Genomic DNA, 72,089 nt, shown 5'->3' with positions numbered 1-72,089 from the left:
ATACATATTCTAAATTCATTAGATGTTGATCCCAGTCATCGGAAACTACGAGAATGTCATCCAGATAGACACATATATCAAACTGAGCGCCATCATGGAATAGTTCGTTTACCAACCGCTGGAATGACGATGGCGCGAATGTGAGTCCAAACGCCATTAGGTTGAATTGGTATTAACCGAACTCCGTGATAAAAGCCGTTTTCGGCGCGCTATCTGGATGCATTTCGATTTGCCAATAACCTGATCGTAAATCTAATGCTATTATAAATTTCGCTTTTTTCATTCGACTAAGCATTTCTTCGATTCTCAGAAGGGGATACGGGTCTTTGCTCGTTATCTTATTCAATTTGCGGTTATCGACACAAAATCAAATTTTACCGTTTTTCTGATGTACTAATACGACGGGAGACGCTCAGGGTTTTATGACGTGGTCTTTCAACATTTGTTGAATCTGCCTTTCAATTTCATGTCTTTTTTCTTCACTAACCCTGTATGGTCGACTAGAGACTGGAGGCGCGCCGTCTGTGGGTATCTCATGATAAACGAGACTCGTTTTTCCTTCTTTTCGGGAAACTACTTCGGGGAATCTCAATAAAAGGGCTTTTAAATCCATACGGCGGGAGTATGGCAGATGACTTTGGTTGACCGCTTTTGTAACATCCTCTATAACTAAAGGCAGTGGTCCCTTTTGCACTTTATTTTGTTCAAAAACAATCTCCTGATTTCCGAGGGTACACGTACCTCGACCGAAATCTATAACCGCGGAGACTGTTTGTAAAAAATCACGACCCAGGATGAAATCACATAGAAGAGATGGTACGATTAAAAATTCATGCTCGTAGTGTCTTCCTTGTATGGAAAACGACACTACCGCCGAGCCCTTAGTAAACCTATATTAACCATCTCCTAATATGATACATTCGACCTCATACTGAGTGGGAAAATCTATTTTATTGCCTAATTTTTCTTGAAGTTCTCGCCATCGCTCTAAACTCATAAACGAGGCATACGCCCCTGAATCGAGACGAGCATTGCGAGAACCGTGTAAAAAATCGACCTTAATTGCTATAGGGGGGTCAACCGATTTCTTCTGAAAAGCGCCTAAAATCTTTTCGGGTTTGTTTGTTTTTTGTCGGGGGCGCGGTACCCGCTTCGGGGCTCCCCGCTTTCGTTTGAGGGTGAAGGACACCTAGTCGAAATATGGCCTATCCCGTTACTTTAAATGTCCCATCTACGTGCACTTTCCTTACATGTCGTCGTTATTTAGAATCGGCGAAATAAATATTATGATTTCTCCCCCATTAGTGTCATAAAATAGCTCATCCCAATGAGTTTTGGAAAACCTGGGTGACTGATTTAAAAAAATTTGCAAGGTCCCTAACACTGCCTCCCCTGTAGCACATGAAGTCGTTTTAGGGTCGGGGTACGCTTTATAGTCGACGACCAAATGCCGACCTAAAAACGTCCGAATGTTTTTCGACACTAAAACCGTAAATCCTTTTTTAGGACTATTTATGGTCGGTATGCCGACCATTATCCGTCTTAAAATAGACCTTACATTTAATTATTGTCCCTGTGGCACAAAGGGTCGATTTAAGGTCGCGCTTTGCCAATTAATAGCTCAAAACTGTGAAACTTTGGCGATTTTATAAAACAAATTGAAATATTTTTAAAATAACTTCCTTTCGGTATTATATTTTTTCGAAAAAGGTTATATATTCAATCTGAGAATGTTTCCTTATTAAAAATATCTTAGCTCAAGTAGGTTACATTCGTATAGCTAAATATGTTAGGCTAAGATATTATTAATGAAGATTTGTTCGTCACTTTTACTAAGCCCCAAGAAACTCTAGAACTCTGTACTCTAGATTCAAGAGCTTTCCGATTGACGGAAATAAACTCATTGTTACACTCCCTTTCATGGGACTTGACCAACTACACACATTTATATAACTATTTATATAGCTATATTTGCGGTTCTATTTGGTCATTTTTAGTCACTATATCAAAAAGTAAGTCGTTTCGACGTAATGATACAGTACATTCTAAGTCGGGATGACGTCGTTTCGGAGTCGGTTCTTAGGTCTATTTAAAGGCGGTAAAGAGTCGACGTTTTGTAGACCCTTTTACCCCTAGGACATTTGGACCTTAAATCCAAAGGTCGGCCGACCGTCGGCGGACTTTAGTGTTTAGTACCTTTTGCCGACGTCGGCCCGACTCTAATTTGCTACAGGGGCTGGCAGTGGGGGTATTATTTGTGCTGCTCTTCTGGTTCGGTATAACGTACATTTCAATTCCGCATAGTTTGTATCCGCTAAAGGGTACCTACCATAAAAAGTATAGAATGTAACTGTCATAATGTATATAAAATATACATGTTTATAATGATATACTTGTGTTAAATAGGGATAATACCGTTTGTCGGAATTTCATTTGTCCGAAAGTGGTTGCAATTGTCCGAATACTCATTTGTCCAATTTTAAAACTGAGAGTTTCATTTGTACAAATTGAGAGACCTTGAGTGTCATATGTCCGAACGAGTAGTAGCGTTTCAGTGGGGGCTCTGCCCCCTACATTTATCTCTTTGGGGCCTTGGCCCCGGAGCACCCACGGGATCGCCTTCGCTGATTTTAGGGTTAAAGTTAGCTCAGAAACACTTTTATCCGTAAAATACGCTCATATCCTGTAATAACACTAATATCTCATCAAAACACTAAAATAGACTTAATTTCGTCGTCACCCAAAGACCTTTTTTAACCGTGGTCCCGCTTGAATTTTGGATGAAAACTCTCTAATACATAATATAAAGCTTTTAAAATTTTAAAATAGTTAATAATTATCTAGCCATATACGTAAAATTCAACCGTTCAGACCATTTATTTTTCGGATAATTGATCAGCGTATCGAACGGTTAAATTGCCTACAAATTCCACAACATAATTTTCTGACAAACGCCACCGTAATTCGGACAAATGAGCCATAGTTCTACAGCTCGGATAAATGAATAATTGGACATTTGCGTCACCATTCGGACGAATGAAATTCGGACAAACGCTACCAAATCTGTATAATTTACAATATTAATATTAGGGCTGTTCAAAATTAATTTTTTTAATTTTATTTTAACGCATACTTTTCTATTTTGTTGTTTTAACATTGAGAAATGGTTTTGTCAAAAATAAGAACAAAGAGATTATATTTAGGGGCTGCTCAAGTGGCACTAAAATTTCGCAGCCAAAAAACATTTATGTTTTGCAAACAAGGTGCAACAAGATGGATTATGCGTTATAGAAATGCACAGTTTTGGGCAATGAACAATTAATAATTAATTAATAACTTGCTTAAAATGAAACTTAAAAGTACATTGGTATACTGGTACTTCTTATTTGCTTTTTAATAATAACCCAAATTACAAATTGACCAAAATAAACAAATAAAATCTTATTTTAGTTGGTATACAGGTATTCTCTTTTAAAAACCGAAACTGTTCGGGAATATAATTCAGATTAACCCAACAGATTATACCAGATCAGTTAAACAAAGGGCAGATAGCCAGAAAACCTGGAACTACTCCTTCTGCGTAGAGTTTGTTAGCACTCTCCCCTCTGGTTAAAGGAGTTTTTCTCCGAGATCTTCGGTTTGCCCTTCCCATAAAAACTTGCTGAGGTTAACGGTAATAGTAAGTGTAGGGAGCTGACGGTTGGCTCGCGTGGCATGAACGGCTTGCAACCACCCTCCTACGCATTGTAACCTGGCCACCTGTTACTTGATCACGTACAAGCAACATTGCTTATGTGGTAGAAGGTGGTGGGTTGGGTATTAGCTCTATTTAAAAAAAAAGACGGGGAGAGAATCCGACGCAGAAGGAGTGGTTCCCAGGTTTTCACACAGTTCAACAAGATGGGATCGAACGCGGGCTCCTCTTGATGCGAGGCAAAAGTGCTAACCACTCCGCCACCCCGCCATACTAACAAACTTACAAAAAAATCCACACGAGGAGCTGCGGTTAAATAGTAGAATTAATTCCCCATAGAACTTCAACTATCTGCTGATGACCTATTACATGTAGCACAGCCAGTTGCCTGGTTAAATATGTTGATTTTAGGCGTGTCGTATTCTTACGGCTGGAGTCGCTGAACCCAACTGGTATATCAAAATTATTTAACGAAATCTATACATTTTCCGGTAAGACTCCTGTTACGGGCAATTTTTAAAGTGGCGGCTATCAACGAAGTAGCTTACTCCCGATACACTTCCGTGTGCAACAGTGCCGTAGACAATGTTGTTTCCTGGTTCAGACCTGCCTTTTCGACCCCTCTTAACATTCACATAGTTAGACCCCTAGACGAGTTTCTGGCTACGCCACTGGCGTGCAACATAATCTGTACCCAAGATACGTAGAATTTTGACTAATATTTGATCGGTAACGCAACAGAAATAACAACAGACGACATCAAGGTTTCGCCGGAAATTGTCCCTATATTTTAATTTGTTAAACCTTTTCGAGTGTATCGAGAATAAGGTGGCTTAGAAGAACTCGTTACCTTGTGAATTAAATTGTATAAGCAGTGCTCTTAAACAGTTATAAAGAATTCGGCGTCGTTTTATCGTGTCATGTTTCGTCGTAGTAGTGACAGGTCACCCAAAAGTCAAAATAAAATATGGACGCACACCGGCCGCCCGCTTTTCCCTTCAAGTTTTGGCGGCAAAATTGCAAAAGACGCGCGCTCGGTTTTCCCTTTATCTAAAATTTACTTGCACTTGTATATGCCTTTTTGAGCAATATACTGCTATAATAATTAATTAGTAAAAACCTAAAATATCCGAAGACACGAGTGTTAGCAAATATCGGTCCGGATTAAATAAAATATTTCTATGGGTAAAAAGATAATAATAACTTACCTTGTAGCTTCTTCATTATAAATTTCTCTTCTTGGACGAGATTCTGTTGAAACTCTTCTTTTAACTTCCGTGATTACCCTAATTTGTTCTATATGAGCAATATCGGCATTATGGTTATGTTCATGTTCATCCAAGGTGACAACATCGTCTTTTATTGATGTTGTAGCCAAACATAATGGACTTCTTCTGCATTTTAAATAAACTTTTCCGACAAGTTCACCACGGGCATTCCGTTTTGGTGTCTTGTTCTTTATATATACAAAATTATCTCGAATATACACTTCCGTTCCTCTTTTTACTCCCTTTAGTACTTCCACTGTAAAAATTTAATTTAAATTTTGTTTAAATTTCGCGTAACTATTTAGGACTCGAAAACGCGTTCGAAGGCGAAAGTTATGAAAAAATGGCGGCGGAGTTTCTTCGAGCTAACGTGATAAAACAAGGTGTAAACAATATCGAAACAGATGTCCCGCTGAAAATAATGTATCGCGAGTGATCCAAAACTATGAATTGAATATAAAAAAGGATTTTTAGCACTACCAATCAAACAATTACCTGAAACCGCGTTTATTGAGCTACAAATGGGAATGGCCAAGGTCCGAATTGAAGACGCCCCATAGATTCTGCTTCGCAGGTAAGAATTCGCGTATAATTATTTTTGTTTCATATTAAAACGAAAAGAATAAAGAACGATCTTTTCGTATTGATATATTTAAAAAGTCTTTTGGGTGCAATTGTATTATAAAATATTCTTGTTATACAGGGTGTTTCAGAAGTCAGTACAGTAACTTTGAGGTGTTATAGAGGTCGAGTAAAGATGAATGACTGTCTTTGTCGCGATCCTCTGCGCCGAATAGGAAAAGCGCTAGAGAGCGTTAAAAATTGGCCTAAAAACGCCTAAATGTAAGCTTCCAACGAACACAAAAACTCAGATAGAAAGCCGGTTTTAAAGGGGTAGTAGGAAATTGTACTACCACAAAAAACTCTAAATTTTCGAGTGCAACAAACTTTTATTTTTTAAAGCAAATGCTCAAAATGTCGTACTCCAGCTCCTAAACAAAGTGGGCAGCAATGAAGAACACGCCAAACGGACGAATGACTGTACCCCAACGAATGCGCGACAGCACGTGTGCTGGTCGAAGGTTCGTTAAGGAAGGCCTGCAGAGACAATTGAGAAAATAGACCAACAGACCTTGAAGTAACGTTTTTAGTCGAAGCGAAACAAATGAGTAGACATGTTGCTAGAAGAAATGTCCAGTCCTGTTTGGAAACCGCCTAGCAACAGGTCTAATCATTTGTTTCGCTGCGACTAAAAACGGTATTTAAAGGCCTGTTGGTCCTGTATTTTCTCCATCAGTTTGAGATTACTACCTGTCATGGAGCGTTATCGATATACCACTGAAGAACTTGCGAACATTCATTTTACCAGGTTTTCTCAAAACTTTCCGAACTAGACCAGTAATATACCCTCAGCTCACAGCGATCCGATGGAACGATTATCATGTTCGCGGGCCTCAAGCCCACCACCAAGTAACCAGATCCCAAGAAAAGCGCGCTTTTTTAAGGCCAGACCACAGGGTCGAAAAGGTGCCCGGACGTTTCCACATGGATACAAAATGAAGGTAACCTCGAGACTCCCTGTCATCACTCCCACGCAAACCCGAGCGAATTTTCCTATAGGTCAGGCGACGTCATCCATACCATCACAGGACACGAGTCTTAGGTGCTTCAATGATCATCATAAAAAGGTAGGTCACCAGTTGTTTTTGTTACAACCCTGCCCCATATTCCCCGGAACAAAACCAGGAGACAGAAGCCCAAGACTTCAGAATTCTGATTGTCGGGCAAAAGCGAGACCATGTCGGAAGAACTATAAAAGAATGCACGATGAAGTCGCGCTGTGATATTTCTATTAACTTAACTTAAAATAAAAAAAACCCCTCGCTGAATCCCTCGCGCAAGGTCATGGATGAGACCCTCATAGCCAACTATACAGATGAGATCCTTCCAGAGCATTCCGACGACAAGAATATGGTCCAGACTGCTATAAATTCGGAAAAGTAATGCCCTCAACACCCTCAAATCACCTATTGATCACCCAATATCTAGCAGTTCCGAGAGAAGAATCCCAGATGACCGAGATCGATCCCCTCGTCTAACCAGACGTTTCAGACTGAAACCCGAAGTATCTATACGCCCGCTTGTAAGCAGTTCGTCGTCGTCATCCAGACATCCGTACCGTAATCCAGCTCGTTAGTTACCGTAATCTGGGCGTCCGTGCTGTAAAATGAGACGAACTGACAGGCTGGAACAGTCACCGCGAAAAAGAATTCCCCCGTCGTGCCCCTCCCAGAAAACGCGTGTGCGTGTGTCTTGCGTAATTTGGAACCCCGTAATCCGGAAGCTCTCGTTATGCGGAATCTCGTAAATCGAAGAGCAGCCACGAAGATAATCAAATGATAAGTAGAAATTTATCATAATCCACCCCCCCCCCCTTTTGTAGAGTCCCCAGGGTCAATTTTGTTCGGAAAAAGGTTAAAGACAGGTCCCCTCGAGTTGAGAGCTCATTCCGTTTCGTGTATTTATAGAGGTTGGATTAAATTTTTCGGTCGTGCTTTACCCTCGCCTTTTTTAGTTAATGTTTAATTGTTGAATCTTTAATTGTAGTATTTTAATTGTAGTCTTAATTATTAGTGTAGGTGTATATTTGTTTCTGCCCCAGTTTTTTTTTAATCCCAATATACCTGAGGTCACGAACACCGGCACTGATCCCATGGAAATAAAGATAAATTCATTAACAAATTTAAGGTCAAAGAGTTTATATTTTATGTTTACATTCCCCCTCTTATTTTTAAAAAGCTGAAATAACCATAGTTGAGATGGCCTAACCATCCCTATTGTCAAGTAGAATAATTCCCTCAGTCCCCCCCACGCATTTTGTATCTAGTGTTTTTATAAATAAGTGTTAATTAAAGACTTTGTAATCGATTAAAGACAAAGGGTTTCCATTCTGAATTCGAATCTCCATCCTCTTTCCCTTTCCCCTGCTTGTAACCCCTCTCTCGTATTTAATTCACTCCACGATAAGGCCACGACTCGCAATTTGTCACCAGCTTAGCCCGCCTCGGTGAATTAATATCTTTGAGCAAAGGCTAGGAATAATTTCCGAACCGTACTCGTTATCCCAACCGATACGATACGTTGTTTGAGAAATATATCATTACGATTTCCTAAAAAGGTTGCATATCTTGCATTGTTAATCTTTGTTGCCGTTGTGTTGTCATCAATATGGAAAGCCTAATTAAATTTCAATTAAATAATGATACCCTTTACTTGATAGAAGCCAAATTAACGGGAGCACTACTATCCACCCTCGGTGTAGTACTCATAGGAGTTATGCGAAACGCAACGGTGGTCGGATAAATTAGTTTCGGCGATGTCACGTTAGACCGCCGGGAAAAATCCCCGACGGGTACTAACAGTTTTATTATATAGATCATAAACAGGGACTTTTAAGATGTATCCGCGGACATTGCATATAAATAGTAGGAAACCCCTACTGAGTTGTTTAGTAACAAAGTTTCGGTTCCAAATTTTTTATGTAAATGGCAAAACATAATTTTCTATTTTTTCTAAAAAAGTTTATTAAATTAAAAAATATATAACTCAACTAAATGAACACTAAAAATAACTAACCCTTAAAAACTAAACTTAAACTTATTTTGTGCGCGCGATGCAATATAACAAGTGTTAAACTTTATAAACTTAAAAAACATAAAAAACAACAATATTTAATGTGAAAATGAACATAATTAGTGAAATTTATCGATATGGTGTATATTAGTGTATAATTTGTTAAAAACCGTGGTGATCTGGAAGTGTTTTGGGGTGGGGCCTGAGAGTTGGCAACTGGCCAAATATAGTAAATACACATCCTCAAGGAGCCTAGTAGCGCCACCGCTGCATTAGCTAGATATACGCAGTCAATTAGTTAGAAAAAGGGCAAACAACACATCAGAGATTCGTTAGCCGGCAGTTCAGAATTGCAAGCTAACGAACCAAACCAACAGAGGAATTAAATATTTTTAAATCCTCCAAATTTTGAAGCGTCCGAATGAAGATAAACTGATAGTGAAACTGAATTAGATCAAATTAACTTTATTACCAGATATTATAGTTCTTAGCCTGAAGAAAATATGAAATCAGACCATGATTCTGATCGTGATTATTTTAATATTAGTAGTGATTGTGACGGAAATTAATCAGATGGAAATTCAGATCCAGAAACCAGCGACGTTGCTGAAGAAGTACCAGATTTACGCAAATACAGTTCAGTTTAAAATAAGCCACGCCCCATTAAATGATTAACTTAGAATTTTGAAACCTTAGATTCACGTATAGTTTCAGAAAGTTCAGGGGATTCGGCACTTGTAGTTGATAAACTTAACAATTGGGAATATTATCACATGGGCTAATAAACTGGTCTTATAGAGAAAATTAAAAATGTGGAAAATAACGTTAAAGTTTTGAAGTTAATGTTTAATATTGATGGAATACCAGTATATAAAAGTGCATATTGGGATTCCTGGCCAATTTTATCGAGATGTTGTGATACAACTGTTTCTTTGCCTTTTGTTGTTGGATTATTTATTGGAAATGGCAAACCAAAACTTTATAATTATATCTAGAAAAATTTATTTCGAAGCGGTTCAGTTATGCGAATTGGGTCTTCAGTTTGAAAGTACTATATTCCGAAAAAAACTTGGACCCTTTATACGTGATGCACCAGCTATTAAAGCTAATATAAAATGTTTTAAAATTCATAATGGGTATTTTGGTTGCGATAATTGTCGACAATGGGGAAAGTAGTTTTTAATTTCATAAACGCACGTTTAAGAACCCACACCAGTTTTAGAAATCAAACGCCAATAAAACACCTCAGCTTGGATGATACCCGTTAATGCGTTTGCCAATTGATATGTTTAAAAAATTTCCTATTCACTACATGCATTTAGTTTGCTTGGGATGTGATAAGACAATATTTTTTTATTGAAAACCCAGTCCCCAGTTAAACCCTTTTTTTATATTCTAAATGACATTTCGGGAAAACTCAAAGAAGAATTAACGCAAAAAATCTGGGTAGACCTTCAAATGAAAACCTGGAAGTTTCTTTTGATTACTTATGCAGTTTTTAAGTCGATTGTTCGGACCGATGTCAATTTTAAGTTTCCAAATTAATCACAAAATTAAGCGCCGAACTAGGAGGCACCGTTGACTGGACAGAGAAACATTAAAAAAAAAGAATAAACAACTATTTTGGAGAGAGTGTCGTTATAACCAAAAAAACCTGGGCAAATAATTATCGTTTGTTTCAATGGTTTGATGGAAACCACAGTTAACAACAGTGGTATCGAGAAAAGCTCGTTGTGTTAACGAAAAGAGTATGCAGCTCAAATTCGCATAGAACAAATACGACTCCATGGTTGTTCTTCTGATTTTTATCCGACTTCTGAAGGCATTATCAGTGGTGGTAAGCACGAAATTCAGAACATTCTATAAGAGTTTATGTCAACTTTATTCGGAAAACAAGAAAACAAAATTAAGTCTTTGGCAATAGCTAACGCGATTATGTCCGTGATCCGAACTAGGTCTTATTGATCTCCTGTTTCATCCGGACTTGCAGTCCAGTTACACCGAAAATTCGGCTTGAAGACCTTTAAATATTTTATCTAAACTTGGATTTTGCAGCTCTTATAAAGAGGCTTTGAAATTTAAGTCTTTAGCTGTTTTACACCCAGAGGTTTATTGGGACGAAGAAGCGTTTGCGCAGTTTGTTTTTGATAATGCTGACTTCAACATTAGAACACTTGTTGGGAACACTTTTCATCCTATGGGTGGAATTTGTTGCATCACTCCAGAAAACGCGCTGAATTTCAACCAAAACATTGCAAGAAATATCACTTAATTACGGAAGTGCACTGAGAGAAAAATCGGTAGTTTTTACAGAATATTTTTACAGTTTCTAACTGTGCTGAATTTTCACCGAATATTTCTGTAAATTAGTTAAAACAGAAAAGTCTGTTAGGAAAAAATGCAACTTACGTTTGTAAATTTTACAAAGGGGTTAGTTTTTTTACTCTTAATAGTTAAAATGATTGAAGTTCTGTAGTTTCTACAGAGGATTTCTACAGTATCTGACAATGCTGATATTTTACAAAGTATTCCTGTAAATTAGTAATAACTGAAAAGTTGGTTAAGCAGAAATGCAACATACATTTGTAAATTTTACCAAGGGTTTCATTTGTATTAATCTTAATAATTATTCTAGAAGGCGTTTTAGCTTATGTATAATAACGGTGAAAATATTTGAAATCGTCTTTTTCAAAATAAAATATATTTTATTTTATAAACTCTAAGAAATTACCGTAACCGAACGGTTATTACACAGTTAAATTTACAGTAATACGATTGTTTCAATTTGCACCGTTAAATAAACTGTTAAATTAATGTTGTGCTATTTAACAGTAATCTGACATGGAAAATTACAGTGAAATGAAACTTAAATTTTTTCCGTTAAATTAACTGTCAAATTAATGTTGTGATATTTAACAGTAATCTGAAGTGGAAAGTTACAGTGAAATGAAACTTAGATTTTTTCCGTTAAATTAACTGTCAAATTAATGTTGTGATATTTAACAGTAATCTGACATTTATAATTACGGTGAAATGAAACTTGCAATTTTTACCGTAAAATTAACGGCCAAATTAATGTCATGCTACTTAACGGTAATCTGATGTTTAAAATTACAGCATAATTAAACTGGAAATTTTACCGTTAAATTCATGGTCAAATTACAATTTGCTATTAAACGGTAACCTGACATTTAATATTTTGGTAAAACTTAACTTTAATTTTTTAACGTTAAATTAACGGTCAAATTAATGTTATGCTTCTTAACAGTATTCCGAAATTTAAAATTACAATGAAACTAAATTATCCCGTTAAATTAACAGTGAAAATAAAGTTTCTTTACTTAAATGGAAGTTTTAGTCCTATCGAAAATATGTATACCGATGTTGTAGAGTATATTATTTCCTTCAAATTGATATACGATAAACTGTCGGATAACATGTAAATGAGATACGAGCGTTTAAAAATACGAAGGATCTTGATGACGTCATCAAGTGGGGGTCAGCAACCACTGAGAGATTGTCTCCCGGTGGTATATATTCACTATGTAAAATTTGGTACTGGTAACCGGAAGTGAAATATTTTGACAAAAACTGAAGCTAACGCCACGGACAACTAGTTGACTCTTGCAGTACCACCATACCAAGGATGCTATATTTTCACAAATGGAATCCTTTAATATAAAAATAAAACATAATTTTTAACGAGAAAAAAGTTAATAAATCGAACTAGATCAGCTATAGAAATCTCATAATCTGGTAACACTGCGCGTTAAGAAAACTAATTAACATAAACAGTGTTGCCAATGTGTGGTAATTTTCGTTTTTTCGGGATTTTTTTTACCCTTCAAAAGAATTTACCCTTTTTTTTTAGAAAAACCACTATTTACAAAAATTATCTAGTTTATCTATTGCATATGGTCTTCAGATTTTTGTATTTTTTAAATCATTTTTTGAAATTTTTTTGTTAACGCTAATAATATTTGGAATTTTTCGGCTGACTTTTGGGAGATAGCGTGGCTAAAATCGTTTTGGGGGGTTTGGTATGGCTGAAAATTTTGTAACTCCAGCGTAAAGCAGAGTTTCCAGAAAGTATTATCGTGCATCATGCATGTCGATAGTTTCAATCTGGTTTAGAGGCGTACTATAATTTCAACTGTGAAGTACCATAAGTAACACAATAACAATAGGTATGACAATTAACTAGATTTATAACGGGACAATCAAGATTTTTATCAGCACAGAGCCCCCTAGTGTTTAAAACACCTACGGCGAAATATATCGTTTCTGATGGATCGGGGGAATATTAGGCCAAGAAGTACTATATTTTAACTACGCCTATCATTTTCGAATTTAGCGGGAAACCGACTAAGCTACTAACCAAAGAAACATTACGTAGTGGAATATAAAGATCCTGTAAAGAATTTGGAAGTGTAAATTACGCGCTTTCATTTAAAATTCCTTTAATAACATGAAATTTAATCTAAATGTATAAATTTAGGCTTACAAACCCAAACTTTCCAAAATGTATAATTTTAAACCTCTTTAACTGTTTCGCGCAAAAAAATATCTATTGTCGCGTTTTATATTTCTACCTTTTAAACCATAAAATTGTATTCTTCCTTCACTTTCGTTCTCAAGCAATTACTTGTCAACCTTAAAAATCTTATCTCTGCTTGATGAATTGGTCATAAGGTGAAGGGCAATGGGAGCGTTACTTTTCCTCGAATTTACCCAATCTGCGAGAAAAGAGTAACCTTCGCCATTGTCCGCGACGGCGACGCCGGCCTTCCTTGGGGTTCTTAGTGAGATACCCTTTGGGATGCCGCGCGCTGAAAATTGGTTGAGTGGGGATACCGGGGCCATAAAAGGGGGGAACCCAACCCTTCGACGGTGCCCGTTGCGCTACACTTAACCAGATCTCTTAAGCCCGCTAACCAGAGAAGGTCTCCTTCCAAAATTTAAACTTTGATTTTTTCGTGTAAATAAATGCAGTTTTTATATTTTCTAATTCCAACTCATTATTTAACCTACTGATACGTTACCAATCAGCAATTACCATCACCTAACTTCAAGACCGTTTCCTTCACTTCAAGACCGCAACACCTACCTATATATATACCCACTGTTTCAGTCCGGTGGATATATATATATTTTCTCAAAGACAATTAGCTCTCCCAAACCGCAACATGGTGCCGAAACCCGCAATGTGAGATCAGTATGAGCAAACAACCATCTGAAGAAAACCAGAACTGTCCAACGACCTCTGAAGAAATCCAGAACCATCCAACGACCTCTGAATGAATTCAGCAAGACCAAAATTCTGAAACTATTCAGAAAAACGAAACCAACGACCAAAACAAGACCAAACGAACCACCCAAACATCTCTAAAGGCCGCAGAAGCAGCAAAAGACTTGATAAACATGGCTACAGAATTGAAACTCGGCCGTGCTAACCAAAAGAGCGCCCAAAAGGCAGCCACCAAAAGAAAGGCCGCACTCGAGAGCGTTCTAAGCGGCACCGTCCTACAAGTGGAAGCTGTAGAGGATGCGCTTGCTCTTCTCAATCAGAAAGAAGGCGATCTAGTAACAGCCGATGCAAAGGTTCAAAAGTTCATCACAGACGTGAACGAGATGGAGAAAGAATCCGATGAAGCCATTACCTTTCGGGAGGAAATTTCCGAATTGAAACTGAAAGCGGAGAGAGCCATTCGAAATTTTCACCAAGTGAATGGAAACTCCAACTACAGTGGATCGACGCAAATCGTCGCCGGACCGTACAGTCAGCAAACTACGGTACCACCAAACGCGTCCAAAACTCATCCCAATCTTCCGGAAATCATCAAACCAACCTTCTCCGGTGATTACTCCAAATGGAACAGTTTTTGGGGACGATTTAACGCGGTGATTGAAAAACAGAACTTCTCCAAGGTAGAGAAATTTATTTATTTAGTAGGATATTTAAAAGGAGATGCTCTTAAGGCTGTCTCCGGGTTTGACGAAGTTGACGCTTCTTACGATCAAGTAGTAGCTATTTTGAAAAATCGGTATGAAAAAAATCATTTATCAGTGCACATGCACTATCGTAAATTGCAAGAGATTCAGCCGGTAGCTTATTCTAGCAATATTAAAGCTCTACGCGACCTGCTAGATACATGCGAAAGCAGTATTAGAACCTTAAAGGAACTAGGCGTAGATACTAAGGTAAAGGCGGAGGGATTTTGTCCCAAAATATTAGAATGCTTGCCGAGGGACATAAGAAAAGATTATTGCGCACAGAGAAAGCCAACCTCTAATGGTGTTGTTTGGGACCCAGATGAGTTAATCGAATTCCTAAGGGGACAGGTTGAAAGCAGGGAAATGGCGGAGTTGTTGATAGGAGGCCAAAATAAATTAGAAAATCCAGGTTATCAAGATAGACCTAGAAATCAAAATAATATTAATAGAAGTAATAGACCGACCGCTTCGCAACTAGCCTTGGGAATTAATCAGACTTACTCTCAAAATTCCAAAAAAAATATTTTGCCTTTTCTGTAAAAATAATAGTCACAAAACCCTAAATTGTCCTAACTACACCCTTGAGCAGAAGCGTACCATTATCATAGATGGCGGGAGATGCCTACTCTGTTTTCGTTATAATCATGACGTGGGAGGGTGCAAATCTAAATTTAAGTGGTGCCTAAAATGTAACAAGAAACATAACTTTTCAATATGCGATCAGAACCCCGCACATAAAAAACCATCAAATCAAGTCCAGACCCAATTAGTTACCCAAGTCCCTAATCAAACTACCAATCAAATTCAAATCGAAGGCCAAACCACTGCCGGTAATGTTACCATAGCTATTGCGCCGAAGAAGCATTTAAATGTATTACTACAAAGAGTCTTCGTCGTAGCGAACACCCAAAACAACCAAAAAATTCCCTTATCGCAAAATGCCTTTTGGATGGGGGTAGTCAGGGAAGTTTCATAAAGGAGGAACTCGCCCTTCGTCTAAAATTATCAGTCGTGGGAGAACACGAACTAGACGTTTTTAGCTTTGGAAACAAAGATCCTCACCAGCTAAAGTATAAGAAAGTCAGAGTAACATTAGAGAATAAAGAAAATCCCGCAGAAACCATAGAATTAACTGCGATTGTCCAAAAACTCCTAGCTTACGACTGTTCAGCGTCTACCGACACCGAATTACATGAAATCCTAAAATCTAAAGGGATAAAATTAGCTTATGAAGCAATTGTAGATAATGATACCAACCACCAAGAAATTGACATTCTCATAGGGGCAGACCATTATTGGGAAATTGTCAATGGGAAGTCAGAAAGATTGGGGCCTCGTACTGTAGCCTTACAAACCAAATTGGGCTAGTGTCTAAGTGGGCCAGAAACAAATCCTACTTCGGTAAAAAATAATCAATCCATAACATCAATGTTAATCGGACTAGGCGAAAAACGCATAAACCAAACCTTAAAAACATTTTTTGATTTAGAGAGTCTGGGAACAGACAGCTCCGAGATTAAAGAGAACCAAAATGATCAAGCCCTTACCACCTTTTTTGAGGATATGAGATTTGATAACTCCCAAAATTGTTGTTAAATTCCCATGGAAATTTAATAAGGAAAATTTACCGAACAATTACTCCGTTGCTTTAAAACGAGCGCAAAGTTTAGCGAAAAGATTTGAACTGGATCCCCCATATTTCAATAGGTACAAGGGAGTGATTGAGGAACAGTTAGAGACGGGTATAGCGGAGGTCGTCCCATTAAAGGAACTAAACCTATACAAACCGGGGTCGTATTATATGCCTCACCAGGGGGTCGAACGGGAAAACGTGAAGACCACCAAAACTCGCGTAGTCCTAGATGGATCTTCACATGCCCATGGAAAGCCCTCCCTTAACGATTGTCTCCTTCCTGGACCAAATTTAAACCCAAATTTGTTATTGTTACTGCTGCGATTCCGAAAAGGGGAAGTAGCAGTAGTAGCCGATATTGAGAAAGCCTTTCTTCAAATTGCAATAGACGAGTCAGATCGCGACTCAGTTAGGTTTCTTTGGTTCAGTGAGGAGAATGGAAAAATTAAAAAAGACAACTACGTAATTCTCCGCATGACCCGAGTACCTTTCGGGGTCACGTCTAGTCCATTCTTTCTAAGCTTCACCATTAAGTACCACCTTATGCAAACTAAAGACATACCAGAACAGCTTAAGGAAATATTGAGCAACGATATCTATGTAGATGATTTGACCAGCTCTGTTAAAGGCGTAAGTCAAGCCTACGATATGTCATTAGGAGCTGTTACTTTTACCTTGGTCCGACGTAGCTTTAATTGGGAGAGCTAAACTTAAGTTAAAATCCAACGGACTGAAACATTGAACTCTAACGGCACTTAAATGATAACTAGGAACTCGTACGTAATTATGCGCGTAATAGATTTACTCCACAATTCAAAAACATAACAAAAGTTTAATAACTAACAGCACAGTTACAAATATTCAAGAAACGAACAATTTAGAGGCGCACGATGCCTATACCCGCACAGTGGGCTTTCAAACCAATTCTGGCTTGTCTTTCTTCACGAGGGACCGAGGAAAGCTCCCGATGACTCGCTTCTTTTTCTTGGGGCTTTGTCTCCCCTTTGGCGACCTTCAGTCGCACTCAGTAATGGGGGAAAACCCACTCTTTTACTCAAATTCCAACGAGCCCCCGGCAACTTTCCTCGCATCCTTTGTCGGAAGAAATACAAGAATATTTATATACAAGAAATACCGAAAAAAAAGTAAACGTGGAATGACACAGCAAAATAAAGTAAATAATAAAACAGATGGAATACAATTAATACACTTTTTACAAAATACACAGAAACCCATTTTTTTATATACAAACTTTTCAATTAAATTTTAAATTATCGTAATTCGATTTTTAACATTCTCCCCCCTTTTGAACAGTGTTCAAAACCTTTAAATCTCTAGGGGGTACAACATTTGGATAGGTCGCTTTACTCGATTACCATTTGCTAAACGAACCATGCACGATCTTACAACCCCATCTCTACCCTCAACTACCTCTTCTACGACTGCTATTCTCCACATCAATCTAGGGAGTTTATTTTCTTCTCGTAAAACAACGTCGTTGATTTTTAAACTTTCTGTAGGACTACGAGCTGGTTTATAATGTGCCGTACGCAGTTCTAACAAATAATTACGCTTCCACCTGGACCAAAATCTATCTAACAATGTTTGTCGGTACTTTAGTCTCCTAGTCAACTCTTGCCTAGTTGGGTTTAGCGCTTCATTGTTAGCGTTTGCCGATTAGAAAATGCGCATGGCTCAATGGAGTCGGTTCTTCCGCTCCTTCATATACATAGCTTATGGGTCTAGAATTTATCGTCACTTCAATCTCAACTAAAAGGGTTTCGAGTTCTTCGTAACTTAATCGAGCCTTTCCGAGGGTTTTGCGAAGGGATGATTTGACAGAACGAACCATCCTCTCCCAAACCCCTCCCCACCAGGCCGCCCTGTCCGCTATGTAGCGCCATTGTATTCGTAGGGAGCCAAAACAATCCACTACCTCTGGATGTCTTAGATTTTTTTAAAGTTCATTTAAATCAGTTTCTGCCCTTTTAAAAGTCTTCGCATTGTCGCTGTATATAATTCTACAAATTCCACGTCTCGCGCAAAATCTCCGGAACGACAACAAAAATTTATCAGTGGATAGGTCTGACACGACCTCCAAATGTACGGGGCGCGTTACCGCACAGGTGAAAAGCGCGATATAACATTTATTTCCAGTTCTATCATATAATGGACCGGCAAAGTCGATTCCGCCAACAGATAAAGGAGGGGACGGATTAATTCTGGCCTCGGGTAAGGGTGCCATTACCGCTACTGGAGCTTTAGCTCGGAATCTCTTACATCTAGGACAACCTTGTATCTCTCTTTTAATCAGCCTCCTTATTTTATTAATCCAAAATTTTTCTCTTATTTCCACTAAAACGTCATCGACTCCGGCATGCTTTAATTTGATATGACAGTCGTCAACAATCAACTCGGTTAATCTATTTTCACGCGGCAAAATCCAGGGGTGTTTCTCTTCGTAACTGATATCTGCCGCGTCTAAACGTCCGCCTAAACGCAATAAACCATCCTGGTCAATAAAGGGCGACAATGACAAAATTTTGGAATTTTTCTAAATTCCAATTCCGAATTTTAAACAATTCAGGTCCTCAAAATAATCTTCCTCTTGCGCAATTTTCACCCAATATATTTCAGCGTCATTTATCACATCCGCTGACAATGGTCCGAGCGTTTTCCCAACATTTTTAGAGGATTCTCTAAAATTTTTAACGTAGCGCTTAATCCAAGCAGTGAACCTAAAAACTGTTTTAGCAGAGTTATATTTCGCAAGTGCAAATAGGGGTTCTCTCTTATCTGTCGTAGCTATAATAGCCAAATTAGCATCGCCTTTCGCTCTCTTTTCACTTTTAATATCGGGGTTTTCCTCGTCAATTGGTTCTAAATCAGAGTCTATATTGTTATTATCGGATAACCAAGGAGGTCCGTAAAGCCAAAGTTTAGAGGTTCCCAGCTCTTCAATCGTGGTACCGCGTGATGGTATATCGGCAGGGTTCTCTTTACCCGGAACGTGTTTCCAACAAGAGAGGGCGGTTAACTTCTGAATTTCCCTCACTCTGTTTGACACAAAAGGTTTCCACCGCGCTGCATTATCCCGAACCCAGTGTAGAACTATTGTCGAGTCAGTCCACATTCGAACCGCCCGTGGAGAGTACTCTAATGATTCAATTAAGCTGGTAACAAGTCTAGCACCTAATACTCCACCCATTAATTCTAATCGGGGTAATGTCAAGGTTTGCAGAGGAGCGACTCTAGTCTTGGACGCTACCATAGAGGTGAGCACCTGACCATCTGGGTATTCACTTTTCAAGTAAACAACGGCAGCGTAATCGCTTTTACTGGCGTCAACGAAACAGTGCACTTCAATTTCCGGTCCGGTTTTAGTTGACTCATTCTCAAAATAATACCTAGGAATTTCTATTTTAACCAGGTAGGGGAGCTCCGCGCACCATGTCTCAAATTTCTGGGAAAGGTCGCTCGGTAAATGACAGTCCCATTCTAGCCCCTTACTCCACAATTCCTGGAAAATCAGCTTCGCTCTGATAGTAAAAGGGGACAATAGACCCAGCGCTTTGTACTGTCCCTTTTCAACAAAAATTGCAACATGTGGCTCATGTTAAAACTGAAGGTATCTCTCGCTTCGTTCCAAGTCATCCCTAAAACTTTTGTATTTTTCTCGCTATCGTGGGGGTTTTCTCCGCTAACTTTGGCAACTTTATCATCCCCCCATTTCTCTCTGATTTCTCTGGAGTTCCTATGAAACTTTCTCAATCTCATCCCAGCTTCACTTAAGATACCCGATGTCTGACTTATCATTTTATCTACTTCCGCAACCTCTTGTTCTCCTGAGATTAAATCGTCTACATATAGGTCGTCATTCAACACGGCACTAGCTTTGGGAAAATTGTCTACATATTTTTTGTTATGATATTTTATAGTGGCGGCCAATAAGAATGGGCTCGCCGTACAACCGAATGGAATTCTAGTAAATCTATACACCACTAATTCGGTTCTATCCGCACCTGACAAACCCTTAATTCAGAAAAACCTGAAGGCATCCCGATCTCGCTCTACTACACTAATTTGGTGGAATGCTTTTTCTACATCGCCGGTGTAGGCAACTCGGTGTTTGCGGAAACGCACTAACATATTAAAAATTAAAGGTAAGAAATTGGGTCTTGCCTCAAAGCAACTATTAAGAGAGAGGAATCCCTTCGCGAAGGCTGACCCGTCAAGCACAATTCTCAATTTGTTAGTTAGGCTACTCTCACGAAAAACACCCCTATGGGGCAGATAATAATATCCACTGGGCTTAGCGCCATTTTCCCTTTCTTCGACCCTTTCCACTATCCCTGATTTTATCTGTTCTCGTATGATTTCGTCATACTGCGCCATGTCTTGGGGTTTCGTTTCTAACTTGCTCAATAAGTTAATTGTTCGCCTCTTGGCTACCCCTAAAGTATCTCCCATCAAATCTCGATTAGGCTTCCAAGGGAGCGCTACCTCGTAGCGTCCGTCTATGAAATTGATATTTTGCCCAAATCACTTAAGACCGATTCGATTTGATCGGATTTTGTCTCGTCACTATAGTTAATTCCCATTGACTCCAAATTCCAGAACGCGCGCAATTGCTCTGATACTAAATTTTCCTCGGATTGGGCCGCTACGTGGAGAACACCCACGGAATTTACCGCTATAAAGGATCCTTCTCCTTCCGACCTTCCCTGCACAGTCCACCCAAATATCGTGTTTATGGCCATCAAATCTGGAGAAAGCCGCTTGAATTCGTCGTCGGCTACCACCCTCCAAAAATAATCCGCCCCAATTAAAACCTCAATGGGGGGACCAACTATATTGTCAGTTTCACCAATCACATTGGACAACTCTAAATTTCTTTTTCTCATTTCTAGCTTAACTTTTTCGCCTGCCACTGCAAATACTGCCCCATTGATAAAGGGAGTTTCTAAAGCTATAATATTCACCTTCTCACCGGTGATTACATTTCTAAGGGTAACTTTGACCTATCTGCGCGTAGATTTGATTGGGGTCTCACTTTCAAAGGGAAACAAGCTCATATTGACTTTACCGACTTCCTCTAATTGTAATCTATTTGATAATGCCTCCGTAATAAAACTGCGATGGCTGGCTCCATCTAGGACGCACCTTACCCTAACGTTATTTCCCGCCTTATCGCTAATATTGGCTTGGGCGGTTTGCAAGAGAATGACGCTCGAGGCATCTAAACCCGTAGTTAGGGTCACTGAATTTGGGTTATCAGATTTCGCTTTAATCTGGTCATTTTGCACTGGCTTATTGTCGCTCTGCCCTTGTCTAGTGAATTCTACATTCTTGTTTTCATTTTCATCGCATACTATTTGATGATGTTTGCGCCTACAAATTCTACAATTTTGTATTCTACCCCGGCATAGATGAGCGGGGTGCCCGGACCTTAAACAGAGGAAACATAGCCTTTTCTGACTAGCAATTGCTCTTTTCTCAGATATTGAAATTCCGGTACAATTATAAAATGGGTGCTCAGTACTAGCACAAAAACACAATTTCTTTGATAATTCTGATCGTTAACAGCACCGGTATTTAGCGCGGCTGCCGAAAATGGCTTATTAACGGGGTTGCCGAATTTGGCTTATTTGAATAAATTTTACTAGATTGACCACTTTTAACATTCTGTTTTTCTAATTGGCTATTGGCTGATTTTTTTGCGATGGTCCCGCTCTATGGACGGCTAAAGCCCTTTCACGACATTGGATCTCGCCAATAAGGAAGTTCTACAACTCGTTTATATCCCAAAGCTTACTTTCGTTCCTTCCTCTAGTGTATTGTTGTAAGAGATCCAACGGTAATAAACCCCCCACAAGATGTGCCAGAAATTCGCCATAGCTATCGGTCAAATGACCCAAAGATTTCAAACCTCTAACCTCTATTTGGCACGTGTCATACAAATTTCTTAGCCCCGTGACGTCTTCCGAAGAAGTTACTGGACCCATTACCAAAAAAATATTTAATCTAGCGCTTATTTGTAAGTCTTGTCGACCGCAAGTTTGATTTAAAATTTCTATAGCTGTTAAATAATTACCATCAGTTAAGGTTAATCCGTCGATAGCTACTTCCGCACGTCCCTTTAAGTAGGATTTCAAATAATTAAACTTATCTATGTTCAATAATTTTTGATTCGAGTGGATTGCACCTTCGAACTGAGTCCAAAACGTTTGCCATTCTTCATAACTGCCGTCGTACTTCTTTATTTCTAACTTTGGGAGTCGAACCGCCGTCGCTGTTGGTACGATGACATCGGTATCAACGCCCGAAGAATGGCGAGATCTGGTTGCGGGTTGCTTCTTCTCGTTGATCCACTTTTTCGCTCGTGCTCGCCAAAGGTCTGACTTTTCACTGTACAAGTCTATTTGTAACAATTCGTCGTCCTGCTCCGCATCGGTCATGCATTCGAGTATTTTTACGTCCAATTCGTCTAACTTGGGTTCTTTCGCATCTAGCTGCGCAATAGCGTCGCTCAAAACCTTTTCGCAAATGAACGAGGTTTTCTACAATTCCACGTCAATAACGTTGCAGGCTCTCGTCACTCCGGCGCGTAATGTCTTTCTTTGCTTTTCCAAAAGCGCTAATCTCGTCATCCTTGTCTGATATCGTAACTGTCCGCTTTATAAATCTATCGCGATTTCCCGGGTTTCGGCACCAAAATAATGTTACTTTTACCTTGGTCCGACGTAGCTTTAATTTGGAGAGCTAAACTTAAGTTAAAATCCAACGGACTGAAACATTGAACTCTAACGGCACTTAAATGATAACTAGGAACTGGTACGTAATTATGCGCGTAATAGATTTACTCCACAATTCAAAAACATAACAAAAGTTTAATAACTAACAGCACAGTTACAAATATTCAAGATACGAAAAATTTAGAGGCGCACGATGCCTATACCCGCACAGTGGGCTTTCAAACCAATTCTGGCTTGTCTTTCTTCACGAGGGACCGAGGAAAGCTCCCGATGACTCGCTTCTTTTTCTTGGGGCTTTGTCTCCCCTTTGGCGACCTTCAGTCGCACTCAGTAATGGGGAAAAACCCACTCTTTTACTCAAATTCCAACGAGCCCCCGGCAACTTTCCTCGCATCCTTTGTCGGAAGAAATACAAGAATATTTATATACAAGAAATACCGAAGAAAAAGTAAATGTGGAATGACACAGCAAAATAAAGTAAATAATAAAACAGATGGAATACAATTAATACACTTTTTACAAAATACACAGAAACCCATTTTTTTATATACAAACTTTTCAATTAAATTTTAAATGATCGTAATTCGATTTTTAACAGGAGCCGCTAACGTGATTAAAGACGCGGGAATGCGTTTCAGGAAATGGGGTACTAATTACCAAGATTTGAGAGACCTTTGGGCAAAACACGAAGATCCAACTATATTTGAACAAAACCTTGATACTGTAGATAACAAGGTTTGGGGGGTATTATGGAATCCCTGTACCGATAACTTTGCATTTGATCTTTCTTCCTTAATCAAAGTTAGCAAAAATATGAAAATAACCAAAAGACAAGTCCTTAGCTTTATTGCGCAAATCTATGACCCGTTAGGCTTGATTTGCCCCTTTACAATTAGAGCAAAAATGCTACTTGAAATCTTATGGGAATCTAAAGAAGGTTGGGATTCAGAATAACCTCATGAAACCAAAAATATTTTTCAAAACTGGGTAAATTAATTACCTCAACTTCACCATGTCAAATTCCAAAGACATTATTATAACGAAGCCACAGAAAAAATATCCGAAGTTGAGTTACATTGTTTCTGCGACGCCAGTCAAAAGGCCTACGCCACATGTATATACGTGAGATATAAAACCATAACGAACCGAGTAGGCGTATATTTAGTAACAGCTAAATCTAGAGTAGCTCCCTTAAAAAACCAAGACCTAAAATTACTCAAACTGGAACTAATGGGTTGTTTAATCGGGGCCAGATTAACCAAAAACATTAAGCCAATATTTGAGGATAAATTAGAAGGAACGTATTACTGGACCGATTCGATGATAGCTCTAGCTTGGGTAACTGGGAATTCCACTCAATGGAAGCCGTTCGTCTCGAATAAAGCTGTCGAAATACAAAGGCTGTCTCAAAGCGAAAATTGGCATCACTGCCCAGGGAGGGACAATCCGGCCGAAAATCCCACCCGCGGTGTAAAAGCGGCAGAGTTGCGCGACAATAAAAAATGGAAAGAAGGCCCTCCCTGGCTAAAAGAACCAAAGACCGAATGGCCAAATAGGCAGCAACCGTGTGAGAAGGATTTAGAATCCGTAGCCAATGAAAGGAGAAAAATAACCCTTCAAGTAACCATTACCGAAAAAACAAGCATGCAAAATTTAATTGACCTGTCGAAGCACTATCACCTAAACAAAGTATTAAGAATTACCGCCTATTTATTCAGATTTCAAAATAACTCTAAGGGAAAGGAGAAAATTACCGGGCCTATTACCACAGAAGAATTAAATCAGGCAGAAATACTTTGGACCAAATCCATACAGGCCGAAATATTCGGACCTGAAATCCGACAGTTAAAATGTAATGAAAAAATTCACCTTAAATCCAAAATAGCAACCATAAACCCACTTTTAGACGAAGCGGGATTATTACGCGTGGGCGGGCGCTTGGGGCAATCTAACCTTTCATACGTTGAGAAACATCCTATAATCATTCCAAACAGCCATAGATTGGCGAAATTGCTAGTTATTAGAAGTCATGCTCAAGTAAAACTTGGTGGGATAAGTGACACTGTCACCCAATTAAGAGAAAGGTACTGGGTGCCAGCTGTAAGGCAACTAGCGAGAAGTGTTGTAAAAGATTGCGTAATCTGCCAAAATTGAGAGCAAAACTAGGCGATATGCCAATGGCACCGTTACCTGCCGACAGAGTAGACGAATCTCCCCCATTCTCTATTATTGGTATCGATTTCGCGGGACCTTTAATTGCGAAAATTAATAATAAAGAACAAAAGACCTACATATGTTTGGCCACCTGCGCAGTAACCCACGCAATTCATTTAGAACTTGTCCCCTCCCTTACCACGGACGATTTCCTATTAGCCTTTAGAAGAATAATATCAAGAAGGGGTGTGCCAGCGATAGTCTACACCGACAACGCTAAAACCTTTAAAAGGGCTAATACGGATCTCCGTTTAATCTGGGAAAACATTAACGAAATCCAGTTGAATGAGTATTTTGGGTCCCAGGGAATATCTTGGAAGTTCATAATTGAAAGAGCCGCGTGGTACGGTGGGTGGTCGGAAAGATTGGTACGGTCTACCAAGACAACTCTTAAAAAATGTATAGGAAAAGCCGTATTAAATTACACCGAATTAGAGACCACATTAATTGAAACCGAAGCCATTATTAACAGCAGACCAATTACTTATAATTACAATGATTTCAATGAACCTATGCCCCTCACACCGGCTGAATTTCTTGTTGGACGGAGAATTTGTTCTCTTCCACCCATATCCTTTAAAAATCAAAGAATACCATTGTCGCGCCAAGAAGTAACCAAACGGTTAAAATACCGTGAAATAATTTTGAACGATATTTGGAAACATTGGCGACATGAATATGTCATGGAGCTTCGTTCCGCTCACCACGCCAAACTCTCCAAGGGCGAAACTGAATTCGAAGTCGGCGATGTGGTGTTAGTATATGAAGACAAGATACCGCGTCACCTGTGGCACCTCGGATAAGTGTAAAAAGTTATAATCGGGCGCGATAAAAAAAGTAAGATCGTACGTTGTAAAAACCAAAAACATTAACAATACCACACGTGCTGTGCAGCACTTGTGTAATCTCGAAATTACAAGTGAAACGCGTAATTTGGGGGGAGTGTAAAGAATTTGGAAGTGTAAATTACGCGCTTTCATTTAAAATTCCTTTAATAACATCAAATTTAATCTAAATGTATAAATTTAGGCTTACAAACCCAAACTTTCCAAAATGTATAATTTTAACCCTCTTTAACTGTTTCGCGCAAAAAATATCTATTGTCGCGTTTTATATTTCTACCTTTTAAACCATAAAATTGTATTCTTCCTTCACTTTCGTCAACCTTAAAGATCTTATCTCTGCTTGATGAATTGGTCATACGGTGTAGGGCAATGGGAGCGTTACTTTTCCTCGAATTTACCCAATCTGCGAGAAAAGAGTAACCTCAGCCATTGTCCGCGACGGCGACGCCGGCCTTCCTTGGGGTTCTTAGTGAGATACCCTTTGGGATGCCGCGCGCTGCAAATTGGTTGAGTGGGGATACCGGGGCCATAAAAGGGGGGAACCCAACCCTTCGACGGTGCCCGTTGCGCTACACTTAACCAGATCTCTTAAGCCCGCTAACCAGAGAAGGTCTCCTTCAAAAATTTAAACTTTGATTTTTTCGTGTAAATAAATGCAGTTTTTATATTTTCTAATTCCAACTCATTATTTAACCTACTGATACGTTACCAATCAGCAATTACCATCACCTAACTTCAAGACCGCAACACCTACCTATATATATACCCACTGTTTCAGTCCGGTGGATATATATATATATTATCTCAAAGACATTTAGCTCTCCCAAACCGCAACAGACCCTTTGACACCCGGGGCGGATCACGAATCCCTATGGCGGCATCTCCCGCTAGTTTTGTAGCTTAAAAAGTCTACCTATGTTACGATAAAAGATATGGCTAAAAGACGATGATAATGACTCGTCTACAATTGCAAAAATTGTTCTAGTTATTTTCTGATTTCTATGGTTGTCAAACATTTATTAATGAAAAACCAGTTCAACAACAAACATGTCTGGTAGTCCTGTTAAATTATCGTCTACTACTTCAATTTCCTTCAAAATCAGCAAAATAGGAATAATGTACGTCCAGTGAAAAGTAACTTTTCTTTAAGCTTTTTCGGTATCAAAAAACAAGATTACACCTAAAAAAACACACCAAAGCCAACGACACGCTAATAAATGTGTAAATGTTTTTAGGGCTTTAACGACTTAGAACAATAATATTATTTTCGGGACCTGGCAGCACTGCCTCTCGTGTTTACTCCTTAAACATTGGCAACACTGAATGTGAGGAATTTACACATATAACAAGTTGGATCACGGGCGTAGGAACGTTCTAGAAATTGGAGGGGGCAAAGATAAACGAAAAGGGGTCTGGAGAATGGTTTTGAATTTTTAATGAAGTGTAGCTTCTCCGAATGCATGCGTACTTGTTACTACTACGTAAATTGGCGGGTAAAGACTGAAATTTAAACACAGTTGAGGTTCTATAAACTGTATATGCTCTTAAAATGATAATTTGAGTCTTTTGAAGATTTCAACTGACCAAAGGTTGGAGGGGGCAATGACATTAGTTGCCCTTCCCTGCAAAATTCCAGGGAGGGGCATTGCCCCCCCTGCCCTTCCCGGTTCCTACGCCCCTGCCATCGATTAAACACTAAAGGATGTTCCACGAGCGAAAAAACGCAAAAGTACCCAGTAACCTTGACACCTAGCGGCGCGAACCCGCAAACCGGAAATTGTTTTCTCTCCAGGGGCAAACAAACGGGCGTGCAATTCCATGCTTGACTATCTTAATATTTACATTCTTTTATTTTACATTCGGCTTTATTTTAGGATTTGAAGCCTTGTAGATTCAACCCAGGGGCGGAGCTTGGGTTAGTAGCGCCCCCACGTCGCGTATGATTTTGCGCCCCTTTCTATATATATATATATATATATATATATATATATATATATATATATATATATATATATATATATATATATATTAGGGATGCAACGGTTCCATGTTTTCGCACTATCTCGGTTCCGGTTCTTAAATTTGCGCTTTGTCGGTTCCGGTTCCTAGCATTTTTTATTGTCCAACAAAAATGATGTAGGGTACTTAGATAAAACTACATCAAATATCCAGTGGCGGTGCCAGGGGTAGGCTACGCAGTCTACAGCCTACTTTTATTTCGCTTGTAGGGGCCCCAAATCTAGATGAAGGGGCCCCGAACAGCCCCCTAAAATGATTTGTGAAACTAGAAATATCAAAATCCGAATTAAAAGTCTACCGTTTTTAAGTTTCGAACACTGAACAGTTATTTCTAATATGTTTTCGAACGCAGCCTTGATTCGTTGTAGTTGCTAACCTAGCTACTTCAAACAGTGTTGCATCGTTAGACAGATGATAAATTGCGCGGTTTTCCGACTCTCCGAGTCCCAATCATTGAGTTGGGAATAATACTATCTAGAGCCCCAGTTAAAATTTTCCCCTTAGGCTTTAACACAGCATAATATAAGTGAAGGTACAGATTACACATTTGATTTAGGTTAAAGGTTTTCGTGGAGTAACATAAAATTAAATAACTTTTGAAGACAAGAGAAGACACTGATAGGAAATTGTGCCACTCTGAAACCAAAAACACATGTCTTTCAATGCCCGATCATGTATGTTTTTTCCCCTAACATTAAAAATCTTAATTTAATTTTTCGCTCATAGGTGGCTTTGGTCGTAGTTGATAACCCTCCCATGATTTTCGTTCCTATCTTTACTAATGCTGTGTTAAAGCCTATGGGGAAAATTTCAACTGGGGCTCTAGATAGTATTATTCCCAACTCAATTGTCCGAATTTCCAAAATAAATATAAAATAAAACGTTGCAACTGGCAACTGTTTTTGCAACAATTACCTTTTTCAGTTTACATAGAGCCACGTAGTGGCAAATGCGAGATGCTCATGAACTGCTGGATTTTCGTCTGCTAAGCAGATGATTTTTCAATAAAGTATCTCCTTAGCAGACGAAAATCCAACAGTTTATGAGCTTCTTGCATTTGCCACTACGTGGCTCTATTTAAACCGAAAAGGCTAATTGTAAGTGAAAATGGAGAATGCTGTTGTAGGATGCTGCCCATATGTGCATTATTATGCTCATCGACTAAAAAAATGACTTCCGAGTACATTTAAACAGTCACGTACATTTCTTTTGTAAATTAATAATAAACCGGTTTTGTCACAGTTTTGTTTAGTTAGTGTATGTAAAGGGGGGGAATTAAAGAATTAAGTATCCTGGCGCCGCCACTGCGAATACACATTATATGTTACTTTTAAATTTAAACAACATGTCTCCTTATAAGCTCTCCAACATAGAAATGTAACATAGAGTAAAAACGTGTCCATCGTGTATCCTGCTTTATGAGCTTATTCTATGCATTAAAACTTAAAGTAAAGTAGAGTAAATCTCGTAACGCGACTAGATAATCTAAAAAGTCTCCGGCGTGAACCCTGCGTTATGAACTAATTCTTCGAAGAGTAAGTTAATATGAAGTAGCGTAAAACTCGTAACGCATTTAAATAAACTACTTGTGTTTAAAGAATGAACTATATCAAATTTAAACCAGTCTTTTCCTACTTTTGGCGCCAACTATAAAACTTACTCACTTTATAGTCCTCGAAAAAATGCTCCCCCAAACCTCTTGCGCCCCCACGCAGTTGCGTACCCTGCGTACCCTATATCGCCGCCCCTGATTCAACCTTTTCACTATTTACTATTTGTAATTTTAAATGAAATTTAAGATTGATAAAACAAGCGTGTTTTGATCCATGTCATTATTATCTTCAGCTAAAAGAGCAGACGATAATCACGAAATTCCAAAAACCCGCGAAATTATTGAAAAAAATACGAGATGGCGCTACAAAATCATATCCGGTGCCCCTAGGGGAGTTAAGCGCGGGGGGGGGGGAGAAACACGTTACGACCGAGCCAACGTGAAATCTGCATTGAAATCTTAGCTCATGGAACATCCTTTAGTGTTTAATCCATGGTGTGGCTATTTCAAATTAAGGTAATCATCATGATTTCAACTTAAAAATTCATATCTTATATTATAATATAATTTATTAATTTAACTTAAATTTAGGAAGGCTACACAACTAACAAAGTGTTCTCAGGGCAGTGGTAACTGGTAGAACAGATATCGTGGACTCCAGTGGACTCGTGGTAAGTAATTTTAACTAACGCCTATAATTAGAAAGGTCAGATTTCTTTAGCTTCTCAAAATTAGTACTCTAAAAGTAAATCCGAACTTTTAAGACGGCAACAACCTTACTAAAATCTATCTGTTAGGGTACAAGAGGTAAAATATTTTATTAAAAATTACCAAGGCTTACTACCATTGGTAGTCGTACAATACATTTTTGTAGCTCAAATAAAAAATTTATTAAATTATTTTACTTCTTGAACCTTTTTAATTTCCCTAACAATTTTTAGTACATGTAAGTGCATATCATTAAAGAAACTGAACGTCGGTTTCTTTAATTATAAATATAATTTGGGTGATTAAATTATATTTTTTTGTTAAGGTACCTCAGTGGAGGTAGCAATAAGTAGATATTGCTTTGTTTTTTGGGAGGTGGGTTAATAATTTTTAAGTACACTACATTGGTGTGGTGGATTTAACTTAATTTTTATTTTTGGATTTGGGTGAATAAAATAATTGATCTGGCTAAGGCACGAGAGTGAAAGTAGCCGTTATGTTGGTTTTAAGTACACTGCGCAAGTGTGGTTTTTATTATTTTGTTTTCTGGGAGTGGGGTAAATGAATTATATTTTTCTGACTAAGGTACCAGATTGCAGGTAGCTACTAAGTTAGTTTTAAGTACACCACACTCGTGTGGTGGATATTCCTTTATTTTTGGGAGTTGGGTGAATAAATTATATTTTGTTGGCTAAGGTACCAGAGTGAAGGTATGTAGCGACTAAGTTAGTTTTAAGTACACCACACATGCACACAAGTGTGGTTTATATTGCTTTCAGGGCCCTCTTTAGATATTTTGTAGCTTTGGGCTAAACAAATTTCCACCCTCTCTTTGTGGTGGCCTCATAGCATTGGACATCAGCTGTCGCCTTTCGGCATGCGGCGCCCCTTGGCTGCAGCCCACTTGAATCAATAGATAAGGTGGCCACGATAATTGTTTTTTTGTGGGGGATTTGGGTAAATAAAATAATTGAGTCGGCTAAGGTACCAGAGTAGAAGTATCGACTACGCCCAGCAAACACATATAGCTCCATTGGATATCCATGGTACGTTACCTTTGGACATTATGATGTCTGTGAGATATCCAAATATCCAGGTTTTACGTCACATGGATATTCCATAGATATCCAGATGTCATGGTTTTGGAGATGCAGGGAATTTCCCCTGGATATTGAATATCCAGGGGATGTTGTAGGGATATCTCAGGGATTAAAAAAATAACATATTTAGGATATGACCAGGATATAATATATCCTAGGGATATCCAATATATATTCTAAAGATATCTTATAGATATTTATAATGTCCATATTATGTACGTTAGAGATCTTGGGGATTTTTAAATTTTCCTTAAATATCCATATAAATATATTTTTATTTTATAAAGGATAAAAATGTATTAATGACTATAATTTATAAATAAATAAAATGACGATTCTTGCATTAAAACCAATTATTAGCTATATATAGCTAAATAATTGGTGTAAATGCAAGAATCATCACATTAACATAACTAATAAAATTAATAAGATTTAGAATTAAGTGAAATTAACCATTTTTAATATTATGATTGGAGCTAGGCATGATGACGAAAGATATCAAAAGATTTATTAATTACACCACTTATAATATTTAAAATTTCCTTTGATCAAGGTTTTATTTAAAAAGTTCTTTACTTCCAAAATCATTGTGAAAGTTATTTAAATATTATAATTATTTAGGTTTTTCTTTTTTACTTCCTGCTAGGCAATGGTGTGACCAGTCTTTAATTATTAGTTCAATTTCAGCAATCGTAGAATTGGCAGCGCATTTTGATCGTTTAACGGCCGCTAGAAATAAATTATTGCTCGTGAATAATAGATGTAGAATGAGAAGAAATCTAGACCAATATACTAAGGATAATTTTCATTGTGATTAGATCTTGAAGTTTTTTTTGCCTTTTCTTCCTTCCAAACTGTAATGTGAACCAACGGATTTACTCAATCAGAGTGAATTGAAAAATTTTGCTCGTGTAAATCCATTTTACCACTAGCAGCGAGCCCCAAAATGAAAAAGCCAGCTACACTAAATAAAATTTTGAGTCTAGTTGGGGTTATTTTTTCACAATTAAGAGTAATAGAAAAATTGGCATACATTTTACTTGTTTAAACCATTTTTCCTCCAGCAGCAACGTCAAACTCAAATTTAATGCAAAGTGCAAGTCAAGCTGGTTAAAATTTAAGACAAATTACCTAGGCTTAGGTGAACGGTTGGAAAACTGTAAGATTTCAAAGTCATATTGACTTTTGGATTACTGACTTGAACATGAAAAAATTGCTTACCTCTTATTAATAGTTCATTTAAGTTTTTATCGTATTACTGCCGACAGAATGATTAGTGTTCTACGTGTTGAAAATGGGCCTTGGCGTCTAGTAAAAGCGTTACCATGCTAGCGTTACCAAATACCAAACAAACTAATTTAGTACGCATGGATGATAAATAGAGGCACGGCCAACTTCGATCACGTGCTGCCGCTATAGCACGTGCTATTGAAGTTGGCCGTGATAAAATAAAAATATTAATTTTCAAAATTACTAAAATTATTTAAAGAATAATATTTATTTTAGTATAAATATAAAATAAATTTCTAATATTATTATAAATTGGATAAAATGTAAAAGGGAGAATATTCTTAAGAATTGAGCGCCAAGTTTGAAACTTTTTATACTTTTTTACTTTAATTTTGAAAATAATCATATTTGATTAATTGGAATTTTGATAATAATTCTTCTTAATATTTACAAAAAAATTTTACTTCGTTTTTTATAGATTTAAGACTAATATTAATAAATTGCTGTATATTTAATTATCTATGCAGATAATATCGGTAGTCCTGCGTATGTAAAATATGTATTTCTCGTTATTACATATTTTGAGAAGTTTTAGAGTAGTTTCAATTAATTAGGAAGCTCCAACGCGAATGTTAATAATAAGGAAACGGAAATTGAAATTAATATCCCTGGGATATTAAAGAGACTTACCCATTTTTTTTATTTTGGACATAAGCAGTCTCCGATATTCGGACGTCCCAGGGATATGCATTAGATTTTGAAACTTGTATGTATGAACTGTAAGATATTTGGATCCAACCCCTGTAGCAAAATTTGGTCGGGCCGCTGGCCGTAAAAGAGGAGTCGGCCGACTTGGTCGGGTCGTAGTCGGCCGACTTGGTCGGGTCGTAGTCGGCCGACTTGGTCGGGCCGTAGTCGGCAAACTGGTCGAAATGTCACCGTCCACCGACTGTGAGTTTTATGGTCGGCCGCGAGTCCTTGCATCGCTACGACCCCGACTAATTTCTGAACTGACGGGCCAACCTAAAATAATGTAGCCCGCCAACTCTTACAGTTAGCTTGTCAATATATCGCGACTGAATATCCGTCGGCCCTTCCCATTTTTGGTAAGTTTTCCGACTAAAATATTAAGTCACTTTGACCATCTAAAATATATCAATCGGCCCAACCAATATTCGATAATATTAAGAACACATATCAGTCGGGCCTCCGTCTATTGAGTTACTTTGCCGACCAAAACATCAAGATCGTATACAAGTCGGGCCTCCCTCTATTGAGTCACTTTTCCGACCAAAACTGCATAAGTCGGGCCTACTTATATTGAGTCACTTTGCCGACCAAAACATGAAGATCGTATAAGTCGGGCCTCTGTCTATTGAGTCACTTTGCCGACCAAAATATCAAGATCCTACATAAGTCGGGCCTACCTATTTTGAGTTACTTTGCCGACCGTAACTTCTAGATCGTATTTAAGTCGGTCCTACCTATATTGGTCACTTTGCCGACCAAAACTTCAGGATCGTAATTAAGTTGGGCCAACCTATATTGGGTCACTTTGCCGCCCAAAATATCAAGATCATATTTAAGTCGGGCCTACCTATATTGGGTCACTTTGCCGCCCAAAATATCAAGATCGTATATAAGTCGGGCGTACATATATATAGTCACTTTACGGACCAAAAACATCAAGAATGTATATTACACGTCCAACTAAAAATCAGTCGTTTTGCCAACCAAAACATCAAGACTATATCAGTCCAGCCTTCCAATATTTTAGTTTTGCCAGTAAATCAGTAAATATACATAGTAAACAAGTGCCTGAATGTTTAAAAGTTTGTTTTTAATAAAATTTCGAAAAACTTTATAGCTAGGAACAATGTTTTGACAAAAAATAAAAAGCACTAATTTGTACTATATTAATGATCTAAGGAACTTAAAAAATGAGCTTGTTGATCAATATTTTATAGGTAGAATCAGACAGTATTTACTTTCTAAAAGTCTTAAGGTACAGTGATTATAGTGTCACTTTCAAATATTTGAACACTTTCGCCCCAAAACTATTATAAAAAAATCTTACCTAAAATTATTTCAAACAAATAGTGAAGTACACCTTGTACTACATAAATGACTATAGAAACAAACAAAAAATGTTATCAATTTTATAGGTCACCTTTTCGACACTACGTAACTAAAGAATGAATGGCAAATAGTAAGAATATTTTAACACTAAAACAAAACATTCTATTTTTAATTCTGGTCAACTAAAATAAACTTTTTAAACATAAGTAATTGCTTTCAGGAAGTGCCCAGTCTAGTAAAGAATGAAGTTTTAACTTAGAACCACATGTATTGTATTAAGCCTGCATTGGCCCTGCAACTGTATCACAAAATATTTTTTTTCAAAATTGTTTTTTTTATAAAAATAAATGGCAAGAGGAAAAGTTATGAAATATCACAAAGAGCACTTTAAGAAAACCGATTTTTGGTAGTACTATTCTTTTACTAATAACCTTGAAAATTACTAAGCAATAATCGGATCTTAGAAAGTTCTACTGTAGTCTTATTGGTCACCATCTTCATGATCTTCATTGTTACTGGCTTGTGCCTTCAAGCTCCTCTTTAGGCGCCCTCCATTCCTATCCTTCGCATGCTTGAACCACATTTTTATTGCTCCCTCCACATCTATGTCCTTGACAAGTTTTAAATTAGTGGAGCGTTTTACTGCATCTAGAAATGAGATAAATCATACAGTTAAATTATCAAATGTGGAAATATTTTGAATTATACCTATAATGACATTGTTTATGTGCATCTTCCCAAACGCCTCTTTATCGTTCGCACCATTCCAATTACAACTTAGCGATACATCATTTGTCATTAGATTTCTCATGATTCGTCTAGTGGAGTCTGAAACTTTTTTGGCTCCCCACGTTGCAAACTTGTTCACCTACAATTTATAATATTTTTTTAAATTACTGAGGTTCCTACGAATCCATAAAAACTAGCCATGTGCGAGTACTTGTTAAAAACAAGCTCCAGACTTAGGCATTATAATAATAATAACAATAATCAGCTAGGCTAATACCCTAGGCACCACTATAGGCCTAAGCCGGGTTATATTGGCCAGATTAACGAGTGTTCGGAAAACTAATGAACTTATGGGTTGAAGAGGATATTCAACACTACCAATGTTCACTGAAACTTCAGTCAAACAAGCGTGCATTGAAACTTACGGACTTGTTTCTTATTTCAATTTCAGATAATGCTTCGTTAAAATCTCTTAAGTCTTTAACTTTGTTGATCGGAAAATCAGGCAAGCCAGTGTAATCAAAATCCACTGATTTTCCACCACCAGCTAATGCTGAGTCATTGATCACTTGAGTAAGAACTTTCATATTCGTATTGAGGTCGCACAACATGGATATTTACTGTTCTCTTAAAACTTCTATCTGAAATATCTAAAAGTGAAATTGCATTGTATAAAAGTCGTTAAATTTTTAAAAAATTATAAATGATTTCTTACCATCTAGTAGGCCAGGAATGGTTGGAGTTGGTACGCGCTTTACATTTTCTGAAGAGATTAAAGCAATTTCTTAAACTCCATAAAGAATAACTACCAAATAATATATTTGTACCGGAAAGTGTTTTTGAATTTTGAGCTTTATTTTTCCTGTTTAAAGGTGTTGCAAATGAACCTAAAATATGATTGCATATATATTTAGTTGAATTTAAGCATTAATTCTTATACGCTCTTACTTGAATTTTGGGAAATTGAACTAACTTTATTTCTACGTTGGCTATCTGTAATTCATAAATGAATATATTTTACTATAATCAAATTTATGAGACTTCATAAATAAGGTTAAAAATTCATATATAAATTAAAATCGGGAAAAAATGCAAACTTATAATTATAACATACCAATGTCCTCAAGTAATGATTGAGACTCATCAATTTGAAAAATATCTTCAGTTTCAGTTCCAGGTAAAATGGATCTAGTGCTTTGAGCTGTGACAAAATAATTTGGTTTATTAAGCAAGTAATTGATGTATGTTTTGAATTGTATATACTTAATTACCATCAATAGATGAGGAAGCCAGACTATTCGGTGGATTGCAATTTTTTCCCAAATTTAGTCCTTTATCTGTGACAAATACAGATAGGTGTTATTAAAGAAAAATAATACAATTAATTTTGTTTCACCTGATGTAGATACATTGGTGGTGACTTTGGATAGTGCAGCAGTGTTCAGAACAGTAGATACGGTTTTAAGAGGACTTCCAGCATTTGATTCTAGAAAATTATAATTTAAATCAGTTGCTCATAATAAGTAAAATATTCAAGTACCGTCAGTTGAGATTTCTGTATCTCCATCACTGGATGGTTCTTCGCGTACAGTGTGCTTAACATTGCGCTTGAAAATCGGTGGTTGTGGTATGATTTTTTTTGGTTTCACAAATTTTTTGCACTTTGAACCATTATCTAAAAAACATGTCTTCTCTTTAATCTCATCAAATGATCAATAATTTAATGTTTGTCTCGATCCGCTTATTATTTGATTAGGTAGGTGGTAGGTCATAATATTAAATAAATGGGTCAAAGGTCAACTTGCGAGATATACCTATCAGAAGATCTATCTTTAAATTAGGTGATTTTTACCTCGGCGGTAGTAACTTCTCTCATAAATAATCTTTTTTCCAATATAATAACCCATTTTTATGCAGTAAAATAATGTCTTTACCATAAAAAAACATCCCTAAAATATAATATGCTATATGATTTCGAAATTCCCCAGCACAATCAACAAAATATAAGGGTACACCCTCTTAGTGACCAATAAAATCCGAGAAAGTCCTCCCGAGACCAGTTCATATCGTGGCCTCGGTAGTCCATTGGGACAGTGAACCAAATTTTGCAGGTTCGGTTCCTGATCAAGGAAAGTGATTTTTCACCTTCTGGTATGTCACGCATTCACAATGTCTACTTGAGTAAAAATAATTGTGATAAAGTATTCGATTAACTTAAAAATTGGATTGGATTTAAACAGCGTGGCATGGACTTTATTTTGACATTCTAATGGTAGAACAACAAAAGTTATAGATCCCCATCCATACTGTATTGAATTCTAAATGACTTTCTAAAGGGTTTAATAAAAAGTTTTTCAATGGGTATATTCAATTACCACAAAAGCCCCTGTATTTTTTTACATCTGATCCAGTTATTATGTTGATCTTGAAAAATATTGTCTTTCCTAAAAAAAACTAAAATAGAATACACTAATCCCCTCCACAACCTATCCCTGGTTCCGTTATTATTGAGAGGGGAGATGGGCTAGTAAGCCCAACCATGCACTAAGTCAACCCAGAAGGATTTAAATGTCTTTATAGTTGGAAATGCCCTGTAAGTAGGCCAGTAACCAGCTCAGGAGCACCCAGACTTAGAGAGTGAGAGTAACTTTTTTGCTCTGACTAGAAGGGTGAGGAACCAACTCTTTGGCCTGCCTGTGACCGTTCACTTTGAGCCAAAGCTCAAGCTGGTGGTCAATCATATACAGGAAGGCCACGGAGTATGGAGATAGCGGATTCTGTACCATAGAACCCAGTACCAAAAAGTGGCCTGCAACAGCAATTTTCAACCAATAGTGAGTGGTAAGAATTCATATTACCTTTATATATCGTTCCACCCAAAGTTAAATTTTTTAGCTTTAAGAACTTTAAATTGACGAAAATTATGTTTAAATACGACCAAAAATTATCCTTTATTTCGGGAGAAATTTGCCAAAAAGTGAAATCTTATTGGGGACGATTTTGTCACAGAATCCACACGTTAGGGCTATTTTGTTCAGGGAATTATGTCTTGGGGGATATTGTCAGTATTCCTATACTTAAGTAAAACAAGGATTTATTTGGTGGCACAACGTTAGAACGTAAATGATAATATACTTTAAATATTAGCTACGGTCAGAAGTAAATGAACTAAAATTATCAGACCGCAATATTACCCATACGTGGGAGATGTTTAACTTATGGGAACATGCCTTTACACTATCATTTCAAATTGCACGCGCTTCTGCCTTTCTGGCTGTTTAGTCTAGCTTTACTATCACCACCTTCCATCTAACGAACGAAACCGCTAAGTGCCATATGCTATCCATTATTAGGCTTAAGGCAAAACACAGTGTATAGTACCGCAAAAAGCCACCAGATGGCATGGCAACAGCGTTCAAACTATACAGACATTGAAATTTCTTAAAATCCAACTTGGAAAAATACCACATTCACAATGTTACCACTTAAGGGGAGTACGTAGTAAATACAAAAATAGTCTGCTAAAACTCGTAGTTAGATAACTAGCACCGAACACTCCTATCTTTGTTAAACTTGGTGGCAGAAATGCGAAATTCGTTGGTCCACCATATAAACATAGAACTCTACATACTCCCTTTAAATTACTTTCAAAAGATAAAAAGATACGTAATGATGAAATAATTCCGGTAATTTTAGATCAAAAAGAATGACATAATAGATAGATAGATGGGGCTCGACATTAGATTTGTTTCAACAAAACTTTCACATTACTTCGGTTCAATTACTTCTGCTACAGTTAGATTTAGGGGACAAAAAGCTCATTTTTCATGGCCAACATTTAAAAATTTAAGAAACTATACGCTTATGTTTGGATATCAGTCATATCACTTAATTACCTATATCAGACTCTTCATCGCTGATTGCAGAAAAATTTGTTTTTCTCTTTTTACTTCTTTTGCCTCGTCCAAGTTTACTATCTGACTCTGTCCCTAAATCCGAAGTTATTTCTGCTTTTGAACATTCTGCTCGGGCCCTCGAGTAAGACACTGCAAAAAGTTAACATATTAGTTCAACTAATTATGGAGATATATATATGAGAGAGAGAGAGATACTTACTAGTTTTATATAGAATTTTAATTTGATGGGATTCCCATTCAGCATTGGGTTCTCTTTTGTCTTTCACCAATTTAGTAATTTGATTCAAGCTTAAGCCATTAGGCCAAACACATTTATTAAATGCAGTGCACCATGACTCTGGTACTACTTCAACAGTCTCTTCTTTTACAAAGTGTACAATGGCATACATCTAATTATTGTTTAATAATTATGTACTAAGACTGGAGTTTTTAAAATTTAAATTAACAAAGAAAATTTTATAAAACGTACATTTAAAAGCTTAGGAACTGATAGCGCGATTACTAGCTGTAAACAATACTGCGGCAGTGGTAAACCTGGTAACATGCAGTTATCTAATAATTAAAAATTTAAATTAATAAATGGAAGTTTTCTAAATAGGTCACTTTTAAAACGCTGATTCCCATTCAGCGTTGGGTTATATTTTGTCTTTCACCAACTTAGTAATTTGATTCATGCTTAAACCATATAGACAAACACATTTATTAAATGCTGTGCACCATGACTTTGGTACTATTTCAAATTGTCTCTTCTTTTACAAAGTGTACAATGGCATACATCTAATTATTGTTTAATATTTATGTACTAAGGCTGAAGTTTTTAAAATTTAAATTAACAAAGAAAATTTTATAAAAACGTACATTTAAAAGCTTAGGAACTGATAGCGCGATTACTAGCTGTAAACAATACTGGCAGTGGTAGCCCTGGTAACAGTTATCTAATAATTACAAATTTAAACATAGGTTTTCTAAATAGGCCACTTTTAAATAAAAGAAGGTAAATTTATTAAAATGGAACTTGGCTACTATGAAATTAGAACACTGAATTTAGTTAGCTTTACGCAAAGTGCAAAAGGGGAAATATGTAAGCATTTTTGTTTGATTTGGGAAAGCAACAACATTTTTGTTTTACAATATCTAATGGGAAAATTTTCAACTGCCTTGATGTTACAGCTTCAAATATACCTAATTTAGAGGATTGAAGAGGGTAATTGTAAATATCATCATGTTTTTTGCAAATATTTCCTAACAGAAATATGTCCTTCGTATTGTCTTTAAAAATTGTTTTAATCAAAAGTATGTCTCCTGTAGTTAGCTTAACACAGTTTTCCCCTTTACGAGTCGATATCTTAAGGTTTGGACCAATTAAAGTTTTATAACAGATAACATCTTGTGGCAAATTTGGATCATCCGAATGATATGCCTTTTTCAAAACTGGTACCTTTGTCTCTATCCGCCTAGATGGTATAGAAGAGTTTTCACTTAGTCTTTTCATTATTTGACGTAATGGGTCATTTGGAGACCTCAACTTCTTTTTAAGGAATTGCAAATGGTTTTCAAATTCGAATGCGCTGAACCAATCTAAAGGGCCAAATCGACGTGTATCATTTGCTAGATGTGATAATGCATGAACGTTCATTACAATAAACCTTTTCCCATATATTTTACTAGCTGTTCTGATAAATTTGCGAAGTAGTTTCTCAGCATAATCTGAATAGAATTTATACAAATCTGGACTAGCTAATACATAAATCGCAACATGTAACATAAGAAAATGTTGCATAATTTCTTCAGATACAATACGTTTCAAGACAACAGGACCAGTATAGAGTAAAAATTGGCGGAACTCCGTAGCTTTCCATCGGTCTACATAATTAACGGCTCGGGGCTTCCTAGCAAAATCACCGGGAATGTAACATCTGATCTCACTTAACTTGGCTGAAAGCATATTTTTAGAATAGGTATTCAGTCTAACATTACGAATGCCTTTAGAAACCCAAGATTGCAATAATTTTTTCATGACCCCAAGACAAACTAGATGCATGTAATCCAGTGGAAACTGCAATACCATATCAATATCTAGGTCCAATATTGGTGAATCTTCTGCACCCAAATGGTGGCTGGGGAATGTTTTACTTCTAAAATTATCATTATTACGTAATGGGCAATTGAGTTTAAGAAAAACTGTACGGTTGTCATGCCGTTCGCCATGGACTATACATTTGTCACATGAGCAGAACCCGGTGTGACCTTTGGTACCTTTAATCAGCGCTCTAGCTGGTGTATCCAGAATAAATGGACCATTAAGATGAACAGTTTTAAGCTTATTTTGATATAAGAAACCATTGTCCTGTAAATGCTTTAGATCAATTATTAATTTATCAAGGAATTCAACTAAGGATCCAGGTTTTGAATTACCACAAAAAATTCCAATTGGAAATGGCTTTTCAACCATACCACTATTGAAACTGTAAACGCAACCAAGTATAGGCCAGAACTGCATATTGGTGCTATTGTGGATAGGCATGCCATCTATGTTAATTGCAAAAGATATCGGCTCATCGTAACTAGAGTTGTTCTCAAAAAACTGTGTTAACCCCAAATCAAACCCAATATGCCAGTATTCACCATTGAAAACAGAGACTATGTCCGAGCTAGTGTTTCTCCGCGTTTGTAATAGTGTTCTTGCATCTTTTGGGAGATCAAGCCCATAACGTCTTAAAACTTTAAGGAGATCACTTATACTACTGTTATCAGTATTATGTTTTAAAGCCCATTCTCTAATATCATTCTTTATATCATATTCTATATCTGATCTCAAACTAGAACTTGAACTTGAGGAATAATGAAATTGATCCGTTTCATCTGAGCTTTCATTTTCCACAGTTCCACTACCTTCAGTATCATCAACCGCATTACTTTCAGGATTAACCTCACTACCTTCCGCAAATTGAAGCTCGCTACCTTCCGCAAATTGAAGCTCGCTACCTTCCGCAACTTCAACCTCGCTACCTTCCGCAAATTGAAGCTCGCTACCTTCCGCAACTTCAACCTCGCTACCTTCCGCAACTTCAACCTCGCTACCCCTGGATTTTTCAGCTGCACTATCATCTGCATTTTTGAACAATTCCGAATTTTCTTCACTATCATTAGAATCTCTAATATCTACAACTGAATCCACTACAATACTTTTAAGAGCTTGCTTTTTTTTTCTAAGCCTTTGCCTCTTAGAAACATCTCTTATATCTTTGTAAGGTAGCCTCTTACTTTTTCCTTCCATATTTGTAAACAAAGTGTAATGGTGGTCACGTGGTGCAAATTGAAAAAAGGGTATTCGAAGTTTCGAACTTACAAAGTGTACAATACACAAAGGCCTAGGCCTAAGATCGAAGCTTGTATTTTATCAATTAAAACTATAAGCTTCTAAAACTTTGTTAATGTAACTAATAAAAATTGATATTTAAAAACTATATGCATACTTTTAGGTAGAGAAAATAACGTTGCTTACGAAGAAGTTTAAAAAAACACGACTAAAACAATGAACAATATCACAGCATGGACCACGTCTTTGTCTAAGAAGTAAAACTAAAAAAACCGCCTTACCGCCTGCATGGACTAATAACAAATGAATTAGTCCATGCCGCCTGTAACCGGAATGGATGCCAGAACGAAAACATTTATTTCAAGAATTCAATAGAAAAAGATAGCCCAAAAATACCAAACTGTAAATATACCTTACTTGTAATTGAGTTACCGATAATTTTTAAATTGTTTCCCAAAATAATGATTAGTGAAAATAATAAAGAAACTCATCTTTTGGAGTGGCGTCGGCCCAACTAACATTTGACAATTTGTACACAATTAAAATCCATGGTTTACAGCTTCTCAAATGATAGTCGGCCCAGCCTCTACGGATACTGAAATAATTTTAGTACGTACGCGGCATCTAGTGGGCGTGACGCTCACTAATCGACTCCTATCCCGTCAGACAGCAAGACCTTTATCCGCTCACACATCGAACTTCATGAACCATGGAGGTGGCGTCGAGCCGACCAACGTATGACAATTTGTGCTCAATGAAATCACATTGTTTACAGCTGCTCAAATTATAGTCGGCCTGCCGCGACGAATATTGAAATATTGTACGTATAAGTCGGCATTCAGTCGGCATGACGCTCACTAACCGACTCCTCCTTACCGAGAACAAATCTCAAATCCGACCACCAATCGGACTTTCAGATCTTTTGGAGTGGCGTCGGGCCAACTAACCGTTGACAATATGTACCCAATAAAAACTCATGTTTTTCAGCTGCTCAAATTATAGTCGGCCCAGCCGCGACAGATAGTTGGCATTGCGTCGGTGTAACACTCACTAACTCCGATCCTTACCTAGAATTCGACTGAAATTGGACTCCAAATCGGACATTCTGAGCTTTTGGAATAGCGTCGGGCCGACTAACGTTTCGCATTTTGTACCCAATAAAAACTCTTGTTTTACAGCTACACGAATTACAGTCGGCCCAGCCGCGACGGATATTGAAACGAATCATATCCGTCGGCATGAAGTCGACTAACCGACTCCGACCTTTACCCGACAGCGCGACTCCTACCCGACCAAAAAATGTACTACCTGTGCTACTGGGGAACATGGATATCCATACAATATCATCTTTTGGAATTTTTGGATATGACCTACCAGGGAGATTCGGATCATATATGGATATCCCCGGGACTTTTGTGTTTGCTGGGCGTTAGTTTTAAATACACCACACCGGTGTGGAGGATCGTAATGGGGGGGGACCCCTGAAAATGTTTCGAAATATACATTCTCCTTAGGTATAAATAAATTCATTCTTGGTAAAATATTAAATTATAGTATTAAAATGTTTTGGAAATAATGACCAATTTTTACTTCATTACGTGTTATTAACACTTTGTATTTAATATCATGTTATTTTTCCAGGCGCATTGTGTTTATTGACCCTCTCAGTGGGACGAAGGGAAAGAAAAATGGCATAAGTAAAAAAATATTAATTTTAGGAAACCGTCTTTCAGTTGCTGCTAAAACAGCTGTCGATGATCCAGAATAGTAAGGTTTATTTACATAAATGATCTATAATTTCCAGATCTCTTTCTTATATTTGTTACTCTTAATTACCTCGTCTAGAAGAATGAAAGTGTGTAGTTGTCTTCCTTACCTGTTGGTATATTTCTTACTTAATACATATTTTATATTTGCGCTACTTATTGTGCCACAATAAGGTAGCTATTTGTGATGATAAGAACGTAGTCTATTAAATTTAAAGAATCATGACTAAAAGGGCAAATTTCGAAAAGGAGAGAGGTCTGGTAATCATTACAAGCCTTTGTTAAAAATAATATGGCTACTGTATTTTCAGATGAAACTCGTGTTCTTGCAAATGTTGATGGCTATACTAGTTATATTTTTGTTTAATTCAAATGCAAAATTGTTGCATTAAAGGTTATTTACAGTAGATATGCAGTTTGATTTGTTTAATACCAAATAGAATATGGATCATATTTTGAATATATAATTATGATGTATTATTACTGTGTATTACCAAAGTAATTAACCTTTTTGGTAAAAGAATAATTTTAATAAACTTTGACTAAAAATGTCATTTACAGTTCAGTTGCTTAACATGTCAATGTGTGATTGAAATAAAACGGTTTCATTTAAATTTATCATAATTCTGTAGCTTTTATACGGTTTGATTAAAAATTGAATTTAGTATTAGCGTGAAATGTACAAATGCACAGTTAACGATTTAAACGTTAATTGAAAAATGTGGGTTTGAGAAATGAGTAATTTACAGTTTGAAAATATCTAATTTTACTGGTAAATGTGCAATTGATGTTACTACATGTATAACAGTAATATGAAACAGGTCTCAACCGTTACTTATACTGCAAAATCAATGTAAAATAACTTATTTCAACGTACAATGCATAATCACGTCACAGTAACATGCACAGTCATGGCACTGTACAATACACAGTCACCATACAATGCACAGTCACGTTTCCTTAAAATGCAGAGCTTAGTAACTGTAAAAATCAGTCACCGTGCAATGCACAGCCACGTCACCGTACAACGCACAATAACCGTAAAATGCACAGTAACGTCTCCGTAAAATGCACAGTTAAGTAAATGTAAAATCTACAGTCACTGTGAAATGCACAGTCACTTCTCCGTAAAGTGCACAGTTAAGTAACTGTAAAATCCACAGTTGCCATACAATGCACAGTCACGTCAACATGCGACGCACAGCTACGTGACTTTAAATTACACAGTCACATCACCTTAAAGAGATAATGAAAAGCGTTTATAACCTATATTTTATCGATTCCTAATCCAAAAATAAGTCCAAAAAATTACTTAAATTACCAAAAAAATTAAACTTGATTTTTAATTAAATTAAAACTTTTAGAAAAACGGGCCTTTGTGATTTCGATGCATCCAGGTTGTATTCTGCGCTTTTCCCGATTCCGCAGTGGCAGCCAATAAAATCGCGTTTTAGTTCCAATCTCAATAGCCAATAACGGCTCGCGTTTCATTATCGATTTCGGAAGCAGACAGCCACTGTGTTCTATAGTTCGCTAAGGCCTAACCGTAGTTTATAGTTGGAAATTTGTAATACGTTTCGTGCGGCTTGGTTTTGAATCGTGATTAATAATTAAGCGTTTAAGCTAAGGCTAATATGGAGGAAGAAAGCTTAGGCGCGCAACCGGATATGTTTGAACTAAGGGCCGCTCAACATAGAAATAGAGTCCGTGACGATGAGGAGGAAAATGAAGTTAACGTGGATTTCAACAATGAACGAATTGGGAATACAAATTGGTAAGTAAACTTGTTATTCCTCTAACTCTTTCAAAAAGCTTGAATTCTTAACTAACACAATTATAAAAATAGGGGCAGGTGCAAAAACTGTGTAGCAATGCCTACAGCCGCTGAAAGCGTTTGTTGTCAGGTCTGGCAGATTAAAGAAAAAACAGTTGGTCATTCCTGTATACAAAAATTCACGAAATTTATAGTGAACTGCACTAATATTGATGTATTGGAAGTCGCAAACATGCAATATGCTTAGCAAATGCACGATGCAAATGAATTTAACATACACGAGTAAGTTAATTGTTCATTAAAGGGAAACCAGTTTTAGAAAATTTTATATTGTTTTCTGCCTATAGGAAATATAGGTATGTGGCTTATCGCAACTATATATATATGTGTGGCTTATGGAAGAATGGGGAAAAATAGAAGAACTCCAATTGCAAGTTGCGCTGTTTGGAAAATAAGGGAGGTATTTCCAGAACAATCGGAAGAATATACTGGATTCAAATATCCACATTTCCTTGATTACTAAGCTAACATAGTTCTTAGTAATTTTTGTATTTTCTATTCAATTTATTTTCTATCCGTTTAATATTTGTAGAAAATACCCAATTATTTTCATGTAAAGAATTTTGTTTTATTAAAAATGTCAGTCGTGCAATAGGAATAATTTTCAGTAATAACAACATTAAACCAGTATTTAAACCAATTAATAAAATTCTAAATTGTTTAAATTCCCTTAAGGAAAAAATCCCGACAACTGACAAATTTGGTGTATACGAAATTGACTGTTCCTGTGGAAAAAGCTATACTGCACAATGTAAACGGAATCTATATAAAAGATTTAACGAACACAAGAATGATATAAAAAAACAAAAAATGCCTCTCTTCAGCCCTAGCGGCCCATTCTAGCGAATTTCCCAAACATAATCTATCGTTAGATAAACCGAAACTTATTAACCTACAAAATAACGTTATTAAACTCAATTTATTAAAATCACTCCAAATAGTTAAAAAGAAAATTGTAGTCTTAATAGAGATAACGGCCCGTGTGCCTTGTTAGCTGAACTTTGGTACCGTAAATGTTTTGGAGCGAATCTATGACATGTGACTTGCTGTTATTTAGTTTTTAGTTTGTTAACCGCTTGCCTAATCAGACCTGACGATGCCTCTGTAAGAGGCGAAACTAGTCGTTGTTGACCTCTTAATTTTATTTATTAAAAGAATTTTACTGTGTAATTATAAAGTTGCCTCTTTACTTCCTTCTAATATTAAAAAGGTGCACCTGCAAATTTCATTGAAATTGGCTACGTTTTTTGGCAACAATTTGGCTTTTATCTACTCCTTCAGAGTATTTTGAAGCTAGGGTTACTGTTTACATGCTGGTGCCAATAAATTAATACCTTTCTGTTTTTCTAAGGCATTTTCATAAACCATTTGTAATAGTTTGTCAACATAATCTGAAAAGTAAAAATATATCTAATCGAGAGATCATATCAATTATTAAATTATATTCACTTACTGTATTTTCTTCCAAAATTACATTTGTAGTTGGCTCGCCTGCTTTGGCTTTAGGATAAGCTAAATAATATTCTACTTCACTTTGCTGGTTGATTCGTTTTGCTTTCTGGCCATTTTCGTTGAAGTGCAGTGCTGCTAAATAAGTCCATATAAAAACCTAGAAGTCACATACAATTTAAAGTAAAATCCGAAAACTACATGGGATATTATCAGCGGCGCCGATCGTTATTTTTTCCAGGGGGGCCAAGATTCGCGCCCAAGTTGTCTAAGATTTTCAGAATGAAATACAAAATATCCATTCCGGAAATAAAGGTTTCTTAGTTTAATAAACTTTACAATTTTACAATAACAAGTAACAGTAAGTTCAGTATCAATAGAACCATAATAAACTACTATGTCTATTACAAAATTTAATATTCTAATGACTATTTTAAATCAGGTTTATAAAAGGTACTTTTTCTGATATCACTGTTGTCTATGAAATTATTGATAACATTATCCAGGTTATTGTTTCCAGCCAAATCTTTATAAATATTTAATATTGCTATATCGTTTAATCTTTCTTCACCAACTGTATTTCTTAAATACGTTTTTAGTCTCTTTAATGCACTGAAGGACCTTTCTGCCGTTGCAGAAGTCACCGGTATAGTTAAAGCTATTCTTAATAGTTTTGTTAGCTCGGTAAGCATGTTTCTAAGCGCTACGCGCTTAACGATAAAAGTAATAGCATCTCCTAAACATAAAAGCTTAATATTTTCTGAAGTTGCTGCATCTACGAGCATGTCTCGATGTAAAACCAATCGGAATTTATCGAAGTCGTTTCCATAAAATGTCGATATTGCATCTTCGTTAACGTTCTTATCTCCAATAATAAACTTTTCGACGTTTTCTAAGTGATTCATAACCTTTGAGGCGAATCGATCCGCCAAAACTTGCAATTGTTTGATCCATCACTTCAAGAAATTCCCTTCTGTAGGCTTCCTTTGCTGTCAGAGTGACGGGTTCACTTGGCTTAATCCCGTCGTCGTACTCCTAACGTTTTGGGACCTTGTGAGTTGCTTGATGCGACTTCGTTGCCCTTTGAATAAATTCCCTTTACGGTTTTTCAAGTTACATGAAGGTCTACCAATCACCCGAGTTTGAACAAAATCGGTGTGTAACACCTCGGTTCGTCTCCTTGTTAGTTTTACGTTCTAGCCATTGCTTTCGATTTGGAACATCTTCCGACCGTAAAAGTAGAAGTTGGTATAAATTAGAATTTTCCTCCGTATGTCCTCTTAAGGCTATACCTTGCTTAGACAAATACAGTATAGAAGTAAAAATTTTCATCAAGGCTTCACGAGCTTGTTTCATGTCTTTAAGTTTCGTGGCTGGCAACGCGGTAGAAACACATACATTCGTGTTAGTCAAAGCGGTAATTGTAGCAGCAGCTTTGTGAAACGTACTGCTTTCGTGTGTTTTGAACTTTTCGACGGCTTTCTTCCAATTGCAAAATCCACCCTTAATAAATGTATTGATAGTTTGTTTTTTCCGTAGAAGAAATGCTACCTACAACAACCTTTTCAGTTTCAGCAGATTGACAAATTTTACAAAAAACTTTATCAACGTTTTTTTGGTAGGAAAGCCATGGGAATGTTTTAATCCACTGTGTTTGGAACTTTCGGTTTTTCGTATTTTTCGTACAAGCATTTAAATTACTTGAGTTGCCTTCATTTAAAACAGTAGAAGAGCACGAGGTGATTGAGCTCGTCGTACATATAGTTGGATCAATGAGATTCTGAGGTTCTTCTTCATTATTAGCTGCTGATTCATCTTTCGACTCTATTCGAGGAGTTAACCTCCTTTTTTATATACATTTTTCCATTTTACGTAACACGGCCAATCTAAATGATTTTTCCTAACCAAAAGTTAGAGCAGTTAGTTAATTAATGCATGAACTCCTATTACGATATATTTTTTCGTCGCGTATTCATTATATCGCACCTATGTTTTAGTCCTGTTCAAACACTTTTATATTTTCGTCGTGTACCCTGCTTTTAGTTAAATGTATTAAATCTGTATCGAAAATTTTTCGTTAGCTCTCGAAATGAAAGCGAGCTTAACAGATTTTTCTCTATTAAGCTAGCAAGGAGGATAGGATGGGAGGCGAAGTAGGAGGGATGAACGCGCCAGCATCCTTGTAAGAAGCTTAGCACGCGCTCGGCGGGAAAATTTCGGAAAAATGGCGGCAACACGTAGCGTAGCGGCCGCAATCTTGCCGCCATTTTTCCATAATTTTCCCACCGAGCGCGTGCTAAGCTTCTTACAAGGATGCTGGCTCTCGTCAGCAGGAATCTCATTGTGGAGATAATTTGGAAAGTCTTTGCTATGACCCTGATGCATGTTACAGATATGGTTAAGAAGGGAGATCCATTTTCCTATACGTTCTGCCTTAGTTTCAGAAGAGCAGCCAACCCAATACACGTGATTGATGATTGACTGTAGCCAAACTTCCAGATCTTCACAGCCTTTAAAACTCGATACTGCCCCAAGTTTTTTCTTTATATCTAAAAAGTGTATTATTTAAAATTTGGATCTAGAATTTACTACAGTAGTAGAAGTTTTACTTTTAGCGACGTGCCATTTGTCGAATTCGTGAATAATTTCTGGATGGTTTTTTCGCATGTACGCTGTAATACCAATATGTCGGTCTGATACTAATCTGCATATTCGTACACTTTTGTCATAGAAGAATTTCAAGGCTCTAATTAGGCCTTGCATCTCCATTTGATTGGAGCTCTTAACTTCGGTTGACTGTACTAGTTCAAAATGGACAATTTTTCTGTTTTCACCCTCATGAGGGTATACAACCCATATTTGGCAGATAAACCTAAAAGAATAAATATTGAATCAGTTCTTATTAAAAAAATAATACAACATAACAGGATGTTTCAAAAGTGAAGTTACATACTTCCTCCAGAAAGGGTATTTTATTTACTTCTGAAGTTACTCACCAGGCGAATCTGCGCGACCATCTGCACAAAGGTTCAGTGGTGATATTTTAGCTTCCTCTAAAATTTCCTCTGGTTCAGCATGCCATAACTATAAATTTTACGTACAAACATTAACATATATATCTTCAAATATTACCCAAAAAAACAATACCTTTTCTATTACTGGGTGAAAGATTCGTTGGTAGTAAAAAAAATCCTTGAGCTGAAGCATCTGAGATTTAAATGTTTAAAGACCATTAAACACTTAGTTGGCAAAATTCCGGAAAAATACATGCATGCAGCGAGTAAATAGTTTCCCCAAGCTGTTGTATTGAATTGGGGTTGGCTTTGACATTTGAAAATGTGGCCTTCAATACATTCTGTTGTAATACAGAGAAGTGATGCACTCGCAGAGCTTGATTCGTCACTGGCTTCAGTTACGCTTCTTTTTGTTTTTTAATTGTGTAGGGCCAATCACATTTGGTACGGCAGCTCGTTTAAGGGATATTTCTTTCCCTTCAGAATTGTAATTATAGCAGTCATCAGAAAAATGACAAGAACACACTCCTAAATTTGAGACCGGAACCAAATCTTCTGGTTTTTCCAATTATCTAATCCATTGCAGTCTAATTTCTTGATCTTTAGGAAATATGTGAAATCGAAATCCTTTTCCTTTGATATTTATGCGGGTATTGTCGCAGTTATAAACTGCACATACATTAGCAGACATAATTATACTAAACGTGGTTTTTTTAAGTATGATCTGAAACATGTGTGAAGTTTAAAATCTGAATGTAGCAGCTTCGATTAATAATATGTAACATATTATTAATCCAAGGTAGCAGTATTGACCTAAATTGGTCTTACCAAATAAGTAAATCAGCTTCTAATATTTCCAGGTTTTGAAGAATAGAATATATACCTTTAGATTTTTAATAATCAATAAGATTTCAAAAAATTAACATCGAAATTTTCGAGGCAATCTAAATGACAAAAATCAGCGTGAAAACTGCAAACAACGATTAGGCCTTAGCGAACTATATAACACAGACTGTAGCTATCTGCTACTCTGCTTTCGAAATCGATAATGAAACGCGAGCCGTTATTGTCTATTGAGATTGGAATTAAAACGCGAATTTATTGTCTGCCACTGCGGAATCGGGAAAAGCGCAGAATACAATCTGGATGCATCGAAATCTCAAAGGCCCATTTTTCACGAGGTTTTAATTTAATTAAAAACCGAGTTTAATTTTTATAGTAATTTAAGTATATTTTTGGACTTATTTTTGGATTAGGAATCGATAAAATATAGGTTATTTATATTTTTCATTATCCCTTTAAAGTGAACAGGCGTGTCACCGTACAATACAGAGTTACGTGACCGTACAATGCACAGTCAATATACAACGCTATGTCATGCTACCGTGCAACGCACGGTCTCGTCACCGTACAGTGCACAGTCATGGCAGCGTACAATGCACAGTCACGTCATCATAAAATGTACAGTAGCGTCGCCGTACTATGCACAAGCGAGTCACCGTAAAATGTACAGGCCTGTTCGCGTAAAATGCACAAGTCTGTTAGCGTAAAGTCCACAAGCCTTAAAATACACAGTAATGTCATCGTGCAATGAAGGTTTCAACGACTCTTACTTTGACACTCCTTGCACAGTAAAATAAACCTCATTGCTACCGTATTTATTACTGTAATGTGGCAATAAATGTTAATGATCATTTTGACATTTTTTTACAGTCAAATTACCGGCAATTAGCTGCCTGCAATTTGGTTGTGAAATTTACGGTAATTTCTTAGAGTGTAACGGTCGATTTCAAATATTTTCACCGTTAATTTTAATAGTTATAAATTATAGAATTATTTTCATAATATGTGATACACGACTTTCATTGGAAAATATCATAGATAATTAATTATGGAACTGTTAACAGTATATTTCCAAGCCCGTAGACACAAAGATTTCATTAAGGGGCAGTGGCGTCTCCAGGGTTGTCATTTGGGGGCTTTCTGGGCCAAATATTTCTTGTATAATTTACAAGTTAGATATGATGAAATGGCGAATATATATTTTTCTTTTTAGTTATGACCAATATACAAGTTCTGCACTGAAAATCTTTATGAAATCTAAAGAGTGCCTAAAAACATCGGTTGAACACATAAAATGCTTTCATATGTCTTATGTTCCTTATGTATGACTTTATATTTACATATGCAATACAGATGTTCAACGTGTACTCTAAATGGTCTAATCCGTACTCTATATGTACATAGGACATCTGTTTAACATGGAACATCTATGTCGCATCTAAAGGGTCGTTTAAGGAGCACCTGTGTTACATATTAATACCAAATAACCTATGTCTTGCCCTGTTGTTGAGATAGCTGACAGCGGTTTTCAAAAAGTAACGGTTAGGTCGTGGCTCACTCAGAATCACTCATAATATCGGACTTTGCCAGAAATTGCCATGCAGATAAAATTATCATCACAACCAATAAGTAAGTAGAATTTTAAATTATTTAAGTAATTCTTAAGTAAATAATGAAGTCATTAAAGTTGACTAAATATATGCATTGTATTTTCATATAAACAAATGGCCTAGGCTTAACTAAATACGGGAAAAGTTTAAAAAAAATAGCACACCTAAAGGCTGGTTTTCATAAGGGTAAAAACTCCACGACGGTGAACATCGACGCGAGAAATACCCGATAGGCCGGACGCATTTTTTTGCGTCCACTCTCACCGTTGTGGCGTTTTTGCCCTAGTGAAAACCAGCCTTAGTAGTATTTTCACCCTCACTTACAAATAACCTTACCCAATACTGAATAACTATAATTAGAGCAATAATAAGGGTGGTTAAATAATTTTGGATTAAATAGTTTTATCTCTGTGTGAAAAACTTGCATGAATTAAAGTAATCGCGTTGAACAGAGGTTCAGTGTTTTCAAGTTGCTTTTAAATATAGTTGAAAATGGGCATTGTTAATCCATGTTCACTCATTGATTATGGTAGGGGATGGAAAATTTTCATTAAGGTAGTTTTTTCAAATTTGAATTTGAAATTTTGATACCCGGCACCCTATACCATTTATTTCAAAGCTCATGCAATTTTTTTCAAATGTGAATATACCCTCATTAAAACAACTTTCCCCAAATTTTTCACACCGAAGCAGAATTATTGAACTCAAAAACAATTTCAGCATTTTCATTTTAACCTACACAGCGATTCAGACTTGCGGAAAGTTGTTTTTAGTGAGGGTTCCATCAGATTTGAAAAAAAAAATTGCTTCAGCTTTTAAATAAGTGATAGAGGGTGCAGAGTATAAAAATCTCAACAAAACTCAAGCTTTTTTCAATTGTAATTGAAAACCACTTTGGAAATCAGGTGTACAAATCAGCAGTGAAATCACTTCAAATCAGTAGCTTTCATAACGTTAAATCAAAAGTGAAATCACGTGAAATCTGAAATCAGGTGTACAAAATTTTGCAACGGTGAATAACCCCTCGATTGAAACCTCATTAAAAACAACCTTCTCCAAGTCTTACAGGCTGTGTAGGTTAAAAAATAAAGGGGTAACATATTTTTCGTGGAAAGTTTGCATTAAAGTTATTGTGTTGTACGTGCAGATTCATTGTTTCCAGAATTAAATGAAAATGAAGTTGTTATTAAATATATTTGAAATTAGGCATTTTTAATCTGTGTTCACCCATTGATTATGGTTGGAGATGGAAAAGTTTCATTTAGAGAACTTTTTGAAATTTCAGTTTAAAATTTGATACTCTGCACTATTATCATTTATTTAAAACTCAAATTTGAAAAAGTGGTCAAAATGGAAATTTTCCATTTCTTACCATAATAAATGGGTGAACACAGACTAACAATGCCATTTTCAACTCTTATTTATGGCAACTTCCCTTATGTTAATGCTGAAAACGTGAAAACTTTTCATTGATGCTTTCTTTTATGTGATAACCTTTATATATTCAAATTTTAACCCAGAACCCCAATTATTGAAACCACAACATAGCCTGCAATTTAAGGGAAGTTGCCTGTAAATATAGTTCTTTATTAGTCTGTGATCACCTATTCTGTAAGGCAGTGAGGCACCATTTACAAAAAAAATAATTAAGATTTTTTTATTTTGAAATTTAAGTAGTTATTTAAATATTGTCTCTATTTTTTGCAATTGCTTTTATTCATAACTGTTGGAAGACAAAAAAACAAGCCTTAAACTCGAGTGCTTAAGGTTCATTTATTAAAATTATATTATTGCTTAGCTGCAGTACACTCAAAGAAGACATTGAAGTTTCAATTATTAAACATTTCGGCAGTATTTATTAAAATCAAGATTGAAGACTATTAAACTGGTAGAATTTGAGTAATGTTATATGAACTACTAAATTTTAAATAGCCAGAAAAGTTACATTTTGTTTAAATGTGGGCAGCATTGTAATTTAACCACTGTAAAAATTGTGATATATTTTTAGTGAATTTTGTTAACTTAAGCGGTTTTAATTATATATAGCTGTACCATGTCAGTGAAACAAATTAGTTGATTCAATAATTTACTTTTAAATATTTATATACTGTACAATTAACAACTTGTTTACTAAAATTAACACAGATTCAGTGTTTACAATAACAAAGTTTTGTAACATGTTCTGTGAAAAGTACTATTAGTTTTTACTGTAAAAAATACAACCCTTTTACTGTTATCCTAAAAATACAAAATAAATTGTTAAATTTACAGAAATATTCTGGCATGAAGTGCTTCCAGAAATTTTCTGGAATTTCAACAGAACTTTTTTCTCTCAGTGTGTACCAATTTTAAATTACGCGAGAGCGAAGGCAAACAACCTTGCTACTATTAATATAGAAAGCGTTATCACTAACTCCGTTGAAGACATTCGTTGTTTACAACGCGTCGAAAAGCTTAACACATTTTGGATTTTTGGAAGCTACTTTGAAAAAGTTCCGGCAATATCTTGGAAAGGTTTTATGTCCGTACACAATGAGGCTAGAAACATTCCAGATCTTTTCAACTCGAAGGTTATACCACTTCCCTTTGTTAACTTGGATTCGGGAAACTTAAATAGCATCTATACTGCGCTGTGTTATGCTAAAGAAAGATACGAAAAAAGAAAACAAAAACATTATATTGCAACATTCGACCAACCACTTTTTCTGAAAGCAGTGACCATGGTGGAATCATCGGAGATAACAACCCCAGTAGCAAAAAACAGTCGGGCCAACTGCTATAAAAATAGTCGGCCGGCTTGCTTATTTTCATGGTCGGGCCATCTACCTCGATGACCAAGCCAACGTCTAGGCAAGGCACAATCGGTAAACATACGCGCGGTGTCTTCCCCGACTCAAAATCGAACTCTCATTAGTAGTCGGCTGAGCGTCGGGTAAGTCACTATGCCGACCTCGACCCTACTAAAAATTGACTTCCTATCCACGGGTCGTGAGAACGACGGGTGAAAGACCATTCGACTTTCAGCCGACCTTAAAACGGTTACCAAAATAGTGGCAGATAGAGAAACCAGTGCGAGACGTTAGGACTCCTAGCCGACTTAAAACTTACTGCATATCTTGTGGTCGGCTGAGTGACGGGTAATAGGCCTATTGACTTAGAGCCGACTCCAAAACAGTTGCCGAAATAGTAGTAGGTAGTGTTAAAATTAGCTTATAAACTTTAATCTGATTTATTAGACAAAAATGTAGTTTAAATGATTTGACGAATAATAAAAGTACCCTTTACTTGTTAAAATAGCTAACTTAAATATATAATAGAAGTAAAAATCCATATTTGTTTTTTAAATTTTACTATTTGAAGATTAAATTTCCAAAAAATGTTTCTTTATACGGTCCTTGCAATGCTTAACCCAATCTCGAATGACTTGTTCAATTTCATGGTCCGTCGCCCGCAGACACTTATGATTGCGTCGAACTGCGTTTATGGAAATAGAAAATAAATTTATAATAATAATCTCCTTCTTATAACCCGCATCACATTAAAACCTCTGCAAGTTTTTATGTGATGGATAAATATATTTATATATATTTATAATTATATTTATGCTTATACATTAGTTATTATAACATTGATGCTAGCAGAAGTAAATGAGCTGCAGTTATCAAACTGCGAGATATCTAATATGGGCCTTTTCTATATTGTTTCTCCCTTAAATCGACGTTTCCAAGTTTCGCGCCTTCATAGCTCCACTATCGCCATCTAGCGACTATTAGGTGATTGCGTGTAACTCGATTTTCGATACCCACAATTCTTTAGTGCAATTGTTGCTGAGAACGGGAGTGGGATTCTGATGGATTTTTACCTCCCCACGTTAAGGAAAATACCTTTTAAAATTTTAGCCCTCTGCAATAACTTCGGTTCATTTACTTCTGGTGCTAGTATGATATATACCTTTAAGCGCCTTAATGATTTTTAGATTTTTTAGAGCCACCTTTCCATTTGCTCCAATCCAATTTATTTTAAATGAAAGGGGATGCGATATTGATTCATTTAAAATTATCCTTACTGTTGCTCTTGCGTTCGTTCCACCCCAAGATGCAAGCTTACTGACCTAGTTTTTTAATTTTAATTTAGGGTTAAACTTCAAACAATTAAGTAATATTTAGAATACTTTTTTTTTGGCAATTTCGGTATCACTCATTCTTTCTTCTAAATCTGTTATGTCTTTGTCAGTCTTCAATGGTAATATCAAAATTTCCATATCATCCGATTCAATAGGTCTGTCAGCAAAATTCGAGTATATTTTTGTAGTTAATGCAGTTAAATGCAGAACCTGCTGTTTCAAATGGCTCAGTTGATATAGCACTTGTTTTTTAAATCATAAATATTTTATTATAATTAATGAGATTTTAATTTACTATAACTTAATTTTAATGTTTTACTCATATCAATGGTTTCCGATTTAAAGTCGCTTATTTTCTCTCGTCTTTCTTTCGTTGAACCTTATTAATAGAAAATACCCAAATAAATATTTATTTAATTTTTAAAATCAATTGTGAATTTACCTATTTTGGTAATATCCCCACTACTGCTCATATTTTTTAGACCTATGAAAAAAGAAAATATTAAAATAGGTATTTTCAAAGTATATTAATCCTAAACAATTTATTAAAAACACACATATGCAGGTTTAAAAATACTATTACCATTTTTTCTATTCTTTTTTGGAGATGGGTCAACCTCGCTTTCAGATCCAGACACTTGAAACGATCGGTATGATGATCTGAACAAACGTTTTCCGACTACATTTTCTAAAAAAAAATATGCTAGTTATTTAAAAAAAACTTCTTATAATTTTATATATACCAGATGTTAACGCTTTTCTAGGTCTTTGCTCTGAATCACAACTGTCAATATCAAGTATATCTGTTCGAGAGCAGTTATTTTTAGACTGGCTCACTCTCTTTCTGCCTAAAAAGAATGCATGAATTTTACTATAAATTAATCGTAAGCTAAATTGTTCTAAAATTCACCAGAGGTTTTTGAACCTTTTCTTTGAGATTTCCAATCATTACTATCATCTACATCGCTATCTTCTGTAGAACTAATTTGTTTCCTCTTTTTGTTATCTTCTTGAAAAATGGTACTTAATTAGTCACGTATCGGATTCTAATAAATTTTATAAAAAATATAAAATTTACCGAATTGCAAGATTAGTCTACGATTTTCAAGAGTGCTAGGCACAGAACAATCTAGGTGTAAATAAATATAGCCATTGTTAAAACTACAATTTTTCATTCAAAATGGCAATAATTACCATCCTCGCTTGAAAAAGATAGTTCTGCATCTATGGCAGATTTTGATAAGGCAAAATCTTTACTGGGCACTATCAATTTTTTTCTTCGAATTATTATATTTTAGTCCACTCTGTTCCTCGATAGACTCATCTGAATCTTTAATTACCAAAATTTAGGTCACAGCTATAACTCAAATAATTTTATTTAATTTACCTTCTGTTCTCGAACTTTCTAAAATGGGTTCATTTTGTTTTTTTAATAACTGCTTATCAGCAGTAACGTCTTTAGATTTATCTTCTACCGGAATTTAAAAATATTAGTTTTTCATATGTAAGTGATGACTAAACCCTTCAACAAACCATTTAAAATGGAACTAGGAAAACTTGGTGGAAGTGGTGCTTCATAGCTGTTTTTCTTTTTCTTTGATTTCGGTAGGCCATCTGAAGACGAGTCACTAGCTCTTTTGTCATCATGGTTATTTTCTGACGTCTTAGAAATTACTTTTTTGACTCTTCTGTTTTTAGTATCGTCATTATCGGTGCTTTTTGTTATTTCTATTTCTTCCCTACTTCTCTTTGCTTTTTCCATAGCTTTCTCATAATCATCTAAAGCAATGTTAATAGGACATTAACTCAATCATGCGGCCTACAATAATTATTATAATTACTTTTTGTACTGGTTCTCAAGACGACTTTAACATCATAGAGTGTCCAAGATATATCAGGAGCTAATGAGTTGTTCAAAGCTTTGAAAAAATAGGTTGGACCCTTTGAAGGGTAAAAACATTTTTTCCCTTGATCTTTTAACCAAATAGTCAGAACCACTTCAACCGTATCGTCTTCCTCGAAGTGGCCAACAGCGTACTAGTAAAAATAAAACATTTGTAAATCAGATGTTATTTATTCAAAAATAATTTATTTTAACAAGCTTATTTCCCAAAGTTGACTAATAATGTAGCATTGGTATAACCGCAACCTTACTTTTATGGGGAATTGCGACACACTTCTTGCTAATGACAGTGATGTTATGGAATTGAACTGATTTCGATAATTTAGATAATTTAACTATTCCTAGTTTTTCAGACTTCATGGGGTTCATAAATAAATTTTGGACTTTGTTATATACACGAACGAATAACGTTGTTTTTTTACTATTTTGAAATATATTTTCAACTATGATGTATTGACCATTAGCTAATAAAAAATGAGAATCAGCTTGACAAATGGATATGACAAACTTATCAGTTTTAACCTTTCTATACGATTTACCATTTTTGGAGAGATTACCACAGTCCCGTTTTTCATAATTAAAATCAAAAGGACTAATAAATTCATATTCATTATATCTAACGGCACTGTTTAAATCAAAGTTTTCCTTCTCACTTGTTAATAAATATATTTGAAATTAGGCATTTTTAATCTGTGTTCACCCATTGATTATGGTTGGAGATGGAAAAGTTTCATTTAGAGAACTTTTTGAAATTTCAGTTTAAAATTTGATACTCTGCACTATTATCATTTATTTAAAACTCAAATTTGAAAAAGTGGTCAAAATGGAAATTTTCCATTTCTTACCATAATAAATGGGTGAACACAGACTAACAATGCCATTTTCAACTCTTATTTATGGCAACTTCCCTTACATTGAATGCTGAAAACGTGAAAACTTTTCATTGATGCTTTCTTTTATGTGATAACCTTTATATATTCAAATTTTAACCCAGAACCCCAATTATTGAAACCACAACATAGCCTGCAATTTAAGGGAAGTTGCCTGTAAATATAGTTCTTTATTAGTCTGTGATCACCTATTCTGTAAGGCAGTGAGGCACCATTTACAAAAAAAATAATTAAGATTTTTTTATTTTGAAATTTAAGTAGTTATTTAAATATTGTCTCTATTTTTTGCAATTGCATTTATTCATAACTGTTGGAAGACTAAAATTAACACAGATTCAGCGTTTACAATAAAAAAGTTTTGTAACATTTACAACTTCTATGTAATTTCTACTGTTGCATGTCTGCAACCTTTACACCTTTTCTGTAAATTTTACAAAAGCAAAGCTTTTGGACAAAGTTGTTGTAATATTTAACAACTTTTTCTGTAATTTTTACATAAGTTAATTTTTGTAGATAGACAAAGGTGTGGTAATATTTACATATTTTTTCTGTAATTTTAACAAAATCAAATCTGTTAAAAAAACTAAGGTGTTGTAAAATTTTCTTCGTTTTTTTCTGTAATTTTTACAGAATCAAATCTGTACAATAAACGAAGTGGTTGTAATTTTAACAGATGTTGCTCTGCAGAAAAAACAAAACGTTTGTAAAATTTACTCCACATGTTCTGTGAAAAGTACTATTATTATTAAATAGCCAGAAAAGTTACATTTTGTTTAAATGTGGGCAGCATTGTAATTTAACCACTGTAAAAATTGTGATATATTTTTAGTGAATTTTGTTAACTTAAGCGGTTTTAATTATATATAGCTGTACCATGTCAGTGAAACAAATTAGTTGATTCAATAATTTACTTTTAAATATTTATATACTGTACAATTAACAACTTGTTTACTAAAATTAACACAGATTCAGTGTTTACAATAACAAAGTTTTGTAACATGTTCTGTGAAAAGTACTATTAGTTCTTACTGTAAAAAATACAACCCTTTTACTGTTATCCTAAAAATACAAAATAAATTGTTAAATTTACAGAAATATTCTGGCATGAAGTGCTTCCAGAAATTTTCTGGAATTTCAATAGAACTTTTTTCTCTCAGTGTGTACCAATTTTAAATTACGCGAGAGCGAAGGCAAACAACCTTGCTACTATTAATATAGAAAGCGTTATCACTAACTCCGTTGAAGACATTCGTTGTTTACAACGCGTCGAAAAGCTTAACACATTTTGGATTTTTGGAAGCTACTTTGAAAAAGTTCCGGCAATATCTTGGAAAGGTTTTATGTCCGTACACAATGAGGCTAGAAACATGCCAGAACTTTTCAACTCGAAGGTTATACCACTTCCCATTGTTAACTTGGATTCGGGAAACTTAAATAGCATCTATACTGCGCTGTGTTATGCTAAAGAAAGATACGAAAAAAGAAAACAAAAACATTATATTGCAACATTCGACCAACCACTTTTTCTGAAAGCAGTGACCATGGTGGAATCATCGGAGATAACAAATGTTATTCTGGACGTTTGCATTCGCCTTGGTGGGTTTCACACGTTAATGTCGTTCCTTTGTTCTAATTAAAATGGTTACGTGATAGGCTGCAGTGGAATTGAAGACATTTGGGAGACGGTTTACGCAAAAAATTCTTTATGTCTCATGCTCAAGAGCACTGAGAGCGCATTTTCTTACCCAGCAAGCCTTGTCGTATTTAATATTGGATAACTTAAATTTGAATAGATGTGTCATTGATAATCTAGATTAGAAATTTGTTCCAGAAAATTTTGAGTGAAAACCTTTTAGAGATAGGTGCAGTTTTTAAAATGGACGAATAAAGTTAAAACAATTCGGAAGAATGGCCAAAGGGCAGAGGTGGGCATTTTTTAAAATCTTCATTTTAAAAACTTCACCGTCAAGCAAAGAATATTTTTAGTTGCCCTGTTAAAAACTCGTTATCTTGAAGGAATTATTTGTACTCCTGAAGGTGCACATTTCTTCTCACTGTGCATCGTAATCTTCTTTGATCCTAAGATAACGCTTGAGATTTTCTTGTTTTTTTCAATGACATTGAGATAAGTTAGATAAGGCTGTGATTTAAATTTCAAAAGGAAGTCGGAAGGCGACTATCACTACGAAGAATGCAGTTAATAAAAAGTTTGTGTTTTCGTATTGTTGAATGTTATTTTAAATGAAGAATAAGAAATCTGATTATACGCAACTTATAAAACCATGAAGATTTTGAATTGATTTTCAACTTCAATTCTTCAGGCCATAAAATAAAATGTATTCAGATTTACTGATAACTTACGAGTTGGATGGTTTTTAGTGAATTCATCGAGTTTATATAAGATTTGGGAGCTAAGGGTCCTCTAATACCCTATGTTTAATTTTTATAAGACATTTAAGTATAACAAAATGAGCTTTGGTTTCATAGACGGAATCGAAACACGGTTTTATAAGCTCCGTCTGAAAAGAATATAAGTAGACGTCTCTTGAAAAGTGTTAAATAATAAAATAACCAAAATAAAACTTTTTATTTCTCGCGTCTATAGCGCGTGTAATAAAAAGGCAGTGGCTATGTCGACTGTGGACTAACCAGCAGACTAATTTTACTTCAGTTCTAGCCCAGCTCCTACTCGAGAGCAAGTACTGCTCGGACAGTCCCGAACGATTCGAAAGCCTGTTCTCGAGAGCGAACAGTCTGCGCCCGAACTGTCCGAGAATTCTATATCAGGCGAATAGTCTGCGTCGGGACAGTCCGAACGGTTCAGGACTGGCGAATGGTGTTCGCCTATTATTATTATATAAGTAAATGAAACGAACTTATCGGAACGCAATACCTGTAATGTTGTAGATGAGTTCACCAAGAAAAAAGAAATTTGTCTATTCACGCCCCACTGACGTCACCAGTTATCCCCTAAGGTGAAACCATGGAAAAAGTACTTCTTCCATGGTGAAACACGATAGGTTCCGACAGAGCACTGCTATTACGAGAACTTAAACCGAGCACAGTTAAGCTATTTCCGTAGGGGATCCTAAGTGATAGGTAGAATGGGGAAGGACAACTGCTGATGCTACAACGCAATCATCCCAGCTCACGATAGAGAAAATTCCTCTTAAAATTTAAAGTGTATTTGATAACCTTGATCCATTTACTTATGGTTATATTTAAGTGTAAAATTTGCTTTAGTAGTGCACACCGATCTTCTAAAAATATGGTCGAATTTCGTCACGTGACTTTCGGTAGCTCGGTCAAATGCATAGACCGCGTGATCTCGGCTAAGGATTCATATTTTAGCATGATTTTACGCATGCCTAGTGTGAACTTCTTGCTACATCATTTCGCGGTAAATAATAAAATTTAAACACTTTGGAGGTCCTTTTCATTTTGTAGCGGCGGTGTTACCCAGGCTTGGACTAGTAGGCGGTGGCACGCCGGCAATAATTTTTCGGCCACGACGTTTATCCGCGTTACATAAAATTATATTACACCAAAACGGCTTTTTATTTAAGAAATATAAACCACATTTCCAAATCTTCTAATTAGAATACGAATTCTTAAGTTAAATATAAAACATTTATACAAAGCATTAATTATCACATTTGTGTACTGTTATTATTGTGTAGTCAAATACACCTAATATACCTGGTATACAGGGTGTTACGGTAAAGAGTACCGAAATTTTCTATATGCATTCTATGGGTCTCTATGAGTAAAAAATGTCTAATAAACATGGGTCCTAAAGTGTTTCGTTTCAGAGATATGGGCTCCCAGAAAACTACCCAAAACATCCGGACACAGCCTTAAATCTGGCAAAACAATATTATTCCGTGAACCAAATTGTTTTCATTAAACTACCAATTGTTTTTTATCCTTGAGGCGAGAAACTTTAATAACAAGTGTCAAAAGTTCATTACTCTCCTTTTAGAAGTAAAATGAGTTTGAAGACAAAGCCATTATAATTTAGTGATACGATTTTAATTATTAAATTTAAAGATACAAATGTCATAAAAATTCTAAAGGAATGGTTTTAAAATTGTCTATAACATTTTGTAGCTAATATGGCACGTTGGTCTAGGAACGCTTATTGCACGGACGGGTTCAAGAAAAATGGGTTAGAAGCTCAAAGATTCAACCAGCAGTAGATTCCTAAAAGACTGGTGTCAGATCGACATAAAGTTTAATCATTGTTTTTTTGCGATTGTCATGTAACCTGGAGAGAGATACAAATAATGTTTCGACTGGTTTTACCAAATAGATGAACGATTGAATCTTGGAACTTCTAACCCAATAAGCGTTCTTGGACGTGCCATATTAACAACAGAACGGATTAGACAAACTTAAAAGCATTCTTTTAGAAATCTTATGACATTTGTATCTTTAATTTTGATAATAACTGAACATGTTTTAATACTTGGTATATATCATTACAAAATTCTAGTGTAACAATATTAAAATAAAATGCGAATAAATATTATTTAAAATCAACATGTAACCAATTATGGTAGAGAAAACACACATTCCTCGAGTGAGGAGCCCGGCGGAAAAGTGTTCAGAACAGAGGCCGCATTGCCTCGTTGTACGGCGATTGCGATTCTCTGTACTGGGTAATCCGTCGAACGCGGGTCGCCAGACACCTCCCGAATTATGCGGCCAATCGCGTGTATTAATTCCAGGCCGTCATGACCGAAAGATCAAAGGGTCTCGACGGCAACGGCCTGGAAAAGGAAACGATTCTCTTACCCCGAGTATTTGGCTTTTTTCTTCGATTCAGCCTGGGTAGCTACCCAGAGTGGGGCCATTGAAGAGTTAGCCAAATACGATGGAGCTAAAGGATCCGCGCACGTAAAGTCCCAGACAAGCGACTTACCGTCGGACCAAGGGACTAACGACACGCCGTCCGGGCGTTTTCCATCATCACGCGATAGACCAGGTGGTTCCATGACGGAAGGCACGCCAGCGGAAACGAGAGCGCGTCTCAGGATATCATTGACCATGGTGAGAGAGCCGACCGGAGCTTTTCTCGCCGCTCAATCCATGCGAGCCAAAGGAATCAACCTGATTGCCGCAGTTGCACGTGTGGGCCACGCAGATTTGGGACCCCAACCGAAGGCTGACGGCGATACAGAAGCAATCATCATCCAAATGAGTACCGAGAGGCGGCGACGGAAGAGCGTTTAACCACGCCCCGGACTCCTTCGAATTCACCGATTGGAGCCGGGCTTTATCCCGGTCAGTTGAAGCCCGAGCGGCTAAAAGTGATAAAGTTTTGTCGATCACAGGGCCTTCCCAAGCGCGTTGGTATTTCCATAGATCTGGCGAAGGTATACTTTCAACGGTGAGGAGTTCCCACTGGCGGACGGCGTCAAGAAATACTTGGTCTTCCAAATCGGTGAAGGAATCTGGGATATTTTCGCGAAGGAGATCAGAGACGCTCGAGAACGAAGACAAAAAAGCGAGCAGAGCTAGCTTGGTGGCATGGCGAATGCCAAGGCCCCCTTTAGCCACCGGAAGCGAGGACTGTTCCCATGGTGAAAGTTCCATCAAAGTATTGGCGACCTTTTCAAGGGCCGAACGTAGTTTGTCATCAAACGAACGGAGGTCGGTCTCACATCGCCATACCGGGGCGCTACGGAGGAGGTAAGACAGCTTAGGGATGGCCATGGATAATTAAAATCGTGCATAACGATAAAAAGTTTTTATTTTATTTGGAACCGTGTCAATAAAATTAAGATGGCCTGGTCTTCAAACTCTTTTTACTTCAAAAAGGACATTAATGAACTTTTGAGACTTGTTATTAAAGTTTCTCGCCTCACGGATAAAAAACAATTGATAGTTTAATGAAAACAATTTGGTTCAAGCAAGGATTCTATATGTGTAAGAGGATATGTGGCGTGATATAAAACCTGGCGGTGATTGAGGCCGGTCATGCGCAGTTGATTCAAGGCAGATTTAAATTTTTAAAGTCCCTCAAGGTCAATTATCTCGTTTCTGTTCGGTCTGCCATTAAAAAAATCGACAAATACGTCTAATCAAAAAAGTGCAGACTTAAAAAATAAATTAATACATTTTTTACATCTTAATATACTCTACTTTAATTAAAACATAATCATCCTTTCTAAAATAGTGTCTTAAAGAATCGCGCCCATTTTCAATACACCGATATTTGACCTTGAGGGAATCGAAACAAGTAGTCGCATTTTAAATGCACTTTTGCCGAGGGGTCGGACATTTACCAAAATGCCGTACACTTTGTCGAAAATCGCAAAATCTTTTAACTCTCTCTATGGTAAATTAACATTGAAATCCCAAAATCACTTCAAAGAGTACTGATAAAATCGCCAAAATCTCTACGAAATCCCAAAATCCCGTACAAAATAATGGCAAATGTCCGACCCCTTGACTTTAGCTCTCTCTTAACCGCGACGATGCTGCCGGCAGTTTTTTTGTACAGGTTTTAAGGGTCGCCTCATATCCTCTTACATATATAGAATCCTTGGTTCAAGGAAGAATATTGTTTGCCAGATTTAAGGCTGTGTCCGGAAGTTTTGGGTAGTTTTTTGGGAGCCCATATCTCTGAAACGAAGCACTTAAGGACCCATGTTTATTAGACATTTTTTACTCATAGAGACCCATAAAAGGCATATAGAAAGTTTCGGTACTCTTATCCGTAACATCATGTATTAGGTGTATTTGACTACACTAAAACAACAGTTCAGTTCTCAAATGAGTTAATTAATGTTTTGTGTAAATGTTTTATACCAAAATTATAATTATAAAACGTAGCTTATTAAACTTTAATAAAACCTCGGTCACATTTAACTTCGAAATCGCCTCAAATCGCTTTGTTACTGGTTTGCAACGCAAACACACTAGCTAAGAAACCGCTTCGAAGCGCTTTCGAGGCGTAAGTATATACGTGGCTTATTAAAGTTTAATAACTTACGTTTTATAATTAAACGTAGCGGAAAGAAACCCGGGGTTGGGTCCAGGCTGCCATCCGGGAGTTAGGCAACTAGAGCCACGTTAATACGTACCCCTCGAAAACGTTTCGAATCGCTTTAAAGCAGTTTCTGGCCAAAGTGAACGAGTTGTAAACCAGTGTGTAGCCATTTCGAGGTGTAAGTGTGATCGAGGTTTAGCAGAGACAACGGCACGTCTACACGTTTTTCGGCTTACGCACTATTAAATAGATCTTAAGCTTGTTTTCCACTAGCGCGCGTCATAATGTTATTTTCTTTACGCGCGTAAAAACGTTTGAACGTTTCAAATCTGAGAAACGCTTCGTTGCGCGCGCCAGTGGAAAACAAGCATTAGACTTTATTTACTCTGCATTGCTACTGTAAATTGAGTAAATAGATAAATGTTGAAACACTATAGTTTGTATTTTTAAAGTAATCAAGTCCAATAGAAATTTCAAGATAAAAGTAGTGTAGCGGCGGCGTCGGACCCCACTTTTAATTTCGATTTTTATGTGGCTTTGAATTTCTTTACCGCCTCTCTATCACTACTTGGAATATCTACCAAGTCTTTTCGAATACAACCTCATAATTATTTAATGAACATTACGGCTGTGTCGTAACCTAGGTCGTAACGGTCGTTCTCTGACATTTAAAAGCTTTCACTAGTAAACGATAACGGAAAGCAATAGACGATAAATTATAAGCTTGTGTACGTACATATCATACCTTCTCGTAATGCATATGTATAAATCGAACTAAAAATACGTTTTTTCAAATAATGAAAGGTGGAACCAAGGATTCTATATGTGTAAAAGGATATGAGGAGACCCGTAAAACCTGTACAAAACATGTTGGCCAGCCAAAATATACCTCTCCTCGGAAGAATAGTCCCTAGTGGTATTAATTTCTCGAGATAACTCTTTAAGATATATCTCCGCAATTTAGAGTAATTTGTTTAAAATGTTATCCCAGTTCTATCTCGCCCGGTATAAAATTTTAATTATAATTAAAATAATTGAGATGAAACGACCAATTTAAATTTATTCAGAATATCATAAGATAGTTGTTACAACAGTGAGTAAAGGCTCATTCACATTATCCAACTTTAGTCAGCTGACAAGCTGCCCGATTTTTTTCTGACCGACAAGTCCGGTAATTTGAATGCTTCACCTGATAAGATTTTTGTCGGGGAAGCTTCCGACTTTGAATCGGGAAGAGAGGCGATTAAAATCAGGCAGACTAGCTAGTTAGGTGGCAGCAGCCAATAGAAACCGAGAAAAAGTGACGTCAATGCGATCACGTGTTAAATCGCAGTGAGCAGACGAAACCAAAATTTGCCTTTTTTAATAAACTTTTCGTGTGGAGAAAGTTTGATAGTAAAAGAAACCGTAAGTTTTATAACTATTTCGTTCTCTTTTTAATTATAACAGAATTAATCTAATTGTGAAATGTTTTATTGCCAAAGAATACTGAAAAGCATATTGAAGCCTGTGTGTATTTACCTAGGCTTGAGACAATAATGCCTCCTAAACAAAAAGAGCCTGTAAGTATGAAATAAAATGTTATTAAAACAAAATTGAAATAACATATTTACAAATTGTTATCATTGTAGAGATATAACTGGTCAACCACCGATTCCAGACAATTAATAAGACTCGTCCAACAATATGAATTATTGTACAATTCTAAAAACCCTAATTATAAGAAGCAAGGACTCCGAGAAGCAAAATATGAAGAGATTGCTAAGGAAATTGGTTGCACAGGTAAATTATATAGTACTAAACTACTGCTTGATGATATGACTACTATTCAAATTATTATATTTTTCCATAAATGCAGTACACGATGTTAAATCAAGGTGGGAAGGCCTTCGCACGTACTTTGTTAGGGAGTTTGCCAAATCTGAAAAGAGTTTGAAGAGTGGAAGCGGAACCAATGATGTGTTTGTTCCTAAATTAGAATATTTCCAAGATATGTTGTTTTTAAAAGGCTGTGTGAACCCAAAGAAGGGAAAATGTAATTTAGATGTCATTCCCAAAGAAATTAGCAATACAGTAAGCGTACGTTTTGTTAAATATACCGAAACCCATATTGAGAAAAAATCATTTTTATAGTATGGCAAAAGCGAAGAAAATAGTGCTGATGGCTTCTTTAGGGCAATAGATGAAAATATTAATTTCTTTGCAAATGAAAGAGATAATGTGGACAGTCCTATGTCAACGGGTAGTTGGTCAAATGGCAATTCAAGTAGCCAGCTAGATTCAACTTCTGGCTCGTCAGTGGAAACTGGTACTTGTAATGGAAAGCCGAAATATAAGCCTGGTGAATATGAAGATACACCAACAAAGAAGAAAAAAAAAGTGATTTAAATAATTCAGCTCAAGTGACTGAGGAGTTTCTGGAAGAGGCTCTTAAGTGCTTAAAGTCGCCACCCAAAATAACCCAAAAAATTCGAGATGAACATGAGGCATTTTCGGACTACTTAGCATTAGAAATGCGCAACTTAAATGCAAAAGATGCACAAGAGTTACGTATGAAGTTTATGCAACTATTGTTTGAAAAAATTAACCAAAACATCGATTAATTTGTAACATTTTAGTAAAATGTTTAATATTTTGCCATTAAAAAATAAATTTGTATTTAATAGTCTCGTAACCTTTGCCACTGCCATCGCACAGCGCCTTCGTTATTAAAGTAGTTTTTAAACTCTTCTCTAATTTCCAATGTTTCTTTAGAAGGTCATTATCCTTGGTGGTCAAGAGGTTTCAACTTGGGTCTTTCAGCATCTTCGTCATCAGAGCCATCATCTTCCCCATTCTCCTTCATTGAATGTTCCCGTAGTATATTATTCAGTGTACAGGCTGCCAAAACAATTTTTTCGACAATTTCTGGTGTACCCTGAATAGTTTTTAAGAAAATACGGAACCTGTTAGCTAGGATACCAAAATAATTTTCGGATACGCGCCTTGCTCTTGATAGCCTAAAACATATAGGACCTTCAAAGTTAAAGAAATTAAGTTAATTAACCTATATACCTATAATAAAAAATTCGTTTTTCTAAATCCAGTTCGTTAACAGAATACGGCCTCATAACATTTGGCTTCAGTGTAAAAGCTTCGTCAGCAACAATTACAAACGGCATCGGTTTATCCCTCTGTGGTAAAGGTTCTCGCTCTGGGAGATTATCATCTATTAAAACTTCCGAAAGTTTGGAATGTGAAAAAATTGAGCTGTCGTGACAGCGGCCATTAGCCCCAACATCTAATAATGCCACAATTATTCTTGAGCAATTGCTTATCAATTTTTAAAAACTTACTTTTGCATTGTCATCTACTAAGGCCAAAAGGACGATACTGTGAGTTTTTTTATAATTGAAATAGTAAGATCCAGAATTTGGAGGAGCCGTTATATTGATGTGTTTGCCATCAAGTGCACCGATACAATTATCATATTGCCACAGTTTCTTAAAATTCTTTGCAACTTCTATCCAGTCTTGTTTGGTTTTGGGGAAAACCATATGGCTAAATATAATGCTTTATTGTGAAATGAATTTTATATTAAATAGTGATTTAGGTTTACTTACTGAGGAGCCAATAATTCAAAAATAGCTTCACATGTTTCGTAAATAATTTGATGCACCATACTCAAACCAATGCGAAATTGACATTTAAGAGAAACCATTGATTCACCTATAAATATACCATCAATTTTCTGAGAATGAAATTTCAGTCAATTTAAATTCGCATAGCAGTTGCAAGAAAACGAAGCGTGAAAGCCAGCCGTTCATCTGGAGTTATTGCTTCCCGGAATAATGTGTCTTGCTTTTCAATTCTTGGTCTAATTTTATTAAGAATGTCCCAGAATACTGTGTGAGGCATACGTAGATAATTTCAATATTGCTGTTGATCTTCTAATCGCAATTCATTTAAAAGATTTTGGTAGGCTCCTTGCTTTTTCCTTCTCTTTATCCATTCTTTCACCCACACGGATCTAATTTTTTGTTCTTTTTTCACCCTTTGTTTATTTACGATCAAAACAATACCTAATAAAGCAATTTTCTTTTTTTCGTCAGACTCCATATTTACTATAACTCAAAACAATAAATTTAACCAGCCACAATACTGAGCCAAAGCCAACATTCCAAAATGAGAAAAACAAGCAGACAGCTTCTACCTAAATTTCCTTTATCTGATTGGTTAATGATATATAAACGACCTCATGCGTCTAACGTTCGAACTAAACTACCCGACAAAACGCATCCAACACCAAGCTGACGAGTTGGATAGTATGAACGCTAAATCTGACCTGACTAGTCGGGCTGACTAGTCAGACAGACATAGTCAGGTGACTAAAGTTGGATAGTGTGAATGAGCCTTAAGACGTACTATAACACTGCACAATTGAATTTAACCTTTTTTACAGTACACGTTTATAAGTTGAATACATGTATAATACGAAGCAAATTTTAATGAAAGAAATATCTACAGAGGGTATTATAACGACCGTTCGCTTTTTGGTTTATAATTTTAACGGAATCGGGCTGATTTTAATTAAACGATAGTTTATCGAAATTTTGTTAAAAGAATAGTCCCTAAGGCCGCGCGATAAATTTACGAGAATAATTTCTCGTCGCCGTTATATCGAAAATTTATTTTATTCGGGATTGCCAGAACTGTAATGCTGTGGGCGAGTGATTAGAAAATAAAATGGCAACCAGAATTATACAAAATTATAAATGTTTTTTTTTAATTCAGAACAGTCTATGGAACGTTCTTGATTTAACTTTCATCAATAGCCCAACAATATATATCCCTTCTACGTAATTGTACAGAACTGGTACTTAAGTGTCCAAGACTAGATTTGTCTTAGTTCATCGTGATTGAAACATAAACCAAAACACACTTACACTTAAGTAAATATTATAAATTATACTGAGTAATTTTAACTAAATT

At 36.3% G+C, this 72,089-nt stretch overlaps 2 protein-coding genes across 2 annotated transcripts; both read left to right on the top strand.

The window, feature by feature from the left end:
• Nucleotides 1-24,207: 24,207 nt before the first annotated feature.
• LOC149930897 (uncharacterized) lies at nucleotides 24,208-25,131 on the top strand. The gene has a single exon (XM_090157972.1). It carries the CDS (start codon nucleotides 24,208-24,210, stop codon nucleotides 25,129-25,131), a length of 924 nt encoding a protein of 307 aa, XP_090014098.1.
• Nucleotides 25,132-46,089: 20,958 nt separating this feature from the next.
• Nucleotides 46,090-46,752, top strand: LOC149930896 (uncharacterized). The gene is made up of 4 exons (XM_090157971.1): nucleotides 46,090-46,229; nucleotides 46,302-46,383; nucleotides 46,454-46,511; nucleotides 46,577-46,752. The coding sequence occupies exons 1-4, from the start codon at nucleotides 46,090-46,092 to the stop codon at nucleotides 46,750-46,752; spliced, it is 456 nt and encodes a 151-aa protein (XP_090014097.1).
• The last annotated feature ends 25,337 nt before the right edge of the window (nucleotides 46,753-72,089 follow it).

The sequence above is a fragment of the Leiobunum rupestre genome, chromosome 9 (genome assembly GCF_980474605.1).
Source record: "Leiobunum rupestre chromosome 9, qqLeiRupe1.1.hap1, whole genome shotgun sequence".
NCBI classification, from domain to species: Eukaryota; Metazoa; Arthropoda; class Arachnida; order Opiliones; family Sclerosomatidae; genus Leiobunum; species Leiobunum rupestre.
This window is presented reverse-complemented; position numbering and strand designations above follow the sequence as displayed.

Excerpts from the sequence above, each read along its gene's own strand:
- LOC149930897 (XM_090157972.1), top strand. The coding sequence starts at position 24,208 with ATGGGTTGTTTAATCGGGGCCAGATTAACCAAAAACATTAAGCCAATA.
- LOC149930896 (XM_090157971.1), top strand. The coding sequence starts at position 46,090 with ATGGAGGAAGAAAGCTTAGGCGCGCAACCGGATATGTTTGAACTAAGG. Across the intron at positions 46,230-46,301 it reads CGAATTGGGAATACAAATTG|GGGCAGGTGCAAAAACTGTG; the intron begins GTAAGTAAACTT and ends TTATAAAAATAG. Across the intron at positions 46,512-46,576 it reads AATGAATTTAACATACACGA|GAAATATAGGTATGTGGCTT; the intron begins GTAAGTTAATTG and ends TTCTGCCTATAG.